The sequence below is a fragment of the Mus caroli genome, unplaced genomic scaffold (genome assembly GCF_978045245.1).
Source record: "Mus caroli unplaced genomic scaffold, Mus_caroli_1 scaffold_8, whole genome shotgun sequence".
Taxonomy (NCBI): domain Eukaryota; kingdom Metazoa; phylum Chordata; class Mammalia; order Rodentia; family Muridae; genus Mus; species Mus caroli.
This window is the reverse complement of record NW_028227263.1, coordinates 105,550,269-105,610,109: the sequence shown is the minus strand read 5'-3', so window position 1 is coordinate 105,610,109 and position 59,841 is coordinate 105,550,269. Positions and strand designations below refer to the sequence as shown.

General features: G+C 38.0%; 1 pseudogene; it reads right to left on the bottom strand.

The window, feature by feature from the left end:
- Positions 1 to 6,681: 6,681 nt before the first annotated feature.
- Positions 6,682 to 55,614, bottom strand: LOC110289048 (vomeronasal type-2 receptor 116-like; annotated as a pseudogene).
- Between the last annotated feature and the right edge of the window lie 4,227 nt (positions 55,615 to 59,841).

Here is a 59,841-nt window from a genome sequence, read left to right as displayed (position 1 = left end):
AGAAAAGTAGACCAATGGAATAGAATTGAAGACCCAGAAATCTAGCCACACACCTATGGTCACTTGATCTTCGACAAGGGAGCTAAAACCATACAGTGGAAGAAAGACAGCATTTTCAAGAAATGGTGCTGGCACAACTGGTTGTTATCATGTAGAGGAATGCGAATTGATCCATTCCTATCTCCTTGTACTAAGGTCAAATCTAAGTGGATCAAGGAACTTCACATAAAACCAGAGACACTGAAACTTATAGAGGAGAATGTGGGGAAAAGCCTTGAAGATATGGGCACAGGGGAAAAATTCCTGAATAGAACAGTAATGGCTTGTGCTGTAAGATCGAGAATTGACAAGTGGGACCTCATGAAACTGCAAAGCTTCTGCAAGGCAAAAGACACCATCAATAAGACAAAAAGACCACCAACAGATTGGGAAATGATCTTTACCTAACCTAAATCAGATAAGGGACTAATATCCAATATATATAAAGAACTCAAGAAGGTGGACTCCATAAAATCAAATAACCCCATTAACAAATGTGGCTCAGAACTGAATAAAGTATTCTCACCTGAGGAACAGCGAATGGCAGAGAAGCACCTGAAAAAATGTTCAACATCCTTAATCATCAGGGAAATGCAAATCAAAACAACCCTGAGATTCCACCTCACACCAGTCAGAATGGCTAAGATCAAAAATTCATGTGACAGCAGATGCTGGCGAGGACGTGGAGAAAGAGGAACACTCCTCCATTATTGGTGGGATTGCAAGCTTGTACAACCACTCTGGAAATCAGTCTGGCAGTTCCTCAGAAAATTGGACATAGTACTACCGGAGAATCCAGCAATACCTCTCCTGGGCATATATCCAGAAGATGTCCAAACTGGTAAGAAGGACCCATGCTCCACTATGTTCATAGCAGCCCTATTTATAATAGCCAGAAGCTGGAAAGAACCCAGATGTCCCTCAACAGAGGAATGGATACAGAAATTATGGTACATTTACACAATGAGTACTACTCAGCTATTAAAAAGAATGAATTTATGAAGTTCCTATCCAAATGGATGGACCTGGAGGGCATCATCTTGAGTGAGGTAACTCAATCACAAAGGAACTCACACAATATGTATTCACTGATAAGTGGATATTAGCCCAAAACTTAGGATACCCAAGATATAAGATACAATTTGCTAAACGCATGAAACTCAAGAAGAATGAAGACCAAAATGTGGACAATATGCCCCTTCTTAGAACTGGGAACAAAACACCCATGGAAGGAGTTACAGAGACAAAGTTTGGAGCTGTGATGAAAGGATGAACCATCTAGAGACTGCCGTATCCAGGGACCCATCCCATAATCAGCTTCTAAATGCTGACACCATTGCATACACTTGCAAGATTTTGCTGAAAGGACCCAAATATAGCTGTCTCTTGTGAGACTATGCCGGGTCCTAGCAAACACAGGAGTGGATGCTCACAGTCAGCTATTGGATGTATCACAGGGTTCCCAATGGAGAAGCTAGAGAAAGTACCCAAGGAGCTAAAGGGATCTGCAACCCTATAGTTGGAACAACATGTTGAACTATCCAGTACCCCGGAACTCTTGTCTCTAGCTGCATATGTATCGAAAGATGGCCTAGTCGGCCATCACTGGAAAGAGAGGTCCATTGGACTTGCAAACTTTATATGCCCCAATATAAGGGAATGCCAGTGCCAAAAGAATGGGAATGGGTGCGTAGGGAAGTGGGGGTCTGTATGGGGGACTTTTGGGATAGCATTGGAAATGTAATTATGGAAAATATGTAATAAAAATATTAAAAATTAAAAAAAATAAATAACTGGAAAAAATAATTTAAAATAGTGACTGTATATATAGTTAAAGTATTTTAAGGACACAAAGTTAAGAACAATTAAATAGGGAAGTCAAACTCTGATATGAAAATAGGGTTTGAATTTTTCAAAAAAAAAAAAAAAAAAAAGAAAAGCAAAACTGAAACTATTCTGGAAGGTAAAGCCTAATAAAGCAAATACAAACCTCAGTGTAATACCATTTTAACAACATTGATGTTTCAAACAGAAAGTTGAGGAAAGAAGACCAAGTAAGTGTGAACTGGATCACTCAGTAACAGGCATTAAGAAACTCAACACTGTATATATGAAGGAAGCAAAATAGTGTTTGGGGATACCAAGAAAGACCAAATCTTGGAATTATGATCAGGGAAATAGGAGAAGAAAACTTTGGCAAAGACTAAGAAAATGTCTCCAGTAAAGGTATACATTAGTATTAGAAATGCCAGAGTTACATTTGCACAGGGGGGAAATTCCTAGACAGTATTCCAATAGCTCATGTTCTAAGATCAAGAATTTATAAATGGGACCTAATGAAACTGGAAAGCTTCTGTAAGACAAAGGATATAGCCCATAGGAAAAATAGGCAACCTACAGATTGGGAAAATATCTTCACCAACCCCATATATGATAGAGGCCTAACATCCAAAAGATATAAAAACTCAAGAAATTATCCACCAAAAAAAAAAAAAAACCCAAACAACACAATTTTAAAAAATGGGATATGGAACTGAACCAAGAATTCATAACAGGGGAATCATGAATGACTGAGAAACACCTAAAGAAATATTTAAATCTTTAGTGATCAGAGCAATGCAAATCAAAACTACCCTTTGATTCCACCTTACACCAAGCCAAATGGCTAACATCAAAACCTCAGCTAACAGCACATGTTGGTGAGGATGTGGAGAAACAGGAACATTCCTTCACTGCTGGTCAGACTGCAAACTGGTACAACCACTCTGGAAATCAATATGGAGTTTCCTCAGAAAATTGGAAATAGATCTACCTGAAGACTCATCTATACAATTCTTGGGAACATACCCAAAAGATGCCCCACTATACCATAGGGGAACATGTCCTACTATGTTCATAGTGCCATTGTTTGTGATAGCCAGAAGCTGGAAAAAACCCAGAAGTTCCAAAACAGAAGAATGGAACTGAAGATATGCTTCATTTACACAATTGAATACTACTCAGTGGTTAAGAATGAGGGCATCCTTAGTTTTGCAGGTAAATGTAAGGATCTTGAAATTATCATTCTGAGTGAGATAACTCAGACCCAAAAGGACATGCATGGTATATACTCATTAATAAATGGATATTAGCCAAAACCATACAAATTACCCAAGATACAGTTCACAGATCTCAGAAAAGTTAACAACCCAAAGGGCCCAAGTGAAGATGCCTCAATCTTACTTGGAAGGAAGATGAAAGCAATCACCAGAGTTGGGGACAGAGGAAGGTACCTGGGTGGGAAAGGGGACAGGGAAGTGAAGAGAAGAACATGGTCATGTATTGGGTGGAGGAAAATGACTGAAGCCCTGAGTGCCAGTAGAAAGAATGTCAACAGGGAACCTTGGGAACTACAGTGTGAGTGGACCCTGTAGAATATACCAGAGGCCTGGGAGGTGAGAAATGCTTAGGACTCAAAAGGAGGGATGTTAGATGAAATGCTCTACAGTGAGGAGAGGGAACTTGTATTGCAAGACAGGGCATTGTGTGAGAGATTGGGTTGCCATCCCCCTGACCTGTAATTGTTCCTGTCTGAAAGAATTACAGGGACAAAAATGGAGAAGAGCTTGAGAAAAATCAGGACCTGTGAAAGACCAAAAGTGGGATCCAGCTCAAGGGATGACTCCAAGGCCTGACACTATTCCTGAGGCTATGGAATGCTCATAAAAAGAGACCCTATTAAGATTGCCCTCTGAAAGACAAACCAAGCCAATGAAAGAGTCAGATTCAGAGACTTGCACCCAATCAATTGGCAGAAGCTGCTGATCCCTTAGGTTGAATTAGGGAAAACCTGGAAGTAGAGAAAGAGAAGGGAGACCTGTAGGAGGATGAGTAGTCTCAATTAACCTGGACCACCAACCAGGCAGCATATATCAACTGATATGAGACATCCAACACACATACAGTAGAGGACTGCTGGATTTGGGTTCAGTCAGAGAAGATGCACCTAACATTCAAGAGACTGGAGGCCCCAGGCAGTTGTGAAGTCTGGTGGTGTGGGGGTTGGTGTGGAGACATCATTGTAGAGAAAGTGGTGGGGGGAGGAGTTATGGGTTGTGGAACAGTTAGTGAACAGGAAGGGGATAAAATCTGTAGTGAAAAAAGATTAAATAAAACTAAAAAAGAAAAAAGAAAAGAAATGCTACAGTTAAAAGACATAGGCTGTGTGCACATAACAGAAAGGGGGATACTTTTAAAACACTGAAAAAGGGCCAGAAATGGCAAGAGTACAGATGTTTATGGATTGGCAAGAATAAACTTGTGAAAATCTCTACCATACCAAAAGCAAGTTATAGATTGAATGCAATCTCAACAAAATATTCAAGTCCTCAAAGAAACTGAAAATAGTCTTGATGTTCATGTGTAAATAAACAAAGACCCAGAGTAACAAAAACCCCTGCTCAGGTTTGAGGATATCTCTCTAACCAAGACTCTTCTAGTACTTTTCTCGATGGGTCTTGAGGCTCATTTAATCTATATTCTTCTAATTTTAAAGCCAAAATTATAGAGATAGGGGCTTGCCAAGAGACTGAAGTTCCTTCCAAAGAGAAGCTTATTTGGGCTTTTAATTTTGATAGTAAGTCTCTCCCCAACAATGGGGTGGGGCATTCAGAAATGATGAGGATGGAATGAGTTACTTGGCTTCTTCCCAAATCAACTTTCTTATCAGTCCAAGAATATGGTTTATGACCAGTAGCCCCAATTACTACTTTTTTTTTTTTGTTCCTCAATTTCTGCAGTGGCTCTTTCAGGACTGAAAACTCTGCTCTGGTATCAACAAGGAAATCCATGGGGGTCTCCTCCACAGTTAGGGTTACCCTAGGCTCGGGGAGGGGGTCCAAGCCCCATCTCCCCTAGTCATCATCCTCTAGGGTAAGGACCTTGGGCAGTCTGGTATCTGTCTTTTTTTGGGGGGGTCAGTCTCTTGCCCAGTGTCTCTTTCCTTTAGAGTATGCACATTTGTCCTTATCTAGAGGTGGTTGTGAAGGTCTTCTGGAGTTCTAAGGTCTTCTCGGCCCTGTGTTGCCCAGGTACCCTGTCTGCCTACTTCCTCTCTGCCTACTTCCTCTACCTTTTCTATAAACTTCCTTATCACCTGCGAATGTAGCCAAAATCTTAGTTACATTTCTTTCTTGCCTTCTATCTCGTCTACTTTCTCTTTCCTCAGCCTCTCTCTTTTTTCTTTCTCTTTTTTCTTCTTCAGTCTCTCTCTTATGGTACACTTTCTCTGCCTCCTTAACCAGATCTTGCAAAGATAATGTCTGCAGACCCTCTAGACCCTGTAACCTTCTCCTAATGTCAGTAGCTGACTGCCTGATGAAAGCCATGGCCACCGTCGCCTGCTGGCCCTCTGACGTAGGGATAAAGGGAGTGTAACGCCTGTATGCTTCTAAGAGGTGCTCCAAAAACACTGCTGGGTGTTCCTTTTCCTCTTGTAGGATCTCTCTTACCATGGCCAAATTGGTGGGGTGCCTGCCAGCTCCTCTCAGTCCTGCTACCAGAGCCTGGTGGAAAACTGTCAACTGCTCCCTACCTTCAGGCCTGTTAGGGTCCCAGTCAGGACGTGTCAGAGGGAAGCCTGCATCTATTTCATTCAGAAGTTGTGTCGGCCATCCATTGGCCCCCAGCAGTTCTTTCTTGCCTCCAGTAGAATATTTTCCTTCTCTTCTGTGGTGAAAAGAACCTGTAAAAGCTGCTGACAATCATGCCAAGTGGGCTGATGAGAGAACATGAGAGAGTCCATTAGATTAGTAAGGCTAGAGGGGTTTTCAGAGAAGAGGGCATGATTTGCCTTCTAATTATAGAGATCAGAGGAGGAAAAAGGCCAGTAATGAAGAGGCTACAGTTGTCAGGGTCCGCTGGAGGAGGGCTATAAGCACATAAAGACACCACGGTGGTTAAGTCTGGTCCCTTTGGGCTCTGAGCTCACTGGCTTCTGGTTCCAGCAGCTGGTCCCTCCCCCACATCTCCAGTGGCACCCTGTTGAGAGATCTGGGAGGGGACTGGTTGGGGATATGGGGGTGGTGTGTTATACCATTCTGGAGGTTCTTCTATCTCTGGATAGATCCTGAGAGGAGCCGAGGGCCCCCACCATTTTATCTTAGTTTTTTCTCTGAGTGGCAGAGAGCCAGGACTTGGGAGCCCGCCTTTTTCCTCTGAACCCAAGGCTTCAACCAGGATGGGGGGGTCTTGTGCTAAATTTTCCCAGATGAGAATGTAGGGCACTTGATCTGGTTGAGAACACACCCTCCTCTGCATAACATGTTCAACAGCAGAAATCACAATCAAATCAAGAGTGCCCTCTGGCGGCCAACCAACATCAAAAGCTGGACATTCCGTAGAGCAGAAAGTTCTCCAAAATCTCTTTCTGACATCTACAGACAGACTGTGAGCCCTAGTCTTAATTTCAGTCCAATAGTCGAGAGTCAGTCGAAGGGGAGTGCTAATAGTCTATCCCATTGTCAAAGTCACATACAGGTAAACAAACAAATATACACACAAAAAGACTATGATAACGGAGACCAGGGCCCAAACAGACAGCCGAGTGAGCACACTCTCACTTGGCACCTTGATGGGAAATCTCCAGGCATCCCTGGAGCTCCCTCAGACCTCCTGGGAGGTCTCCCAGGGTGGCAGCTGGTTACTCCTGACATGTCTGTCAGTAACCCTCCACTCCATCCCGGACAGGTAGTTCGTTGCTCTCATGAGCACGGATGACTGCAAACGGAGAATACCAAATTCAAACACAGCCGGCAGACAAAGATATAGACAAAGATAGGATCCTAACTCCAAGCAGGGTCTCTGAGAACTGGAGTAGGCCACAAATTCTGGATGAGCCCCCACATGTAAGACCACTGATGCTGGGCCTCCACTCAAGTCCTGGGATGAGCTGGCCAACATCCCAACATCCCGAGAGAAAACCACACCTGATGCAAACTGCAAGAGGTTTTATTATCAGCTACCTGAGGATGAATTCCCTCCACTGTGCAGGGAAGGGGAGTTCGACCCTGAGCAGTAACAGTAGGGGGCTTTTAACAGGTAGCTGAGAAATTGGGAGGAGGTGGGAGGAGAGTTGGGAGGAGAGTTGCCTACAGCTTCTTTCTGGTGAGGGTGGGGGGAGTGAGCTGCAGCCTCTTCTCCTGTGTCTATCTCTGTGTGCTTGTGGGTCTTCCTACAAATATCGCAACTTTGGCTGTCAGGCACAGAAACAAAAAGGCTTTTTGCTGACTATAGAGAGCAAAGAGCTTTTTTCTGACCGTATTTTTAGAGATCAGTGAAAAAAAGCTTGGGGAATGTCCAGGGGCTTTACCTCCAGGAAGAAACACTCTAAGTTGGGGTCTCACAGTATATATATAAAATCTAGTAACTTCAACTGTACTTCTTTTCAAATACAATCCTTCAAATAATTCCTAGATTTAGCTCTTCATTTACATATTCCTTTCTGTATTCACTTTGTCTCTCCATTCCTCATATGTTCTTTCCATTAGTCTCGCATCCCATCTATCCATAGCAATACATTTTATTTTTGCTTCTTGGGGTGATTTTTCACACTCCCAGGGAATTGTTATATATAACATGAGTGACTATAGGGATTATAAATTTCTTCATTAATACTTAACAGATAAAAGCCTCATGCAAATGAATAGACAGCATTTTTTTCCTTTTTCTGTCTGGTTATCTCACCCAGGATGATTTTTTTCTAGCACCATTAATTTATCTTGTAAATTTCACAGGATGTATAAGATTCAAGATTCCCTCTAACTGTCCTGCTTCACCTGGATCAAAACAGTAAATTCAAGATCATGTGATCATCTACAATGCAAAGATATTCAGAAATCTGTGATGAAATGCACATAATCCCTTGGGAAATACATGAAAAACATATTCCTGATATGACCCATTATGAAGAAAATAATTTTTTGTGAATATTTTTATATATTATGTAATTTCTAAAGCTGTGTCACTTCTGAGATTTCTATAATGAATGTCACCCATACACGTGAAGATTTTTAAACCTTAAAGCACATGATAATAATCATTAACTCATCAATAGCAATGTGTCTATGACATATAAACTATATTGATGGAATGTTTGACACTAATTACATAGATTCATATAGAATCATGTCTTGTGACAAGTAAGAAAAATGAAGTATTGTCATGAAAATGCATTATTGAATGTTAGTTGAATGATAAATAAGTAATATCTACATATACTTTATCTACTGAAACTGAACACATTGACATGAAAAAATTGCTAGTTCTTGGCCAGGATGTTCACCTTAGAAAATTCTTTTATCAAAATGCATTCAGTGAAAATAATTCTTGTACAGAAATGAATCCAGGGAACTAGATGATGAGAATTAAGATAAGATTATGAATAGGAACAGAAAAAGTTAAATCAAGCATATATGACATCTATATCATTAATCAGATTGTCTATTTATACACAGAAAATTTCTATAAAAAGTTTTTCTTTGAAAAAAATTATTTCACTTTCTCTTTCCATAATTTATTATTTTATTCAAGATCCCTCTACTGAGAATCTCTGTTTAATTCTATAGCCCATTTTTTAATTGGCATATTTCACTTGTTGATGTCTAATTTCTTGAGTTCTTTGTAAATTTTGGATATTAGCTCTGTTGAGTGTATGGTTGGTGAAGACCTTTTCCCATTCTCCACTCTGCTGTTTTAGCCTATTGATGATGTCCTTAGCATAGAAAAGGCTAATGATGTCCTTTTACATTTCATGAGGTCAAATTTATTAATTGTTGATCTTAGTCCCTGGGCTATATTGTTGTTCTGTTCAGGACGTTGTCTCCTGTGCCAATGAGTTCTATTATATTTAATGTGTCAGATTTTGTGTTGTGTTCTTTGAACATTTGGACTCGAGTTATGTGCACAGTGACAAATATGGCTTTATTAGCCTTCTTCTACATCCAGACACCTATTTAAACCTGTACTAGTTGTTGAATATGGTTCCTTTTTTCCATTGTATAGTTTTGGCTTCTTTATCAAGTATCACGTGTCCATAGATATAAAGGTTTACTATTGAGGGTTTGATTCTATTCCACCAATTACTTGTATATTTTTATGCTAACGCCATGCAGTTTTTACTACTATTGCTCTGTAGTATAGCTTGAAATTGGGGATGGTGATACTTTTAGAAATTCTTTTCCTGTACAGGATTGTTTTATGTACCCTGGGTCTTTTCTTTTTTTTCTTTTTTTTTTTTTTCATATGAAGTTGAGAACTGGTCTCTCTTTTTTTTTTTTTTTTTTTTTTTTTTTTTTTAAATATTTTTATTACGTAATTTCCTCAATTACATTTCCAATACTATCCCAAAAGTCCCCCATAGCGCCCCCCACTTCCCTACCCACCCATTCCCATTCTTTTGGCCCTGGGATTCCCCTATATTGGGGCATATAAAGTTTGCAAGTCCAATGGGCCTCTCTTTCCATTGATGGCCGACTAGGCCATCTTTCGATACATATGCAGCTAGAGACAAGAGCTCCAGGGTTCCGGTTAGTACATCATGTTGTTCCAACAATAGGGTTGCAGATCCCTTTAGCTCCTTGGGTACTTTCTCTAGCTTCTCCATTGGGAGCCCTGTGATACATCCAATAGCTGACTGTGAACATCCACTCCTGTGTTTGCTAGGCCCGGGCATCGTCTCACAAGAGACAGCTATATTTGGGTCCTTTCAGCAAGATCTTGCTAGTGTATGCAATGGTGTCAGCGTTTAGAAGCTGATTATGGGACGGATCCCTGGATACAGCAGTCTCTAAATGGTCCATCCTTTCATCACAGCTACGAACTTTGTCTCTGTAGCTCCTTCCCTGGGTGTTTTGTTCCCAATTCTAAGAAGGTGCACAGTGTCCACACTTTGGTCTTCATTCTTCTTGAGTTTCATGCGTTTAGCAAATTGTATCTTATATCTTGGGTATCCTAAGTTTTGGGCTAATATCCACTTATCAATGAATACATATTGTGTGAGTTCTTTTGTGATTGTGTTACTTCACTCAAGATGATGCCCTCCAGGTCCATCCATTTGGCTAGGAATTTCATAAATTCATTCTTTTTAATAGCTGAGTAGTACTCCATTGTGTAAATGTACCATAATTTCTGTATCCATTCCTCTGTTGAGGGACATCTGGGTTCTTTCCAGCTTCTGGCTATTATAAATAGGGCTGCTATGAACATAGTGGAGCATGTGTCCTTTTTACCGGTTGGGACATCTTCTGGATATATGCCCAGGAGAGGTATTGCTGGATCCTCCGGTAGTACTATGTCCAATTTTCTGAGGAACCGCCAGACTGATTTCCAGAGTGGTTGTACAAGCTTGCAATCCCACCAACAATGGAGGAGTGTTCCTCTTTCTCCACATCCTCGCCAGCATCTGCTGTCACCTGAATTTTTGATCTTAGCCATTCTGACTGGTGTGAGGTGGAATCTCAGGGTTGTTTTGATTTGCATTTCCCTGATGATTAAGGATGTTGAACATTTTTTCAGGTGCTTCTCTGCCATTCGGTATTCCTCAGGTGAGAATTCTTTGTTCAGTTCTGAGCCCCATTTTTTAATGGGGTTATTTGACTTTCTGGAGTCCACCTTCTTGAGTTCTTTATATATATTGGATATTAGTCCCTTATCTGATTTAGGATAGGTGAAGATCCTTTCCCAATCTGTTGGTGGTTTTTTTGTCTTATTGATGGTGTCTTTAGCCTTGCAGAAGCTTTGTAGTTTCATGAGGTCCCACTTGTCAATTCTCGATCTTACAGCACAAGCCATTACTGTTCTATTCAGGAATTTTTCCCCTGTGCCCATATCTTCAAGGCTTTTCCCCACTTTCTCCTCTATAAGTTTCAGTGTCTCTGGTTTTATGTGAAGTTCCTTGATCCACTTAGACTTGACCTTAGTACAAGGAGATACGAATGGATCGATTCGCATTCTTCTACATGTTAACAACCAGTTGTGCCAGCACCATTTGTTGAAAATGCTGTCTTTCTTCCACTGGATGTTTTTAGCTCCCTTGTCGAAGATCAAGTGACCATAGGTGTGTGGGTTCATTTCTGGGTCTTCAATTCTATTCCATTGGTCTATTTGTCTGTCACTATACCAGTACCATGCAGTTTTTATCACAATTCCTCTGTAGTAGAGCTTTAGGTCCGGCATGGTGATTCCACCAGAGGTTCTTTTATCCTTGAGAAGAGTTTTTGCTATCCTAGGTTTTTTGTTATTCCAGATGAATTTGCAGATTGCACTTTCTAATTCGTTGAAGAATTGATTTGGAATTTTGATGGGGATTGCATTGAATCTGTAGATTGCTTTTGGCAAGATAGCCATTTTTACAATGTTGATCCTGCCAATCCATGAGCATGGGAGATCTTTCCATCTTCTGAGATCTTCTATAATTTCTTTCTTCAGAGACTTGAAGTTTTTATTATACAGATCTTTCACTTCCTTAGTTAGAGTCACGCCAAGATATTTTATATTATTTGTGACTATTGAGAAGGGTGTTGTTTCCCTAATTTCTTTCTCAGCCTGTTTATTTTTTGTGTAGAGAAAGGCCATTGATTTGTTTGAGTTAATTTTATATCCAGCTACTTCACCGAAGCTGTTTATCAGGCTTAGGAGTTCTCTGGTGGAATTTTTAGGGTCACTTATATATACTATCATATCATCTGCAAAAAGTGATATTTTGACTTCATCTTTTCCAATTTGTATCCCTTTGATCTCCTTTTGTTGTCGAATTGCTCTGGCTAGGACTTCAAGTACAATGTTGAATAGGTATGGAGAAAGTGGACAGCCTTGTCTAGTCCCTGATTTTAGAGGGATTGCTTCAAGCTTCTGACCATTTACTTTGATGTTGGCTACTGGTTTGCTGTAGATTGCTTTTATCATGTTTAGGTATGGGCCTTGAATTCCTGATCTTTCCAAGACTTTTATCATGAATGGGTGTTGGATCTTGTCAAATGCTTTTTCCGCATCTAACGAGATGACCATGTGGTTTTTGTCTTTGAGTTTGTTTATATACTGGATTACGTTGATGGATTTCCGTATATTGAACCATCCCTGCATCCCTGGGATGAAACCTACTTGGTCAGGATGGATGATTGTTTTGATGTGTTCTTGGATTCGGTTAGCAAGAACTTTATTGAGGATTTTTGCATCAATATTCATAAGGGATATTGGTCTGAAGTTTTCTATCTTTGTTGGGTCTTTTTGTGGTTTAGGTATCAGAGTAATTGTGGCTTCATAGAATGAGTTGGGTAGAGTACCTTCTGTTTCTATTTTGTGGAATAGTTTGTGAAGAACTGGGATTAGATCTTCTTTGAAGGTCTGATAGAACTCTGCACTAAACCCATCTGGTCCTGGGCTTTTTTTAGTTGGGAGACTGTTAATGACTGCTTCTATTTCTTTGGGGGATATAGGGCTGTTTAGATCATTAACCTGATCTTGATTCAACTTTGGTACCTGGTATCTGTCTAGGAACTTGTCCATTTCATCCAGGTTCTCCAGTTTTGTTGAGTATAGCCTTTGGTAGAAGGATCTGATGGTGTTTTGGATGTCTTCAGGATCTGTTGTTATGTCTCCTTTTTCATTTCTGATTTTGTTAATTAGGATGCTTTCCCTGTGCCCTCTAGTGAGTCTGGCTAAGGGTTTATCTATCTTGTTGATTTTCTCAAAGAACCAGCTCCTTGATTGGTTGATTCTTTGAATAGTTTTTCTTGTTTCCACTTGGTTGATTTCACCCCTGAGTTTGATTATTTCCTGCCGTCTACTCCTCTTGGGTGAATTTGCTTCCTTTTGTTCTAGTGCTTTTAGGTGTGTTGTCAAGCTGCTAATGTGTGCTCTCTCTAGTTTCCTTTTGGAGGCACTCAGAGCTATGAGTTTTCCTCTTAAAAATGCTTTCATTGCGTCCCATAAGTTTGGGTATGTTGTGGCTTCATTTTCATTGAACTCTAAAAAGTCCTTAATTTCTTTCTTTATTCCTTCCTTGACCAAGGTATCATTGAGAAGAGTGTTGTTCAGTTTCCACGTGAAGGTTGGCTTTCTATTATTTATTTTGTTATTGAAGATCAGCCTTAGTCCATGGTGATCTGATAGAATGCATGGGACAATTTCAATATTTTTATATCTGTTGAGGCCTGTTTTGTGACCAATTATGTGGTCAATTTTGGAGAAGGTACCATGAGGTGCTGAGAAGAAGGTATATCCTTTTGTTTTAGGATAGAATGTTCTGTAGATATCTGCCAGATCCATTTGATTCATAATTTCTCTTAGTTTCACTGTGTCCCTGTTTAGTTTCTGTTTCCATGATCTGTCCATTGGTGAAAGTGGTGTGTTGAAGTCTCCCACTATTATTGTATGAGGTGCAATGTGTGCTTTGAGATTTACTAAAGTTTCTTTAATGAATGTGGCTGCCTTTGTATTTGGAGCATAGATATTCAGGATTGATAGTTCCTCTTGGAGGATTTTACCTTTGATGAGTATGAAGTGTCCCTCCCTGTCTTTTTTAATGACTTTGGGTTGGAAGTCAATCTTATCAGATATTAGAATGGCTACTCCAGCTTGTTTCTTCATGCCATTTGCTTGGAGAATTGTTTTCCAGCCTTTCATTCTGAGGTAGTGTCTATCCTTTTCTCTGAGATGAGTTTCCTGTAAGCAGCAAAATGTTGGGTCTTGTTTGTGTAGCCAGTTTGTTAGTCTATGTCTTTTTATCGGGGAGTTGAGTCCATTGATATTAAGAGATATTAAGGAAAAGAAATTGGTGTTTCCTGTTATTTTTGATGTTAAAGTTGGCATTTTGTTCTTGTGGCTGTCTTCTTTTAGGTTTGTTGAGGGATTACCTTCTTGTTGATTCTAGGGCGTGGTTCCTGTCCTTGTATTGGTTTTTTTCTGTTATTATCCTTTGAAGGGCTGGATTCGTGGAGAGATAATGTGTGAATTTGGTTTTGTCGTGGAATACTTTGGTTTCTCCATCTATGTTAATTGAGAGTTTGGCTGGGTATAGTAGCCTGGGCTGGAATTTGTGTTCTTTTAGTGTCTGTATAACATCTGTCCAGGATCTTCTGGCTTTCATAGTCTCTGGTGAAAAATCTGGTGTAATTCTGATAGGCTTGCCTTTATATGTTACTTGGCCTTTTTCTCTTACTGCTTTTAGTATTCTATCTTTATTTAGAGCATTTGTTGCTCTGATTATTATGTGTCGGGAGGTATTTCTTTTCTGATCCAGTCTATTTGGAGTTCTGTAGGCTTCTTGTATGTTCATGGGCATCTCTTTCTTTAGATTTGGGAAGTTTTCTTCTATAATTTTGTTGAAGATGTTTGCTGGTCCTTTGAGTTGAAAATCTTCATTCTCATCCACTCCTATTATCCGTAGGTTTGGTCTTCTCATTATGTCCTGTATTTCTTGGATGTTTTGAGTTAGGATCTTTTTGCATTTTCCATTTTCCTTGATTGTTGTGCCGATGTTCTCTATGGAATCTTCTGCACCTGAGATTCTCTCTTCCATCTCTTGTATTCTGTTGCTGATGCTTGCATCTATGGTTCCAGATTTCTTTCCTAGGGTTTCTATCTCCAGTGTTGCCTCATTTTGGGTTTTCTTTATTGTGTCTACTTCCCTTTTTAGGTCTAGTATGGTTTTGTTCATTTCCATCATCTGTTTGGATGTGTTTTCCTGTTTTTCTGTAAGGACTTCTACCTGTTTGATTATGTTATCATGTTTTTCTTTAAGGATTTGTAACTCTTTAGCAGTGTTCTCCTGCAATTCTTTAAGGGATTTTTGTGCTTCCTCTTTATTGTCTTCTTCCTTTTTAGCAGTGTTCTCCTGCATTTCTTTAAGTGTGTTATTAACGTCCTTCTTGAAGTCCTCTATCATCATCAGGAGATATGCTTTTAAATCCGTGTCTAGCTTTTCCGGTGTGTTGGGGTGCCCTGGACTGGGTGAAGTGGGGGTGCTGGGTTCTGATGATGGTGACTGGTCTTGGTTTCTGTTAGTAAGATTATTACGTTTACCTTTCGCCATCTGGTAATCTCTGGGGTTAGTTGTTATCGTTGTCACTATTTAAAGATTGGAGCAGAAGCTGTGTTCCACTCACCAGCAGTCCCAAAATCCTGCGGCGGGGGTCGTGGGTAGCTGGCGGGTGTCAGGCAACCCTGCGCTCCCGCTACCCTGGCGCTGACCCTGCCGGGTGAGGCCTGTGGCCCTACTCAGGCTGGTTTCTGCTTCCCTAACTAATGCAGTCTCAGGTCCCGCGCAATTGGATTGGAGCAGAAGCTGTGCTCCCCTCACCAGAAGTCTTAAGATCCTGTGGCGGGTGTTGTGGGCAGTTGGCGAGTGTCAGCAGACCCTGCGCCCCAGCTGCTCAGGTGCTTTTCTGACCGGAAGAGGCTTGTGGCCCTGTGTGGGCCGGATTTCTCTCTCCCCAACCAGAGCAGTCTCAGGTCCCGCGTGATTGGACTGGAGCAGAAGCTGTGTTCCACTCACCAGCAGTCCCAAAATCCTGCGGCGGGGGTCGTGGGTAGCTGGCGGGTGTCAGGCAACCCTGCGCTCCCGCTACCCTGGCGCTGATCCGGCCGGGTGAGGCCTGTGGCCCTACTCAGGCCGGTTTCTGCTTCCCTAACTAATGCAGTCTCAGGTCCCGCGCAATTGGATTGGAGCAGAAGCTGTGTTCCACTCACCAGCAGTCCCAAAATCCTGCGGCGGGGGTCGTGGGTAGCTGGCGGGTGTCAGGCAACCCTGCGCCCCCGCTACCCCGGCGCTGATCCAGCCGGATGAGGCCTGTGGTCCTACTCAGGCCGGTTTCTGCTTCCCTAACTAATGCAGTCTCAGGTCCCGCGCAATTGGATTGGAGCAGAAGCTGTGCTCCCCTCACCAGAAGTCTTAAGATCCTGTGGCGGGTGTTGTGGGCAGTTGGCGAGTGTCAGCAGACCCTGCGCCCCAGCTGCTCAGGTGCTTTTCTGACCGGAAGAGGCTTGTGGCCCTGTGTGGGCCGGATTTCTCTCTCCCCAACCAGAGCAGTCTCAGGTCCCGCGTGGTTGGACTGGAGCAGAAGCTGTGTTCCACTCACCAGCAGTCCCAAAATCCTGCGGCGGGGGTCGTGGGTAGCTGGCGGGTGTCAGGCAACCCTGCGCTCCCGCTACCCTGGCGCTGATCCGGCCGGGTGAGGCCTGTGGCCCTACTCAGGCTGGTTTCTGCTTCCCTAACTAATGCAGTCTCAGGTCCCACGCAATTGGATTGGAGCAGAAGCTGTGCTCCCCTCACCAGAAGTCTTAAGATCCTGTGGCGGGTGTTGTGGGCAGTTGGCGAGTGTCAGCAGACCCTGCGCCCCAGCTGCTCAGGTGCTTTTCTGACCGGAAGAGGCTTGTGGCCCTGTGTGGGCCGGATTTCTCTCTCCCCAACCAGAGCAGTCTCAGGTCCCGCGTGGTTGGACTGGAGCAGAAGCTGTGTTCCACTCACCAGCAGTCCCAAAATCCTGCGGCGGGGGTCGTGGGTAGCTGGCGGGTGTCAGGCAACCCTGCGCTCCCGCTACCCTGGCGCTGATCCGGCCGGGTGAGGCCTGTGGCCCTCGAGAACTGGTCTCTCAAGGTCTGTAAAATTGTTGTAGAATTTGGGTGGGAATTCTATTGAATCTAGAGATTTCTTTTAGCAAGATGTCTGTATTGACTATGTTAATCCTCCTTATCCATGAGCAGGAAAGATCATTTCAATTTCTGTCATCTTCATCAATTCCTTTCTTCATCAAAGTCCTAAAGTTCTTGTCATACTGGTCTTTCACTTGCTGGCCTATTGCTACAAAAAGATATTTTATATTACTTGTGGCTACTGAAAAGGGTGTTGTTTCTCAAATATTTTCTTAGCTTAGGTACTGTTTGTTGAAAAGAGGGGTACTTAATTTTTGGACTTTATTTTTTGAAGCAGTTTTGTAAAGGTGTTTTTCAGCTTTAGAATTTCTTTGGTAGAATTTCTGGGTAACATATTATTTTATTTTATCATCTGTGAATAGTATTTCTTCCATTCCAATTTGTGTACCCTGATTTCCTCTAGTTGAATTATTGACCTAGCTAAAACTGCACTATTATATTGAATAGCTATGTAGACAGTGCGAAACTCTGTCTTATATCTGATTTCAATTGAATTTTAATAAATTAGAAAAACTTAATAGTTTCTATCCACTAATTTAATCGTGGCTGGAGGCTTGCTGTATATTGTGTTTACTATGGATAGGGACTCAACTTGTATCCTGGATTTGTCTAAGACTTGTAACATGAAGTGGTGTTGGATATTTATAAAGAATTTTTCAGCATCTAGTGATATAACAAGTGATTTTTTTTCTTTCAGTTTATGTATATGGTAGAATACCTTTACAATTTTTTATATATTGAACCTTCCCTGCATCCCTGAGATGAATCCTATATGATGATGATGGATGATGTTTTTGTTGCCATCTTGTACTGAATTTGTGAAAATTTTAATGATTATTTTAGTATCAATGTGCATTAGAGAAATTATTTGATAGTTCCCTTTCCTTGTTGAGTATTTGTGTGATTAAGTATTGAGGTGACTGTGGCCTCATAGAATAGAATGTGTGTGGAAATATTCCTTTTGTTTCTAATTAATGGAATAGTTTGAGGATTATTGGTATTAACTCTTCTTTGAAAGTTTGTTAGAATGCTGTGCTAAAACCATTTGGTCCTGGGCCTTTTTGGTTGGAATACTTTTAATGACTGCTCCTATTTTCTTAGAGGTTATAGGGATGACTAAATAATTTCTCTGATATTGATTTTATTTTGGCGAGTGGTATCTATCTAGAAAATTATCCATATGGTGTAGATTTTCATATTTTATTGTATGAATTCTTTGGGAGTAGGACTTAATTATTCTTTGAATTGCATCAGTGTCTGACAAAAGCCAGTCTTGGCTTGAAGATGGGTTTCTGAGAAAAGTGGTGCCTGAGAGTGCCAAAAAGGATGACAGGAAGTCAAATCACAAGTTCCAAGCTGATAGATTATCTTTAGCTTGAGATGGCTCACTGGGCAGGCTTCTATATATTGCTCTTCAGTCTATAGTTTGCTCATGACAGGTTTCTCCAAGACATCTGTCTGTTTGAGTCAGCTCTCTCTTGCTATAAAATATTTGTAAATACTCTCTAAATAGCTCATAGATTTTCTAAGCAAAGTGATGAAAGCTTCTATAAAAAATTCATGGATTTTCTAAACAAGTCAGAAATCCCGTTAGAGAGAACCAAATAAACTTATTTAAAAAAATTGGGTACAGAGCTAAACAAATATTTCTCAACTGAGGTATAAAATAGGGCAAAGAAGAACCTAAAAAGTGTTCAACATCCTTCTTGATCAGGGAAATGAAAATCAAAGCAACCCTGATAATCTATCTCATACCAGTCAGAAAGGGGAAGATCAAAAACTCATGTGACAAGCCGGGCATGGTGGCGCACGCCTTTGAGCCCAGCACTCGGGAGGCAGAGGCAGGTGAATTTCTGAGTTCGAGGCCAGCCTGGTCTACAAAGTGAGTTCCAGGACAGCCGGGGCTACACAGAGAAACCCTGTCTCGAAAAACAAAAACAAAACAAACAAACAAAAAAAAAAAACAAAAACAAAAACAAACTCATGTGATGGCAGACACTGGCAAGGCAGTAGAGAAAGAGGACCACTCCAGACTTCTCACCAGAGAATATGAAATCCAGAAGAACTCATAGTTCTGAGTGCCTCAAAAACAAAACAAAACAAAACAAAACAAAACAAAACAAAACAAAACAAAACAAAACAAACAAAGAAAACTGGTGAATGCATACACTAGCAGCTTGGCAGCATACCTAAAAGCCCTAGAACAAAAGGAAGCAAATTCACCCAAGAAGAGTAGACTGCAGAAAATAATCAAACTCAGGGTTGAAATCAACCTAGTGGAAAGAAAAAGAACTATACAAACAATCAACCCAACCCTCTGAGAAAATAAACAAAATAGATAAACCTTTAGTTAGACTAATTAGAGGACACAGCGACAGTATCCTAATTAACAAAATATGAAATGAGAAGGGAGTCATAACAACAGAACCTGAGGAAATCCAAAAAATCATCAAATCCTACTACAAAAGCCTACACTCAACAAAACTGGAATAACTGAATGAAATAGACAATTTTCTAGATAGATAACTAGGGATCAAAGTTAAATCAGGATCAGATTAATGATCTAAACAGTCCTATATACACTAAAGAAATAGAAACAGTCATTAATAGTCTCAAAATCCAAAAAGCTCAGGACCAGAAGGTTTAATGCAGACTTTCAAAAATTCCTGAATAGAACAGCAATGGCTTGTGCTGTAAGATAGAGAATTAACAAATGGGACCTCAAGAAACTGCAAAGCTTCTGTAAGGCAAAAGACACTGTCAATAAGACAAAAAGACCACCAACAGATAGGGAAAGTATCTTTACCTATCCTAAATTATATAGAGGACTAATATGAAATATATATAAAGAACTCAAAAAGGTGGACTCCAGAAAATCAAATAACCCCATTAAAAATGGGGCTCAGAGCTAAACAAAGAATTCTCACCTGAGGAATACTGAATGGCTGAGAAACACCTGAAAAAATGTTCAGGATCCTTAATCATCAGAGAAATGCAAATCAAAACAACCCTGAGATTTCACCTCACACCAGTCAGAATGGGTAAGATCAAACCACAAAACATCCAGGAAATCCAAGACACAATGAGAAGAACAAACCTACGGATAATAGGAGTGGATGAGAATGAAGATTTTCAACTCAAAGGTCCAGCAAATATCTTCAACAAAATTATAGAAGAAAACTTCCCAAATCTAAAGAAAGAGATGCCCATGAACATAAAAGAAGCTTACAGAACTCCAAATAGACTAGACCAGAAAAGAAATTCCTCCCGACACATAATAATCAGGACAACAAATGCACTAAATAAAGATAGAATATTAAAAGCAGTAAGGGAAAAAGGTCAAGTAACATGTAAAGGCAAGCCTATCAGAATTACACCAGATTTTTCACCAGAGACTATGAAAGCCAGAAGATCCTGAACAGATGCTATACAGACACTAAGAGAACACAAATTCCAGCCAAGGCTACTATACCCAGACAAACTCTCAATTACCATAGATGGAGAAACCAAAGTATTCCACGACAAAACCAAATTCACACATTACCTTTCGACGAATCCAGCCCTTCAAAAGATAATAACAGAAAAAAAACAATACAAGGACGGGAACCACGCCCTAGAAAAAACAAGAAGGTAATCCCTCAATAAACCTAAAAGAAGACAGCCACAAGAACAGAATGCCAACTTTAACAACAAAAATAACAGGAACCAAAAATTACTTTTCCTTAATATCTCTTAATATCAACGGTCTCAACTCCCCAATAAAAAGACATAGACTAACAAACTGACTACACAAAAAAGACCCAACATTTGCTGCTTACAGGAAACTCATCTCAGAGAAAAAGATAGACACTACCTCAGAGTGAAAGACTGGAAAACAATTTTCCAAGAAAATGGTATGAAGAAATAAGCCCGAGTGGCCATTCTAATATCTGATAAGATTGACTTCCAACCCAAAGTCATCAAAAAAGACAAGGAGGGGCACTTCATTCTCATCTAAGGTAAAATCCTTCAAGAGGAACTATGAATTCTGATATCTATGCTTCAAGTACAAGGGCAGCCACATTCATTAAAGACACGTTAGTAAAGCTCAAAGCACACATTGCACCTCACATCAAAGTAAATGGTGAGAAGTTTGAAGCAATCCCACTAAAATCAGGGACTAGACAAAGCTGTCCACTCTCTCCCTACCTATTCAACATTGTACTTGAAGTCCTAGCCAGAGAAATTAGACAACAAAAGGAGGTCAAAAGGATACGAATTGGAAAGGAAGAAGTCAAAATATCACTTTTTGCAGATGATATGATAGTATATATATGTGACCCTAAAAATTCCACCAGAGAAATCCTAAGCCTGATAAACAGCTTCAGTGAAGTAGCTGGATATAAAATTAACTCAAACAAGTCAATGGCCTTTCTCTACACAAAGGACAAACAGGTTGAGAAAGAAATTAGGGAAACAACACCCTTCTCAATAGCCACAAATAATATAAAATACCTAGGCGTGACTCTAACTAAGGAAGTGGAAGATCTGTATGACAAGAACTTCATGTCTCTGAAGAAAGAAATTAAAGAAGATCTCAGAAGATGGAAAGATCTTCCATGCTCATAGATTGGCATGATCAATATAGTAAAAATGGCTATCTTGCCAAACGCAATCTACAGATTCAATGCAATCCCCATCAAAATTCCAACTCAATTCTTCAACGAATTAGAAAGGGCAATCGGCAGATTCATCTGGAATAACAAAAAATCTAGGATAGAAAAATTCTTCTCAAGGATAAAGGAATCTCTGGTGGAATCACCATGCCCGACCTAAAGCTGTATTACAGAGCAATTGTGATAAAACTGCATGGTACTGGTATAGTGACAGACAAGTAGACCAATGGAATAGAATTGAAGACCCTGAGATGAACCCACACACCTATGGTCACTTGATCTTTGACAAGGGAGCTAAAACCATCCAGTGGAAAAAGACAGCATTTTCAACAAATGGTGCTGGCACAACTGGTGGTTATCATGTAGAAGACTGCGAATTGATCCATTACTATCTCCTTGTACTAAGGTCACATCTAAGTGGATTAAGGAACTCCACATAAAACCAGAGACAATGAAACTTATAGAGGAGAAAGTAGGGAAAAGCCTCGAAGATATGGGTACAGGGGAAAAATTCCTGAATAGAACAGCAATGGCTTGTGCTGTAAGATTGAGAATCGATAAATGGGACCTCATAAAATTGCAAAGCTTCTGCAAGGTAAAAGACACCGTCAATAAGACAAAAAGAACACCAACAGATTGGGAAAGGATCTTTACCTATCCCAAATCGGGTAGGGGATTAATATCCAATATATATAAAGAACTCAAGAAGGTGGACTCCATAAAATCAAATAACCCCATTAAAAATGGGGCTCAGAACTGAACAAAGTATTCTCACCCGAGGAATACGAAATGGCAGAGAAGCACCTGAAAAAATGTTAATCATCCGTAACCATCAGGGAAATGCAAATCAAAACAACCCTGATATTCCACCTCACACCAGTCAGAATGGCTAAGATCAAAAATTCAGGTGACAGCGGATGCTGGTGAGGATGTGGAGATAGAGGAACGCTCCTCCATTGTTCGTGGGATTGCAAGCTTGTACAACCACTCTGGAAATCAGTCTGGCAGTTCCTCAGAAAATTGGACATAGTACTACCGGAGGATCCAGCAATACCTCTTCTGGGCATATATCCAGAAGCTGTTCCAACCGGTAAGAAGGACACATGCTCCACTATGTTCATAGCAGCCTTATTTATAATAACCAGAAGTTGGAAAGAACACAGATGCCCCTCAACAGAGGAATGGATACAGAAATTGTGGTACATTTACACAATGGAATACTACTCAGATGTTAAAAAGAATGAATTTATGAAATTCCTAGGCAAATGGATGGACCTGAAGGGCATCATCCTGTGTGAGGTAACCCAATCACAAAGGAACTCTCACAATATGTACTAAATGATAATTGGATATTAGCCCAGAAACTTAGGATACCCAAGATATAAGATACAATTTGCTAAATGCATTAAACTCAAGAGAACGGAGACCAAAGTGTGGACACTTTGCCCCTTTTTAGTATAGGGAACAAAACACCCATGGAAGGAGTTACAGAGACAAAATTTGGAAGTGTGACGAAAGGACGGACCATCTAGTGATTGCCATATCCAGAGATCCATCCCATGATCAGCTTCCAAACGCTGATACCCTTGCATACACTAGCAAGATTTTGCTTAAAGGACCCAGATATAGCTGTCTCTTGTGAGACTATGCCAGGGCCTAGCAAACACAGAAGTGTATGCTCACAGTCAGCTATTGAATTGATCACAGGGCCCCCAATGGAGGAGCTAGAGAAAGCACCCAAGGAACTAAAGGGAACTGCAACCCTATAGGTGGAACAACAATATGAACTAACCAGTACCCTAGAGCTCTTGTTTCTAGCTGCATATGTATCAAAAGATGGCCTAGTCAGCCATCACTGGAAGGAGAGGCCCATAGGACTTGCAAACTTCATATGCCCCAGTACAGGGAAATGCCAGGGCCAAAAAGGGGGAATGGGTGTGTAGGGGAGTGGGGGGTGGGTATGGGGGACTTTTGGTATAGCATTGGAAATGTAAATGAGCTAAATACCTAATAAAAAATTGGAAAAAAACCCAAAACAGAAAAAAAAACCCAAAAACAAAACAAGCAAAAAACAAAACAAATTAGAGAGAATGAACACAGATTTTTAAAAAATTTTCATAGCCTTTGTTTGTTTGTTTGTTTTTTGGTTTTGATTTTTGTTTTTGTTTTTGTTTTTGTTTTTGTTTTTGAGACAAGGATTCTTTTTGTAGCACTGGGTGTCCTGGAAATCACTCTGGAGATGAGGCTGGACTCCAACTCGATGCCTGTGCCATCCAGGTTCTGGTATTAAAGGTGTGCACCACCACTGTCCGGCTCTTAGAATTTAGCTCTTTTAGAATTTTTTTCTTACAAGATTTCTAACCGTGATTGGAAATCCCAAGAATTACTTAAAGAGATAACATAATGTTTTCTAGCTATTATACAGAAAATGTTGTCTGAAGAGAGAACATGGATCCTTTAGAATGTTTTCTGATTAAAATCAGAAAACCAAAGAATTGCTCTTAGAAATTTTCTAACAGTATTTCTAACTTGGTTAGAAAATCCGTGAAATTTTTATATTTGACTTTGGTCAGAAAGTCCATAAGCTATCGAGGGAATTCACAATTTTTTTATAGCAAGAGAGAGCTGTCTTGAACAGAAAGGTAGAGGGAGAGAAGGAGAAGGAGAGAGATGGAGAAAGAGAGATAGACAGAGACAGAGAGAGACAGAGACAGAGACAATGACAATGACAATGACAGAGAGAGAGCTGTCATGTGCAAAATACAAACCAAAGATTTATCTACAGACGGCTGTCTAGAGAGGCATCTCAAGCATAAGATATCCTGCTATCAGCTTGGAACCCACTATTTGATTTTAAGTCATGTTTTGCTGCTCTCAGACATCCCTTTCTGTCAGGAATCCCTCTCTAAGCCAAGGCTGGCCTATGTCAGACTCTGAAGAAATTCCAAGAATCATTAAGTTCTACTCCAAAAGCTGTCACTCCACAAAATTTGAAAATCTACACCAAATAGATAGTTTTCTAGATAGATACCACTCACACCAAAGTCCAATCAAGGTCAGGTAAATCTTGCAGACAATCTCATAACCTTTAAGAAAGTAGGAACCATTTTTAAATATACCAACCACAAAAACCTAGGTCCAGATGGTTTTAGCACAGAATTCTACCAAACTTTCAAAGAAGAGCTAATACCAATACTCCTCAAACAATTCCATTAAATAGAAACAGAAGTAACATTGCCACACTCATTCTATGAGGTCACAGTCACCCCAATACCTAAATCACACAAAGGCTCAAAAAAGGGGGGTACTTAAGACTAATTTCTCCAATACATCGATGCCAAAATACTCATTAAAATATTCACAAACTGAATACAAAATGGCATTAAAAACAGCATTCATCACTATCAAGTAGGTTTTTCTACAGGGATGCAGGGAAGGCTCATTATATAAGATTCTTTCAAGATATTCTATCATATAAACAAACTGAAAGAAAAAATAACATCACATGATCATCTCACTTGATGCTGAAAATATCTTTGACAAAATCCAATGTTCCTTCATATTACAAGTCTTGAAGAAATCCAGGATACAAGGTGGGTTTCTAAACATAATAAACAGAGTATAGAGCAAGCCAGTAGCTAAGAGGAGGTTAATGGAGAGAAACATCATGAAATCCTACTGAAATCAGATATAAAACAGAGCTGAATTCAGTCTCCCTATCTATTGCAGTTTTTGCTAGAGCATAAGAAAACTAAAGGAAATCAAGGGGATACAACTTTAAATGAGAGAAGTTAAAGTATGATTATTCACAGATGATATGATAAACAACATATGTGACCCCCAAAAATCTAGCAGAGAAATTGTACAGCTGAAAATCACCTTTACAAAAGTGGTTAAACAAAATAAATTCAAAATATTCAGTAGCACTTTCTAAAACAGTACCTAGGCTAAGAAAATATTAGGGAAACAACACCTTTTACAGTAGCTAAAAGTATTATGAAATATCTTGCTGTAACTATATGCATGCAAGTGAAAGACCTCTCTGAAAAGAAATTTAAGCCTCTGATGCACCAACCATATGAAGCTTAAAAATTATGAAGATCAAAATGTGGGTGTTTCAGTCCTTCCTAGAAAGGGAAACACCCTCATAGAATTATGGGGAGGGGCGATGGGGTAGCGAGTTTCCTGGAGGTGGGGAAACTGGAAAGGGAATAACATTTGAAATGTAAATAAAGAAAATATACAATTAAAAAAAGATGTTACGGAAGATCTTGGAAAATGGCAAGATTTCCCTTGCTCATAGATCAGGAGGATCAATACAGTAAACACAGACATCTCTCTAAAAGCAATCTGTAGACTTAATGCAATTTCCATGAAATTTTCTTCTTTTTTTCTTTTTTTCTTGTTTTTCTTCTTCTTCTTTTTTTAATTAGGTATTTTCCTAGTTTACATTTCCAATGCTATCCCAAAAGTCCCCCATACCCACCCCCCCAATCCCCTAACCAACCACTCCCCCTTTTTGGCCCTGGCATTCCCCTGTAATGGCGCATAAAAAGTTTGCAAGTCCAAAGGGCCTCTCTTTCCAGTGATGGCTGACTAGGCCATCTTTTGATACATATGCAGCTAGAGACAAGAGCTCCAGGGTACTGGTTAGTTCATATTGTTGTTCCACCTATAGGGTTGCAGTTCCCTTTAGCTCTTTGGGTACTTTCTCTAGCTCCTCCATTGGGGGCTGTGTGACCCATCTAATAGCTGACTGTGAGCATCCACTTCTGTGTTTGCTAGGCCCCCGGCATAGTTTCACAAGAGACAGCTATATCTGGGTCCTTACAGCAAAATCTTGCTAGTGTATGCAATGGTGTCAGCGTTTGGAAGCTGATTATGGGATGGATCCCTAGATATGGCAATCACTAGATGGTCCATCTTTTCGTCACAGCTCCTAATTTTGTGTCTGTAACTCCTTCCATGGGTGTTTTGTTCCCATTTCTAGGAAGGGGCAAAGTGTCCACACTTTGGTCTTCATTCTTCTTGAGTTTCATGCATATAGCAAATTGTATCTTATATCTTGGGTATCCTAATTTTCTGGGCTAATATCCACTTATCAGTGAGTACATATTGTGCGAGTTCCTTTGTGGTTGGTTTACCTCACTCAGGATGATGCCCTCCAGGTCCATCCATTTGCCTAGGAATTTCATAAATTCATTCTTTTTAATAGCTGAGTAGTACTCCATTGTGTAAATGTACCACAATTTCTGTATCCATTCCTCTGTTGAGGGGCATCTGGGTTCTTTCTAGCTTCTGGCTATTATAAATAAGGCTGCTATGAACATAGTGGAGCATGTGTCCTTCTTACCAGTTGGCACATCTTCTGGATATATGTCCAGGAGAGGTATTGCGGGATCCTCCGGTAGTACTATGTCCAATTTTCTGAGGAACCACCAGACTGATTTCCAGAGTGGTTGTACAAGCTTGCAATCCCACCAACAATGGAGGAGTGTTCCTCTTTCTCCACATCCTCGCCAGCATGTGCTGTCACCTGAATTTTTGATCTTAGCCATTCTGACTGGTGTGAGGTGGAATCTCAGGGTTGTTTTGATTTGCATTTCCCTGATGATTAAGGATGTTGAACATTTTTTCAGGTGCTTCTCTGCCATTCAGTATTCCTCAGGTGAGAATTCTTTGTTCAGCTCTGAGCCCCATTTTTTAATGGGGTTATTTGATTTTATGGAGTCCACCTTCTTGAGTTCTTTATATATATTGGATATTAATCCCCTATCCGATTTGGGATAGGTAAAGATCCTTTCCCAATCTGTTGGTGTTCTTTTTGTCTTATTGACGGTGTCTTTTGCCTTGCAGAAGCTTTGCAATTTTATGAGGTCCCATTTATCGATTCTTGATCTTACAGCACAAGCCATTGCTTTTCTATTCAGGAATTTTTCCCCTGTACCCATATATTAGAGGCTTTTTTCCTACTTTCTCCTCTATAAGTTTCAGTGTCTCTGGTTTTATGTGGAGTTCCTTAATCCACTTAGATTTGATCTTAGTACAAGGAGATAGGAATGGATCAAAAGATTAGTTCTCAACTTCATATGAAAAAATAGATCAAAGGTATATAAATCAATCCTGTATGGTAAAAGAACTTGTAGAATTACCACCACCCCTGATTTCAAGATATACTACACAGCAATAGTAATAAAACCTGGATGGTGTTTGCATAAAAGCAGACATGTGATCAATAGTGTAGAATCAATCACTACAATATAAACCTTCCCACCTATGGACGCTTGATGTTTGACAAAGAAGCCAAAATTATACAACGGTAAAAAGGAAGTATCTTCAACAAATGGTGCTGGTCTAACTGGATGTCTGGATGTAGAAGAATGAAAATAAAGCCATATTTATTACCCTGGACATAACTCAAGTCCAAATGGATCAGATAACTCTGCATAATATCTGTCACACTAAGTATAATAGAAGATAAATTGGAGAACTCCCTTGACCTCATTGGCACAAGAAACCACTTTCTGAACAGAACAATAGCCTAGGAAATAAAATCAGCAATTAATAAAATTGACCTCACGAAATGTAAAATCTTTTGCTAGGCTAAAGACATAATTAATAGGATAAGACAGGAGCCAGGAATATTGGAAAATGTATTCACTAACTGTACATTCAAAAGAGATCTAATATCTGAAATCTACTGAGAATTCAAGATATTAGATACAGCAAGTGAAATAAGACAATTAAAAAACAGGAAACAGAGCTAATCAGAGAATTCTCAATAGAGGGATCTCAAGTAAAATAATAAATTATGGGGAGAAAATGTGAAATAAAATCTTTTCAAAGAAATAGTTTTACATAAAAATTTCCTATGTCTAAATATACAATCTGATTAATGATTTAGATGTTTTATATGGTTGATTTACATTTTTCTGTTCCTATTCTGTAACCTAACTTAATTCTCATCATCTAGCTCCCTGGATTCAATTGCTCAATACAAGAAATATTTTCAGGACTGGTCCATTGATCATTCCTTGTGCACAAAGTCTTCAGCCAAGCTCACAATAACAAAAGGCAGTTCCACTCCAAGGTGCTCCAACACACCCAGGATTAGAGGATCAGTGGTGAGGAGGATACAACCTCTATCCCCAACACTGGGAGTAACTGGAATCAGTGGGACGCAGGCTCTCAGGAACTCTGCCAGACCAGTGGAACAGGTTTCTTTCACTCTGTCTGGGCAGGTGCCCTAACCATACCTTGGGCAGGATCCCAGGATATTGGTCAAACCAGGATTTCAAGGTCCCAAAGGCAGCTTGACTCCCAGGAGCTTGGACACACCCAGGATTTCAGGATCACAGGATCACAGAATTACAGGATCACAGAAAGGGCTTGATTCGGAGGAGTTCTAACACAGCCAGGATCACAGGATGAACAGTCAGACATAGCCAGGGCAGATACCACTAGATATAACCTGATGGCAGAATGCAAACATTGGATCAAAAGCAACAGAACCAAGATTGCTTAGCATTATCAGAACCCAATTCTCCCATCATTGCAAGTTCTGAATACACCAACACACTGGAAAAGCAAAACTCAGATTGAAAATCACTTCGCATGATGATCACAGAGGACATTAAGAAGGACATAACTTCCTATAAAAAAATTACAGGAGAACACAGGTAAAGAGCTAGAAGCCCTTAAAGAGAAAACTCAAAATCCCTTAAAGAGTTACAGGAAAACACAACCAAACATTTGAAGGAAATGTACAAAACCACCCAGTATCTAAATATAGAACCAGAAACAATAAAGAAATCACAAATGGAGACAACCCTGGATTAGAAAACCTAGGAAAGAGGTCAGAAGTCATAGATGCAAGCATAACCAGCAGAATACAAGAGATAGAAGAGAGAATCTCAGGTGCAGAAGATTCCAAAGAAAATGTTGAGACAACAGTGAAAGAAAATGCAAAAAGCAAAAGACTCCTAACCCAAAACATCCAGATAAATCCAGGACACAATGAGAAGACTAAACCTAAGGATAATAGGTATAGAAGAGAGTGAAGATTTCCAACTTAAAGGGATAGTAAATATCTTCAACAAAATTATAGAAGAAAACTTCCCTAACCGAAAGAAAGAGATGCACATGAACGTACAAGAAGCCTATAGAACTCCAAATAGACTCAATCAGAAAAGAAATAAAAAGAAAAGAAATTGTCACATAATAATCAAAACACCAAATGCACTAATCAAAGAAAGAATTTTAAAAGCACTAAGGGAAAAATATCAAGTAACATACAAAAGCAGACCTATTAGAATTGCACTAGACTTCTCACCAGAGACTATGAAAGCTGGAAGATCCTAGACAGATGTCGTACAGACCCTAAGAGAACACGAATGCCAACCCAGGCTACTATACTCAGCAAAACTCTCAATCACAGAAAACAAGATATTACATGACAAAACCAAATATCTTTCCACAAATCCAGTTCTACAAAGGATAATAGATGGAAAACACCAACACAAGGAGTGAAACTTCACCTTAGAAGAAGGAAGAAAGTCATCTTTCAATAAACCCACACAAACATAATTCCACCTCTAACAAGAAATTAACAGGAAGTAACAATCACTTTTCCTTAATATCTGTTAATATGAAAATTAATATTACAAACATATCCTAATCAATTTAGTTTCAAAAATATGAGGAATTAGAAATTTGTTGTCTATCATCCCAATGGTCACTCTAATTTGGTAATAGGAGTTTAGGTCCAATACTGTAAATTCCATATACACTTTCTGCTTGTTTGTACATGACAGGGTCTTGTTGTGTTCCACATAATGTTCTTGAAATCATGATTCTCCTATGTCAGCCTCTTTATTAGTAGGATTTATTTGATATCTCTAAACTATATTATGGTTTTCAGAACAGCTTATATATTTCAAAATTATTTATACAACCAAAAGAAATATAGACAATTAATTTGGGAGGTGACTTTTAAGGGAACAGGAAAGGGTGAGACTGAAGGCTTTGTTTGATATTTATAATTATTGTATCATTTTTGCAGAAGAGGACTTTATAAGTAACTCTTACAAAGTATTCTGAGATGAATGCTTTTCAATATCATCATAGCCAATGTACAAAAATCTTACCCTCACTTAACATCTGTGCCACCCTCCAAGAAGAAACATTGATCACTGAAACAGTTGATGAATTACTTCATGGATAGACCATCTTAATACACACAGTATTTCTTAAACGAATTTAACCTGTTCCCTGCATGCTGAAAATGATGACAATCACTCCAGCCAAATAGCTTTGATTATAGTAGGAAATCTGTATCCAAAAATCATGCTTACAATTCAATATTTGGTGCAGCAGAACTGTCAACTCTTAGCTTAACTTCTATGGAGGTAAAATTTTTGGTGATGTGAGGGACATTCAAATACAGCCTTATTACAATAACTCCAATGTCCAAATATTGTTCTTATTTTGTGTTTGTACCACAGTAAGAGCCAAGATTTATGCTCTACTAAAAACAAACAAACAAACAAAAAAGATTTTATTTATGTTCATTAAAAACCAATAGTAATATATTATTTTGAAATATCATACAGTTAATATATTTGGAGTTATTTGTAATCTATATTTATAAAAAGGTATGTTTTTCAGTATTGCTATAGACAAACATCTATATAAGACGGTTCAATTGATTGTTGTTTTATATCAAACAACTTTTATAATACTCATTTTTGTTGTTACAATATTTTATAACTTTTAACGAATATGATAAAAAATGAAAGGAATTGCATGATTTGAAGGATGGGTTCTCCAGGAGGAGTTGGGGTACAAAAGGGAAAGAAGAATGTGATGTATTTCAACATATTTAAAATATGTTTTGAAATGTTAACAATTTCAGATAAATTGAAATTATATATCTTTTCTCATCAAAATGCAATAAAACTTAAATGAAAGGAAGAAGAAATGCAGCCAAATAAACAGTCTCCCCCTCACTACCTGAAAAATAGAATTATTTTCACTGAATTCACTTTGATACAAGAATTTTCTATTGTGAACATCCTGGCCAAGAACTAACAATATTTTTACTTCAAAGTGTTTAAGTAGTTCATGTACATGTAGATATCCCAGGTTTATCATTCAACTAACATTCAATAATGCAGTTACATGACATTATTTCATTTTCCTAGTTGTCACTATATTATTCTATGTAATAAGTGTTAAATATTTTGTTAATACTGCTTATATGTCTTAGACACATTGGCATTGATGAGTTAATGATAATTATCACATTCTTTATGGTTTAAAAATATTCATCTGTATGGGTGACATCCCTAATTGAAATTTCAGAAGAGACCCAACTGGGAGCATAAATAAAATGTATAGTTATGGATAGATGTGATTCAAGACAGTAATAGGAAGATTAAATGAGGAGTGGAGAGAAGAGGTGAATACAGAAGGGACTATGGAAATGAACACCTAAATCTAGGGATCATGTGAAGTGTTGTATTTTAAAACAAGTACAGTTGAAATTACTTAAAATATAAACATACATGTAATAAAATTTAATTGGAATCACCAAACAATGATAAAGCCAAAATCCAAATGGATATCTCTATCCAGTAAATGAGAGCTGTGTTGTCAAATGAATTCCATATTATTTTTGGCCAAAGGGACCCCATCAGAACCCAAACAACCCTGGTTCTTGTCAAGGCTATTGGTTGCTCTACACAATAGGTGAAGGTAACAACCCATAAAGTACTGAGTATAGAGAAGTAAATCTAGAACCTTTACCACCATTGTCTAGTTTTCAGAGTACTCAGAGAAACTCAGCATACTACTAGAGGAAAAACGAAAACACCACACAAATTTGAACACTTCAGTCTATGATGGTGAGCTGCCTGCCAAATCTACTGGTAGAGCAGTAGGGCAAAATTTCTGGAAATAACAACCCATTATCTGATTCAAATAGAGGCCCACTTCATTATATGGAACCTGTGCCTAACAATACCTTGTTAGCCAAGCACCTGAGATTAGATAGGTAATAGACGTAGGAAAAAACTAAATACTACTCTTCAACAAAAGAAATACAGCACTGTAATCTATTTGTAATGAAATTCCTCTATACACATAGATCAGTGTTTTCACAGCTTTCATTATAAAAGTGTCCTCCTATTCTAGACAGAAATAATGGAGGCACACAGTTGAACAACGATCAGAGAATGACAGACTGAAACATTCAGCTCCAAAATTGGGATCTCTATAAAGATTGCTGACTGCAGGGCTTAGGGAAAACAGCAAGAAAGCATTCAAGAAGATTGTAAGAAAGAGTGATGAGGGAGGACACTGATGAAAGAAAGCCTTCTCTACATACCAGTATTTATAAGGTATGACATCAAAGAGAGACTGGCAACAAGTAAATGTGTGGTATATGTGTAAGCCAGACAAGGGCTTTGTGCAGTACTGGCAACTTTACACAAGCCCATCACTACCACAAAAGCTATTTTATATAATAACTGCTGGCCAAGAGAATTTTATTTTTCAATAGATTTCAACAGTGTGATAACATAAAACTTAAGAGTCATCCCCAGTGGCTGATGGTCAATACAAAATTAATTCTCTGGTATATTAGAAGGTATTATTGTCTCACAATGCTTTGTCTTGGCATTTTTTTAACCTTACAGGTCTTTGAGTACATGTTATGGTTTCTGATTTTTATTTTGGATGTCTAATTGAGAAAGTGTGTGTGTGTGTGTGTGTGTGTGTGTGTGTGTGTGTGTGTGTTCATATATATCTGAATGTGACTCTTGCAATTTTACTTTGGGTATTTCTTTCTTTCCTTCTCTCTTTATATTTTTTCATTTTATTCTGGTTTGTTGATTTTTCATTGCATTTATTATCATTATAAATTAGGGACCTTTAAGTATTCTAATGATAGATAGAAAGAAACAGTGTGGATTTGTGTTTGGGAAAATAAGGAGGAACTGAAAGGAATTTAGGAATGAAAACACACAAGAGTATATTCTATGAATCAAAATTACATTGACATTTCATCTTACATCTGTCAGAATGTGTAGGAACAACATCACAATTGGTAGCTCATTCTGACAAGGATCTTGAGTCATGAGAGCACTCTTCCAGTGTTGGTGGAAGAGCAAACTTCTACTGTCACTATGGAAATCAGTATAACATTTCTGCAGAAAGATGGAAACCAGTCTACCTCAAGATTCAGTGTAACTGCTCTTGGGAATATACCATAAGTATGCATCCTCCTCGTACCAGGACATTTGTTTAATCATGTGCTTTGCTGTTCTACTTACAAAAACAAGACACTGGAAATAACCTAGATATACCCCAACAGAAGAATGAATAATGCAATATGATACATTTACATAATGGAGTATTAATACTCAGATGTTAAAAATGATATCATGAAATATTCAAACAAGTATATGGAGGTAGAAAACATAGTGCTGAGTAAGGTACACAAATTTTAGAATGATAACTATTGTATGTATTTGTTTATGGGTTTATATTAGCTGTTAAAACATTGTAATAAAAATAAATGTTATATTGATTAGGAATAGAGGAAATGGACCAGACAATCCTATAGATCTCCATAGGAGGAAAGAAGTTTTTTGATGGACTGAGTCAAGGGGGATGAAAAAAGGATGAGTATGTAGGAGGTGGGAGGTGAGATGGAATTGAGGGAGTTAATGAGAAGGATAGCTGGAAATGAAGGGCACTGAAGGGACAATATGGAAACCTGATGCAACAGAAACATCCTATAATATATAAAGGTGATGCTAATGATGACTCCATATAATGAGGGAAACAGAAAGTTATTGGCCATCTCTGGTTAACAAATGAAGCTATGTGTACTGTTACTGTGTTTCATGAATATGAGTTGTTGGCTTAAAAGATCAATTGAAATCTGAACCCCACCCCCCAAAAAACCAAATCAAGTCTGTTGATAAGATAATAGGTTACTCTGCAAAAACTGACAGCAAATTCCCACTGCTCAAGATAACAGCACAACTCATCAAACATTGAGCGGTAGGACAACCCCTGCTGCAGATTGTGGAAGACCCACATGAAGACCAAGTTGCACTTTGGCTACATATGTACTGGGGGCCTTAGTTTATCCAATGCTCACTTTTTAAACCACAATTTTTTTTGTTTCTTTTATTGTACATTTTCTTTATTTACATTTCAAATATTATCCCATTTCCTTCTTTCCCATCCAGAAACTCCATATCACTTACCACGTAATCCTGCTTCTATAACCTTGCTCCTCCAACCACCCATCTAATCTGGATTACCTGCTTTTGTATTCCTCTACACTGGGGCATAGAACCTTCACAGGACCAATGGCCTCTCTTCCCTTTGATGCTGGAGAAGATCATTCTTTGCTACATATGTGACTGGAGCCTTGGGTCACTCCATGTGAACTCCTTGGTTGGTGGTTTAGTCCCTGGGAGCTCTGGGGTGGTTTGTTTGGTTGATAATGTTGTTATTCCTATGGGGTTGCAAACAGCTTCAGCTCCCTCAATTTTTTTTTCACTAACTCCTCCATTGGAAATCCACTGCTCAGTTCAATGGTTGGCTGAAAGTATGCTCTGGCACAAAATAACTCATCCATGTTTATCCTGCCCAAAAACTATGCTAGCATGTTGGTAGTATAAACCTTGAGGGAGAAATCAAACAATCTCTGATTTGACTCCATGGGATTGAATCCATTCCTGACACTATTTGAGCAAACCAGGAACCAGCGATTAGATAAATCAAAGACCTCAGGTAAAACCAAAAATACTCTTATCAAATTGTGACTTCCTTGTTCATAGATCAATGCAATCCTCAGCCATCACCAGAGATGCTTCATTTTTTATTCTTACAACAGAAAGTAGTAAATACAGAAACACAATCCAGATAAGACACACACACACACACACACACACACACACACACACACACAGAGTGAGTGAGAGAGAGAGAGAGAGAGAGAGAGAGAGAGAGAGAGAGAGAGAGAGAGAGAGAGAGAGAGAGAGAGAACAATCGACAGCTGACAGCTCCAGGTGAGGTGTCTCTCCTTCTATTCCTTCCTCTCAAAGATCAGAACACTCCATAGAAGTTGTAGCAAAAGTGCATGGGAGTCAGATGAGACAGAGGACACCAGAAGAACTACCCGTTCTACAACAAATATGCAATGCTTACATGAACACGTAGATACTGCAACAGCAATTACAGTACCACGCAGGTCTGCACTAGGTCCTCTGCATATATAGTGGAGCATTCATTTTAGGGACTTTATGGGACCCTTATGCAAGTGAGTCTCTGATTCTTGAGTGCTCTCTTCTATTTTTCTACTGTGTTTTCCTCTAGAGCTTCAAAATGTTTGAAAATATTTTTATAATTTATTTTATTCTATTTTGTGTTATATCACAGAAACATGTTCAGTTCTAATGAGAGACAGATAAAGAGTAGATCTGAATGAGAGAGGAGATGGAAAGGAATCTGGAATAAATGGAGTGAGGGGAAATATATTCAGATTATATTGTGTGAGAAAAGAATGTATGTTCAATAAAAGATAGACAAACATTTTACATTAATACCTAACATGAAAAAGTAAAATAAAAGAACTTAGCAATGATATAGACTAAATATATGTACTGGAAAAACCAAACCTAAATTCTTAGTCACCTACTGTGTAAAACAAGAACAACAACAACAACAACAACAACAACAACAACATCATCATCATCATCAATCCCTGTATTGGAAATAAAGATAAGTAGAGGATGTGAGGAATCCAAGTGTTTAGTGAATCTTATACATGAGTGAGTATGGTTTGAAAATATAAAGAAATGGTGCTACAAACACTGTGTCTATGGTGAAATGAGACAGACCATTAATTAGTGGAAAAGGAGAGTATTCAGGGAAAAATATGTTCAATGGATCTGCAATGTAAGTCAAGGATGATTTCAATATGTAGAGTATGGGATCAATGTTTAAATTCCTAATCAGGGAATAAGAGATAATCTTTTACTTATCACCAGTATTTTCCCATTGGCTTACATATAGCTGTCTCCTTAGAACAAGCTGGTACCTTCTCTGTAAGCCTGCATTTACCTGTCTGGTTGGAAATCTCATTGTCTACACAGGGAGTGCAATCAAAGCAGCAGACAGCCTTGCCTTCCTGGGCAGCTTTCCTGAATCCAGGCCTACAGCTCTCACTGCACACAGACTGTGGAATCTAAGAGAAATAAAAGCTATTAGCAAATGCCTGGGCTTCTTTGAAAATCTTGAGTAAATAGAGCATTACTGAGTATAATTGAGCAGTTACTTTGCAAATGCTTACAACTGCAGTTGAAGCTAACAGAGTTTGATATTGCTATTTTCACCAGGTTTAGGGCTACACAACCCACATATTTAATTCTTGGTTGAACCTGAAGATATTGGTAAGTATAGGTGTTTAAAGTAGTGTTAAAGAAAGTCATGATATGCAATTACATTTACGTTGTCTCTATGCTTACTGGATACTAGTAGGAACTTGTATATTGAAAGTGGTTGTAAATGTTGACTGACAATTTTACAGGTCTTGAATTCATCATGGAATTAAATCTTAGCCATCTCGACAAGTAGTTTTATACTTGCACCTGTCAAAGATAAGAAAAACCACCAAAAGTTGGGGGTCAGTATTTCACTGCCTACTGTCACTCACAGAATGAAAAGGTTATAGAAGTGAACAACAAAATTTTTGATCTCTATCTTCACTCTAATTCTGGTCTATGAACACAATGTCATCACCTCCTCTGCTTTTAAAATATCTTTTTTTCCCACAATATAATGAGTGCTCACAGAATCAGCAAAACCAACCTGTTCTCCACTCACTTGCTTTTGCTGACAATTTACATGAAGTATCAAGTCAAACATTACACACAAACACACACACACACACACACACACACACACACACACACACACACACACAAATTGTCATTCCATTGTGGCTTTTCAGAGACTGGGAAAATAAAATGGCACCTTACTGTAATTTCTACATGTAGTGACAAAATGAAGCTTTCAGTGTTCTGAGGCAGTAAATATTTGACACTGTATGTTGAAAAATTGTATGGGCATTAGGAGAGTTAGAAATAAACATATCAATTGATTAGAGTCAAGGAATGAATAATAGTCTCTGTTATCTGTTTTTATGTGAAGATCCTTATTGGTAGTTCAATGGTTGTTGGTACTGAGAGTTCAATGGTCATGACATCCTGAGATTTATCTTAGTTTTTATGAAAGGTCAAAGGATTGAGGGAAGTCACAACTCACCTTTGTAAACCCTGTAGGCCACTGTATCATCTGTTCACATAAAGAGAATTGTGGACCCTGCTGAGCACTTAGAGAATAGGTTCCCACTTTCACCTTTAATCCAAGACCACTTGGAAAATTCCAAAAATTAAGAATGTCATACTGTGCATCTAAGTTTCCTCCTCTATGAGTTGCTGTGTGTCTTCTCACATGACTTCTCATTATCGTGTTCTTTAGGAAAGGGTGAAGCTAAAATAAATGCAAAAACATATGTTGTAAAACATAGAAGGTAATAAAAGATTTTTTGTAGCACTACAAAGAATCTCATTTGAAACAGCCATTTCCAATGGAAATGGTGAAAGTCATGAAGCCAGGACAACTGTGTCACAGTTCCAGCAAAGGTAAACCAAACGCCTGCATCACTGTCATTCAGTTTCTCTTTTGGTTTTGACTTCTGTCTCTTGTGCTCTTGGATCTTTCTGTATTATGATTCATCATATATTGTTTCATGTGAAAATTATGTCTAGATAGTTAGAAAAGTCATAAACTTAATATTCCTTTTGCTCTTTAGGGAATAAATTTATTTGGCCCTATTTGGAAGTGTTCCTTATGAGATCATGATAAACATGAATATGCACAAAACTATAAAATTCTAAATGAGGCCATGACTCCAGGGATCTTCTTGGGTATATGCCCCCAAGCAAACCCAAGAATTATATATGGTACAGGTTAAACTTAGAAATATAAGACAAACTTTTACTAGACAGGAGAACTTTTAACTGACTCAGGACCATTTTAAAAATACACTTAGAGGAGCAGGGAGTGCCATCTTGGTTCCAGGACTCCGCAGAACGTAGGAACTTAGTCTGCACAGGTGAGAGTGTGCACCACAGAGGCAGACAGCTTCTGGGACAGTCAGGAGCCACAGAGCCGCTAAGGCAGCACCCTTTTGGGGCCACAGACATCGGGCACCCTCCCAGCCGGAGGACAGGGGTCCGCCCTGCACGGGAACCCTCTGCCTCAGGAGCAGGGAGCACCATCTTGGTTCCGGAATTCCGCCAAACTTAGGAACTTAGTCTGCACAGGTGAGAGTGTACACCACAGAAGCTGACAGCTTCTGTGACCTGCCAAAGCAACACGGCATCTGGGAAAGGTACTGTTTTGGGCCATCTTCTTCAGCCAGGAAAAGGTCCAAATACCAGATATCTGTGCACCTTCCCTGTAAGAGGAGAGCTTGCCAGCAGAGAGTGCTCTAACCACTGAAACTCAGAGGAGAGAGCCTGTCTTCCAAGTCGGCTGATAGACGTTAATCAGAATCACCAGAAGAACAATCTCTAAACAGAGACAACTATAACAACTAAATCCAGAGATTAGCAGATGGCGAAAGGTAAACATAAGAATCTTACTAACAGAAACCAAAACCACTCACCATCATCAGAACCCAGCACTCCCACTTCTACCAGTCCAGGGCACCCCAACACACCCGAAAAGCTAGACCTGGATTTAAAAGCATATCTAATGATGATGGTAGAGGACATCAAGAAGGACTTTAATAACTCACTTAAAGAAATACAGGAGAACACTGCTAAACAAGTAGAAGACATTAAAGAGGAAGCACAAAAATCCCTTAAAGAATTGCAGGAAAACATAACCAAACAGGTAGAAGACATTAAAGAGGAAACACAAAAATCCCTTAAAGAACTGCAGGAAAACACAACCAAACAGGTGATGGAATTGAATAAAACCATCCAAGACCTAAAAAGGGAAGTAGACACAATAAAGAAAACCCAAAGTGAGGCAAAGCTGGAGATAGAAACCCTAGGAAAGAAATCTGGAACCATAGATGCGAGCATCAGCAACAGAATACAACAGATGGAAGAGAGAATCTCAGGTGCAGAAGATTCCATAGAGAACATCGGCAAACAATCAAAGAAAATGGAAAATGCAAAAAGATCCTAACTCAAAATATCCAGGAAATCCAGGACACAATGAGAAAACCAAACCTACGGATAATAGGAGTACATGAGAATGAAGATTTCAAACTCAAAGAACCAGCAAACATCTTCAACAAAATTATAGAAGAAAACTTCCCAAATCTAAAGAAAGAGATGCCCATGAACATAAAAGAAGCCTACAGAACTCCAAATAGACTGGACCAGAAAAGAAATACCTCCAGATACATGATAATCAGAACAACAAATGCACTAAATAAAGATAGAATACTAAAAGCAGTAAGAAAAAAAGGCCAAGTAACATATAAAGGCAAGCCTATCAGAATTACACCAGATTTTTCACCAGAGACTATGAAAGCCAGAAGATCCTGGATGGATGTTATACAGACACTAAAAGAACACAAATTCCAGCCCAGGCTACTATACCCAGCCAAACTCTCAATTAACAGAGATGGAGAAACCAAAGTATTCCACGACAAAACCAAATTCACACATTATCTCTCCACGAATCAAGCCCTTCAAAGGATAATAACAGAAAAAAAAAAACAATACAAAGACGGGAACCACGTCCTAGAAAAAACAAGAAGGTAATCCCTCAACAAACCCAAAAGAAGACAGCCACAAGAAAAGAATGCCAACTTTAAAAACAAAAATAACAGGAAGCAACAATTACTTTTCTTAATATCTCTTAATATCAATGGACTCAACTCCCCAATAAAAAGACATAGACTAACAAACTGGCTACACAAACAAGACCCAACATTTTGCTGCTTACAGGAAACTCATCTCAGAGAAAAAGATAGACACTACCTCAGAATGAAAGGCTGGAAAACAATTTTCCAAGCAAATGGTATGAAGAAACAAGTTGGAGAAGCCATTCTAATATCTGATAAGATTGACTTCCAACCCAAAGTCATTAAAAAGGACAGGGAGGGGGCACTTCATACTCATCAAAGGTAAAATCCTCCAAGAGGAACTATCAATTCTGAATATCTATGCTCCAAATACAAAGGCAGCCACATTCATTAAAGAAACTTTAGTAAAGCTCAAAGCACACATTGCACCTCACACAATAATAGTGGGAGACTTCAACACACCACTTTCACCAATGGACAGATCATGGAAACAGAAACTAAACAGGGACACAGTGAAACTAACAGAAGTTATGAATGAAGTGGATCTGGAAGATATCTACAGAACATTCTATCCTAAAACAAAAGGATATACCTCTCCTCAGCACCTCATGGTACCTTCTCCAAAATTGACCACATAATTGGTCACAAAACAGGACTCAACAGATACAAAAATATTGAAATTGTCCCATGCATCCTATCCAATCACCATGGACTAAGGCTGATATTCAATAACAAAATAAATAATAGAAAGCCAACATTCACGTGGAAACTGAACAACACTCTTCTCAATGATACCTTGGTCAAGGAAGGAATAAAGAAAGAAATTAAGGACTTTTTAGAGTTCAATGAAAATGAAGCCACAACATACCCAAACTTATGGGACTCAATGAAAGCATTTCTAAGAGGAAAACTCATAGCTCTGAGTGCCTCCAAAAAGAAACTAGAGAGAGCACACATTAGCAACTTGACAACACACCTAAAAGCATTAGAACAAAAGGAAGCAAATTCACCCAAGAGGAGTAGACGGCAGGAAATAATCAAACTCAGGGGCGAAATCAACCTAGTGGAAACAAGAAGAACTATTCAAAGAACCAACCAATCAAGGAGCTGGTTCTTTGAGAAAATCAACAAGATAGATAAACCCTTAGCCAGACTCACTAGAGGGCACAGGGAAAGCATTCTAATTAACCAAATCAGAAATGAAAAAGGAGACATAATAACAGATCCTGAAGACATCCAAAACACCATCAGATCCTTCTACCAAAGGCTATACTCAACAAAACTGGAGAACCTGGATGAAATGGAGATGTTTCTAGACAGATACCCTGTACCAAAGTTGAATCAAGATCAGGTTAATGATCTAAACAGCCCTATATCCCCCAAAGAAATAGAAGCAGTCATTAATAGTTTCCCAAGCAAAAAAAGCCCAGGACCAGATGGGTTTAGTGCAGAGTTCTATCAGACCTTCAAAGAAGATCTAATCCCAGTTCTTCACAAACTATTCCACAAAATAGAAACAGAAGGTACTCTACCCAATTCATTCTATGAAGCCACAATTACTCTGATACCTAAACCACAAAAAGACCCAACAAAGATAGAAAACTTCAGATCAATATCCCTTATGAATATTGATGCAAAAAACCTCAATAAAGTCCTTGCTGACCGAATCCAAGAACACATCAAAACAATCATCCATCCTCACCAAGTAGGTTTCATCCCAGGGATGCAGGGATGCTTCAATATACGGAAATCCATCAACGTAATCCAGTAAATAAACAAACTCAAAAACAAAAACCACATGATCATCTCGTTAGATGCAGAAAAAGCATTTGACAAGATCCAACACCCATTCATGATAAAAGTCTTGGAAAGATCAGGAATTCAAGGCCCATATCTAAACATGATAAAAAGCAATCTACAGCAAACCAGTAGCCAACATCAAAGTAAATCGTGAGAAGCTTGAAGCAATCCCTCTAAAATCAGGGACTAGACAAGGCTGTCCACTTTCTCCATACCTATTCAACATTGTACTTGAAGTCCTAGCAAGAGCAATTTGACAACAAAAGGAGATCAAAGGGATACAAATTGGAAAAGATGAAGTCAAAATATCACTTTTTGCAGATGATATGATAGTATATATACGTGACCCTAAAACTTCCACCAGAGAACTCCTAAACCTGATAAACAGCTTCAGTGAAGTAGCTGGATATAAAATTAACTCAAACAAATCGATGGCCTTTCTCTACACAAAGAATAAACAGGCTGAGAAAGAAATTAGAGAAACAACACCCTTCTCAATAGTCACAAATATTATAAAATATCTTGGCGTGACTCTAAGGAAGTGAAAGATCTGTATAATAAAAACTTCAAGTCTCTGAAGAAAGAAATTATAGAAGATCTCAGAAGATGGAAAGATCTTCCATGCTCATGGATCGGCAGGATCAACATTGTAAAAATGGCTATCTTGCCAAAAGCAATCTACAGATTCAATGCAATCCCCATCAAAATTCCAACTCAATTCTTCAACGAATTAGAAAGTGCAATCTACAAATTCATCTGGAATAACAAAAAAACCTAGGAGAGCAAAAACTCTTCTCAAGGATAAAAGAACCTCTGGTGGAATCACCATGCCTGCCCTAAAGCTTTACTACAGAGCAATTTTGATAAAAACTGGGTGGTACTGGTATAGTGACAGACAAGAAGACCAATGGAATAGATTTGAAGACCCAGAAATGAACCCACACACCTATGGCCACTTGATCTTCGACAAGGGAGCTAAAACCATCCAGTGGAAGAAAGACAGCATTTTCAAGAAATGGTGCTGGCACAACTGGTTGTTATCATGTAGAAGAATGCGAATCGATCCATTCCTATCTCCTTGTACTAAGGTCAAGTCTAAGTGGATCAAGGAACTTCACATAATACCAGAGACACTGAAACTTATAGAGGAGAAAGTGGCGAAAAGCCTTGAAGATATGGGTACAGGGGGTAAATTCTTGAATATAACAGCAATGGCTTGTGCTGTAAGATCGAGAATTGATAAGTGGGACCTCATGAAACTGCAAAACTTCTGCAAGGAAAAAGACACCGTCAATAAGACAAAAAAACCACCAACAGATTGGGAAAGGATCTTTACCTATCCTGAATCAGATAAGGGACTAATATCCAATATATATAAAGAACTCAAGAAGGTGGACTCCAGAAAATCAAATAACCCCATTAAAAATGGGGCTCAGAACTGAACAAAGAATTCTCACCTGAGGAATACCGAATGGCAGAGAAGCACCTGAAAAAATGTTCAACATCCTTAATCATCAGGGAAATGCAAATCAAAACAACCCTGAGATTCCACCTCACACCAGTCAGAATGGGTAAGATCAAAAGTTCAGGTAACAGCAGATGCTGGCAAGGATGTGGAGAAAGAGGAACACTCCTCCATTGTTGGTGCGATTGCAAGCTTGTACAACCACTCTGGAAATCAGTCTGGTGTTTCCTCAGAAAATTGGACATAGTACTACTGGAGGATCCAGCAATACCTCGCCTGGGCATATATCCAGAAGATGTCCCATCCGGTAAGAAGGACACATGCTCCACTATGTTCATAGCTGCCTTATTTATAATAGCCAGAAGCTGGAAAAAACCCAGATGCCCCTCAACAGAGGAATGGATACAGAAATTATGGTATATTTACACAATGGAGTACTACTCAGCTATTAAAAAGAATGAATTTATGAATTTCCTAGCTAAATGGATGGACCTGGAGGGCATCATCTTGCGTGAGGTAACACAATTCCAAAGGAACTCACACAATATGTATTCACTGATAAGTGGATATTATCCCAAAACTTAGGATACCCAAGATATAAGATACAATTTGCTAAACGCATGAAACTCAAGAAGAATGAAGACCAAAGTGTGGACACTATGCCCCTTCTTAGAATTGAGAACAAAACACCCATGAAAGGAGTTACAGAGACAAAGTTTGGAGCTGTGATGAAAGGATGAACCATCTAGAGACTGCCATATCCAGGGATCCATCCCATAATCAGCTTCCAAACGCTGACACCATTGCATACACTAGCAAGATTTTGCTGTAAGGATCCAGATATAGCTGTCTCTTGCGAGACTATGCCGGCGCCTAGCAAACACAGAAGTGTATGCTCACAGTCAGCTATTGGATGGATCACAGGGCTCCCAATGGAGAAGCTAGAGAAAGTACCCAAGGAGCTAAAGGGATCTGCAGCCTTATAGGGGGAACAACATGATGAACTAACCAGTACCCCAGAGCTCTTGTCTCTAGCTGTATATGTATTGAAAGATGGCCTAGTCGGCCATCACTGGAAAGAGAGGCCCATTGGACTTGCAAACTTTATATGCCCCAATACAGGGGAATGCCAGGGCCAAAAGAATGGGAATCGGTGGGTAGGGAAGTTGGGGGAGGGTATGGGGGACTTTTGGGATAGCAGTGGAAATGTAATTGAGGAAAATACGTAATAAAAAATATTAAAAATAAAAAAAAATAAAAATACACTTAGAGCTTTCTGAAAATATAGTTTAAGCATAGGAAATCATATACCATATACACGTGGACTGATAGAACTCAGTAAATTAGATAGATTGACTAAAATAAACTTTTACTATTTAACAGGAGAAACAATAAAATTATATAAATAAATGCATTACATATTAGTATTTACTATTCATGTAACAACCATTTCAGACATTTTCTTTGTGTGGAGGGCTTTAAAATGCAAATACTTCCAGCTTAAATGCAGGTTGTCATATAATAAATATGTTTGCTTTGCTGGAGACATTCCTTAAATTCTTTGAATTAGAGTTCAACGTAGATAATAAGAATGAAATCTCTTCTTTTTGTATTTTCTAATTTTGATTGAACTTCTAACCCCAAAGATGTAATGAAAAATCAAACATAATTGAAGTAAAAAATGATAAAATCTGTATTTCTTGGATAATCATTATGCTGTCTTTCTTCTGTGGAACCTCTATAAATGAAGAACCAATCTAACTGCTAATTAGAGCTTTGTGATTCCCCTGACAACAAAGCCTGGGTCTCCTCTCTTGCTGATACTTTATCTTCCTGAAGAAACATAACAACTCTCAGTGTTGATACCTGGCCCTCAACTTTTTAAAGCCCAGATTATTAGAATCATCATTAAAGGAGCCATTAAAGATGCTGAGTAAATGAAAGATACTTGGACTGATTTGCATTAAATTTCAAAAAATCTCATTCCATACATGATAAATCATTGAACAGCTAAGTCAAGAAGACACCAATTTACATAGATTGAACAAATTCATATTTCCTTGATATGCTAACCAAACCTATTCACTTGTGGAATAGACCTTCTGTCATTAAAAAGAAGGCCTGAAAGTGTGAAGTTTACTTTAAAGTGATATTTCACTTTATAACACTGTGTATAAATGCTCAAGAGCATTTTAACTGTTAAAATGATCTACTGCTCTGTCCTCTTTCCTGAGAAATAAATATTGGCAATATCAACTTTTCATACTAAAGATATTATGAAGATAACTGTGAGGCAATGTGCTACACAAATTCAATATTGTGCTTTTTCTTGATCCTGGCACTCAATTTAAAGGAACACTTACTCAGTATTTAGCATTTACCTAAAGACAGAAACAATATTCCCTCCATTGCTTATTGAGAGCATAGTCTAAAAAAATGTGATGCTCAATTTGAATGCCTTAAGAAATAATAAAATCCTTCATTGCTGACATTATAAAACAAAGTAAGGGATATTACCTGCCACGGGGAGAAATCCCGTTCTTCTCCATTGGCATATGGTTGGGTATGTATTTGTTGAAGATTCATCTCATGGAGACTATAGGCCACCGCATATAGAGCATTATATATACTGTAGCCTTCTTCACACATGGCTTGGTCAAATTGTTGTCTTGGAAGTAAATTCAAAGAAGCATTGGGTTGGCAGTTCTCCAAAAGTTGACAATCAAATTTAGAAAATGAGCACTTGAAAAACAAATGCCAAAACTTGGGAAGATAGGTATCCTCTGGGTATTTGTAGGGATTAACTGTTTGTACAAAATTCATAAACTCAACCATCTCTTCATGGTGGTGTGAAAAAACTAGACTCCCATGAAATTACTCTACCATAAAATAATCAGAGCAGGTATCAACATCCCATGAAGAGTTCAAAACCCAGACTTTCCAAGTCACTAACAGTTGTGCAATATGTCGCATTAAACCTTGTACAGAAATAATATCTCCATAAATAACTATGACATTTGCTGATGATTCCTCAATCTTCTCCATATTTTTCCATAGTGCATTGGAATATGCATTCCATGTGCCAGAGATCATTTTCAAAAAGGCTATGCAGATGCCATGACTTTCCATATTTTCTTTCAAGTCTAATAGTATCTGAGTCCCTCTGTGGTCATCTGGGAGAATCAGACCAACCAAGGACCAGCTGAAATGAAGCAACAACAAGACTATGGCAAGTGACAGAGATGTGTCGTTGGGGGCCATTTGGTAGAGGGAATTAAACTGACCTCGGTCATTCAAGATAGAATCAAAGTGTCCAAAAGTGAGCTAACAAGATAACAAAAAACACTGACATCAGACAGAATCTTAGTCTTAAATCACCAGGTAGAAACAGTCAAGATGAACATGGACTTGTCCTGTAAACACATTACCTTTTTCTCCACAAACATTGCTGACATTTCTCCAATTACAATTGCATAGCTCTTCTTACCCACCTCTAATTTCATTCTAAGTAATGTAAATATGAATCTAATATAAAGTATCTTCATGCATTTCTTTGATAGGTGATTAACCTCAGTCCCCCTATTTTACATTTACAGACACCTATAATGTCAACAAAGGATACATGTCTCCTAGGTTCCACATCCCATTCCTTACCTGAGGTATTTTGTAGAGTTGTAGAAATGTTCCAATGTGGGCAGATGTCGACCATGATGGTCCTGTGAGTATAGCAGGTGACTTTCTCTTGTGCCCACAGTCAAAATTAGGAAAAGACTTAATTTTCCCTGTGTGCCAAATAAAGGCATGCTAAAGAATATTCTTTTCAGTATATGGAATATTATAGATAGCATATCCAATAGTTGTATTCGGTAGAAGATCAGGGTTCCTGTTGATCTCTTCAATAGCAAACAGCAGGGCCAGAACAAACTGGTAGTTCTTAAACTTATACCTGCACAGATTTCACAAAATTACACAGGTGGAAGCCATAGATCATACTACCTTCACTTAGTGCAGTGGTTTTATAAGATAAATGCTAATGTTTCTAGGAAATTGTTATTATAATATATTCTCAGGAATGTCTAGGATTAGAATGGGCTTTTTAAGCAGATGAGATTATTCTACACACATTAACTACGGTCTCTGGAACTCTAATTTATCATCATCATATTGCTTTGTTTACTTTTCATGTACAGAAAAATAAAACTGTCAGTAAATAATGAATTAGCTTTGGCGAAACATCAGAACACTTGTTTGGATCTTGGCCTTTCAGTCTCTATAATTTTGAAAGGATAATATATGTTGATTCAATCACCCACTTTTTCTGTGAATCCACCTTAAAATTAGCAAAAAGTAATTTCAAATAATATATTAACATACGTGTCTTTTATATTACTTTATAACAGTGTGGTCTAGAATACACTTAGTCCAACTTGCTGATGAGGAACAAATGAAGATCTTCCTGCCTCTTCCTCTCAAAAGATGGGATTAATTTATGTGAAACTACACCCAAATATTTTCACCTTTGTGTGTATTTATAAGTTACATATATCACTTATGCATATGTGAGGGTTTGTGCAGTTAGACTTTCATCAGTTTCATCAAATATGAGTGCAAGGCAGAGAAGGAATCCATGGTCAACCCACACTCTTAGTGGTGTCTACTTTTTAAATCATTTGTTTGATTATGACTCACTGTCTCATATAATTGACTGGACAGATTCTGACCAAGTAGCCTTGGCTGGCCTGGAACACACTCTGTAAACAAATATGACCTTGAAATCATTAAGGCTTTTTTTACCTGCCCTTCCCCAGTGCTGCTGAGTAGAGAGAGTACCATGTCAACTGATTTCACAGTTCCTTTATTGTTTTCAGCACATAAGCCTGAAATTCTAACCATCAAACTTGCAGGAAGTCACCTCTGCCTATTCTATCCTCCATATAATTGTTAGAAAGCAAGGGTATACTCATGAACTTTGGGAGGTCTGAACTCAGGTCCTCAACTTGAACCTAGAGGAGTTTACCTTGTTAGGCAACTGCTGACTTCTCTCATAATGATGTGTTAAGAGAAAAAATTAAAATTTGATGATACCAAAGACCCACAAACACAGAGAGAGCATTCCATTTTATTGTCAAAGTATGCTGTTCCCAAAGCTGTTCCCTTAAGATTATATTTAGTAAATTGTTCTTCAATTGGATATAAAAATATTTCCTAAGATATTTTCATGGTTTATATAGAAAAGCAGCATTATGTTATATATATATATATATATGGAATGAGAATATTTCTCCACTATACATTCTTGAAAGAAAACAAACAGGGCATCTTTAAATGAAAATGTTTTCTTAAGAATTTTGTCATTTTAGTCAATTTTTAAAAAAACTTTTGCTTTTGTCCTTTTCTTTATTGGTTCAATGAATGTTTGCATCTCATATACTTTGTACTTCATGACTACTTTTCTAAAATTCCCTTTTTCCATTCAATTAGCTGTTAGCATGCCACATATCAGACATGTAAGACAGGTCAAAGAATATTGTCTTTGTTTCTCCCTCCTCTATACTCCTTTTCCAGGAAGCTGCTGAAATGTATAAATTGCATGACTGTAGGTGTGTTTCTTTTAAACCAAGTGGATTTTTCCAATTACATGACACAAAATAAAACAAAAGACCTTGTGTATATCATAATTTAAAACAAATATGTAAAGACACAGTTGTATTTATTAGGACAAAATCATGGCAATCACAGGACTCATGAAGAGGAGGAGAGACTAAAAAGACTAAAATAGGAGTGCAAAGAGTAGCTATGAATATATTTTAATTAAAAATGTATTATGGAAGTCACTGAGGAAGGGACTTGCCCCATGGGAAGTCCAGCAGTCTCAACAGACCTGGAACACGGATATATGTCATAAACTGATCTACAATATAGAGCTAAGTACTGCCTGGTCTGGCTTCAATGAGAGATAAGCACCTAACCCTTGAGAGATGTGACACCCTCCCTGGTAGTGGGGAGGTCGGGTGAGGTTGGAGTGGGAGGTCGGGTATTCTCTTGAACACAAGAGAAAGCTATTTGATAGGATGTGGTGAAGGAACTGACCAGGAGGGAATGAGGTCTTGAGTGTAAAAAAGGATTCAAGAATAATAAAAAAAAAATCTTAAATCAAAACCACTATAAACCAAAATTAGTCACATCATGAGTTTGTATTTCCCAGTAAAATTCCATACAATTAGAGTAACAATTCTGAATCACATTAAGAATGTCAAATACCATACATCTTTCATACTCTGCATCTAGAATATATATCATGAAGACACAAGATTTGATCCTTTAGGACTTGATTGAAAGACTCCATTGCTGAGGGCACTACATACTTGATTCAGAAAACATGGAGAAATAATGCAGTTACTCACCTACTTTCTTTCTCCTAGCTAGATTTCATAGTGCTATAGTGTTGTAAGATGCTATGCCTTCTACCAAGGAAAATAAAATAATCATCATTCTCACCAATCTGTGAACCATGAGGAATATAGTAATGACTGGGTTTATCTGATAGTCCATTTGGTACTAAAATGAACACACATGTTACAGGTGGATCCAATCTCTGATTTAATATAACATTCACTCCATAGAATAGAAAACATGCATTGTACTATAAAAATGTCAAGACTCTTTGATAAGGTTAAGTCACAGATCCACAGGGATAACTTAATACTCTTATTATGCTAAAGTACAAAATCAACCACTAATGTCTTATTGATGTACCCATCAATTAGCGCATCCATCAGCCCTCCTCATAAATTCTTTTTATAGTAAATGGCAAATAATACATAAACCTCAGACTAATCATGGTACAGATAATAATAGAATATGAAGTGCTAATCCATAAGTGGGTTATCATACCCCTCCCAACAAGGCTGAGCAATCATGGCAGAAAAGAAGTGTGAAGATTAAAGACCAGAACTTACAGATGACTGAAAGCAAACATTAATTTCAGTGCACAAAAGTTACACATTTGAACCCAGCATCATTATGAAAGCACCTAGAAGACCATGTGTGCACAAACAAGACAAAATATCACCATGGAGAATATAGGCATGAAAAGTCACCCTGAGCCAAGATACTATTGAGATTTGATAGTAACTGGATTTGATATTCAATTTTTTCATTGTAATGACTTTTGGGAATTCAACCACACTCAAAGCAAATTTCCAGTGACAATAGTACTTATAGAACTTATAGAAACTTATAGAACGTATATATAGTATAGTATATATATATAGTACTTATAGAACTTATATAAAATGAACTTGACTCAAAAAAATAAAAATAAAAGAAACAAGTTAATTTGGTAAGAGGATAAGTGTCAAAAGGGAGGAAATGGGAGAATGGAGTACTGTGGGAAAATATGGTTAAATGTTTTGTGTGAAACCAGTAAAGAATTAAATCCTTTTTGGGCAAAAATAAAGTTAGAAATGTCTGTTTAATGAAAGAGCATTTTGTCAGAATTGTGAGAAAGAAGAAGTATAAATATAACTCTTGTCAGTATACAGTATAGATTTAAATGCATAGAAATATAAATATGATATGTATCATTTTGACAATTTTATACATGTAAGCTTACAAACACTTTACCCCATGCACTCACCATGCACTCACCACTACATATTTCAAGATAAAATAGCATGATTCAAGCTTATCAACATAAAGCAATGATAAGGATATAGGACCATTATTTCAAAGATTTATTTTAAAGTCATATTTTAAGAAAAGATAGTATTTATAGTATTTTATAGTTCATATTTTATAAATATGAACTATACATATATGATAATTAAAACTGTTTAAATGCAATACAGTTTTACTTGACACTTGATCTTTTTTTCATTCAATGACTTAAAATTCTCAATTAAACATTAATCGTTAAACATTGATTTCAATATAAAGTATCTCAGTAGTCATGAACATATGCAATACATTTATTTTATTATAATGACCAGATTTATTTTTCTTTCTTGTCAATTTTTTTCTTTTTTCTTCCCATATTACTACCCATTGAGATCCATGTTCTTTGTCTCTTTTTCTCTGTCTCTTTCTTTTTCATATGTGTTTTGTGTTTTGAAAATGAGCAGGAAATTACTCTGATACCTTAACCACAAAAAGACCCAACAAAGATAGAGAATTTCAGATAATTTCCCTTATGAATATCACTGCAAAAATCCTCAATAAAGTTCTCGCTAACTGAATCCAAGAACACATCAAAACAATCATCCATTCTGTCTAAGTACATTTCATCCTAAGGATGCAGGGATGGTTCAATATATGGAAATCCATCAACGTAATCCACTATATAAACAAACTCAAAGACAAAACCACAAGATCATCTCGTTAGATGAGGAGAAAGTATTTGACAAAATCCAACACCCATTCAGGATAAAAATCTTGGAAAGATCAGGAATTCAAGGCCCATACCTAAACATAATAGAAGCAATCTATAGGAAACCAGTAGCCAACATCAAAGTAAATGGTGAGAGGCTGGAAGAAATCCCACTAAAATCAGGGACTAGACAAGGCTGCCCACTTTCTCCCTATCTATTGAACATTGTACTTGAAGTCCTAGCCAGAGCAATTCGACAACAAAGGGAGATCAAGGGGATACAAATTGGAAAGGAAGAAGTCAAAATATCACTTTTTGCAGATGATATGTTAGTATATATATGTTACCATAAAATTCCACCACAGAACTCCTAAACCTGATAAACAGTTTCAGTGAAGTAGCTGGATATAAAATTAACTCAAACAAGTCAATGGCCTTTCTCTACACAAAGGATAAACAGGCTGAGAAAGAAATCAGGGAAACAACTCCCTTCACAATAGTCACAAATAGTATAAAATACCTTGGCATGACTCTAACTAAGGAAGTGAAAGATGTGTATGATAAGAACTTCAAATCTCTGAAAAAAAATTATAGAAGATCTCAGAAGATGGAAAGATCTACCATGCTCAATGATTGGCAGGATCAATATAGTAAAAATGTCTATCTTGCCAAAAGCAATCTACAGATTCAAAAATGCAATCCCCATCAAAATTCCAACTCAATTCTTCAACGAATTAGAAAGGGCAATCGGCAAATTCATTTGGAATAACAAAAAACATAGGATAGCAAAAGGATAGCAAAAACTTTTCTCAGGGATAAAAGAACTTCTGGTGGAATCTCCATGCCTGACCTAAAGCTGTACTACAGAACAATTGTGATAAAAGCTGCATAGTACTGCTATAGTGACAGACAAGTAGACCATTGGAATAGAATTGAAGACCCAGAAATGAACCCACACACCTATGGTCACTTGATCTTTGACAAGGGAACAAAAACCATCCAGTGGAAAAAAAAGACAGCATTTTCAACAAATGGTGCTGGCACAACTGGTGGTTATCATGTAGAAGAATGTGAATTGATCCATTCCTATCTCCTTATAGTAAGGTCAAATCTAAGTGGATTAAGGAACTCCACATAAAACCAGAGACAGAGAAATTTATAGAGGAGAAAGTAGGGAAAAGCCTCGAAGATATGGGTACAGGGGAAAAATTCCTGAATAGAACAGCAATGCGCAGCATTGGTGGGAGCCATCTTGGTTCCGGGAGTCTGCTGACAGTAGTCTGCACAGGTGAAAGTGTGCACTACACATCAGACAATTTACATTGAAAATTAGCGAGTACTTCATGAATTATTACTTATTCCATTAGAGTAGATAAAGTTAAAAGATCAAACAGTTCAATAATTTCTTAATCTGTTAATTTAAAAGAATATTATCCTACAAAGTTCTAGATATTTTCTACATCTATTTCTGTAATCTTTATCTATTTCTGCAAGTGATAGTTTGGGGTAAATGCTAGAAAAATCTCCACAGTGTTGACAGTGACTGCTATCAACACTCACCTAAGGGAACCATGATAAAATCTCTTAAAACAGAATGGGGCACATGCATGAAGAGCTGTTAGTGATTCCAGCTATGCTGGAAATTACCTTTGTATATCAAAGCTTCTTTATTAATTGTCCTGAGAAAAAGGGAGCTAGAAAACACAACCCAAGTGCCAGTTAAAGAATAATGTTTAGATGACAAAACATCACTGAAAACAATAATGTTGACACCACAGTTAGGCTTCCAAAGAAATGAACACCTCCCTAATGTATGATAGACCTCCATGGAAAGATTTAGGGTATACTCAATGGCCAATGTGACTGTGTCTGAAGGAAAGATCACAGGTCTGCAATTCATGAAAATAAAGGCCTCAATTATAAGTCCACAGGCAATAGTTGAGAAATATGCACAGGATAAAGATATATTTAGGTGTAAAACTATTTTCACTGTTGAAACACAGAAGGATAAAATGGACAAAGCAGTCTTGGCTCACTTTTAGACACCAGAGCAATGTCCTAGAAAACTTGCAGCAGCTCCATTTTTCTTTTCCTTTAATAGGGAAAAAATAATGTAAGTGTATGCAGAAAAGTATAACTGTGTATTATATAAGACAAGATTGTTAATATTTTATAGTGAAAATGCATCTTTCCAGTAATGAACTTCTTTGATTTTTCCTTTTGACTATATAAATATAGATTATAAAAATGAATGAGTTTTTCCTTCTGAACATATTTGTCTACTGTCTTTGATTTTTTTACTAAACACCACAACAATGATTTAACAATTACACAGCAATGTGACACTGAGCTCAATTCACATTTGTAAGTATGTTTTCTTTCTTTCTTTCTTTCTTTCTTTCTTTCTTTCTTTCTTTCTTTCTTTCTTTCTTTCTTTCTTTCTTTCTCTTTCTTTCTCCCTTCCTTCCTTCCTTCCTTCCTTCCTTCCTTCCTTCCTTCCTTCCTTCCTTCCTTTCTTTCTTTCTTTCTTTCTTTCTTTCTTTCTTTCTTTCTTTCTTCTTTCTTTCTTCTTATCCATTTTCTTTCTACTGATTTTCTCATTGTTCACAGACATTTACAAGGTCTATTTTCTACTTCATAGTCTTTTATCATTGATCCATAGAGATCCATAGATATTCCGGATATATACCTCGGATAAGCACAATCTATCTACTCTATATATAGAGAAAACTATATTCTTGTCATTACTTTACTAAGAAATCAACTTCTCTGATGCTTTTTCTTAATACTGCAAATTTCAGAAAACTTTAAAAATGCACTTAAGTGGCCATCCACCAACAAAGTGTATTTTGGAGCAGGTATACTTAATGGATGAAATGCACTAGAAACATATGGGAAGCAGATAAAAATTTTACATCTCCTTGAAAATTAAAAACTTTAGGACAAAACAAAAACAACAACAACAGCAGCAATTAAATGAAAAAGAGAAAAAAATAGAAAAAGACATTTCTAGATCAGAAAGTGCTTACAAAATTTAATGATGACAGTCCTCTTCCGAAATCAGATGTTTATAAAAAAAAAAAGTCATTACTTGTCACTCTAGCAACATTCTATGCACTCAGTTGTCTCTCCACTCAGTTACCTCATCTCTTCCCTTAAGAATATATCTGACTTCAATAAAACCCAGAAGTTCAAGGTAATACTTAGACTAACATATCCATACTCTGAAATCATAACACTGAAAATATTCAAATTATATGGGGATCCATGCATGACAAACAAATGATCATGGATATTGAATAACAACAGGGGGAGCAAAATTAATAACATTAAAATTATCACTTTTCTTTTTAAAGAGGAAAAGAAGTACGCAAGAAAATATACTTAAAGGGATTTTTGAATTGAAAAGGATTTTGAAAAACTAAAGCAAGTTTTATTCCTTATAGCTAATTCTGAATTCTTATATTAAATAATAGTACTTACTGTACACGAAAGTCTTGGAAACTGTGTGGTATATATTTATCAGGAACTTTGTTTCCTGTGTAATAAATATGAAGAGGGAAAATGCACCAATTGTCACATCTCCTTCATGGTTAAAAAATTCGCTGCTTGTTACATAGCATTCATTGTCAGTAAAGGCACACACAAAAATGGGAATATACAGGAATCCAAAGGTTAAAATACAGAACATCGTATTAACATATATATCTGCCCATCCAAAGGACAGATGAAGACATAGTCAATGATTCCCAGTAAGTATATATTTATTTCACATGTTTGTGAACATTTTGTGCTTCTGACTGTTAATGAGTGCAGCTGTCACAGTTATTTCCCAAAAGTTCTTCAGGACATTTCCTCCACTGTCAATGAGAATTTTAGAATTTTTTCTTCCCTTAGGCTCTGCATCTGAGGCCCTGTGTTCTGCTCAAAAACAAGTCAGGAAATGTGTTTTGGATCTTCTCCTCTAGCCAGTGGCACCATGGTTTCAGCCAAGAGGACAGCAGTACGTAAAGTATCAACTTTCTAATTGGGCTGTTTTGGCCAAGTTTGAAACTTTTAGTAAAGAATTTTGGCTGAGGAAATCATGCTACCCCAGAGATTGCAATAGTAGATGAATTGGAAGAAAGCTTGAAAATGTCCATGTTCATCATGCACAGGATAAATCAGTGGGCCATGCTATCACAAACAAAAGACAAGTTTTAGATTTACTCTTCCTATTTACTGTTTCTTGTCTCAGAATTTTCTTCTATGATACACTTTTATTTGCAGAAAAATATGATGTCTGAACCCAACAGAACCAGTTTTTTTTTCTTACCTTGGAAAAGACAATAGTCCTGCTGCATTTCTCACTTCCAATTTATCTACATAATTTCAATGAAAAATAAAATCAAGTCTCACTAACCTGATTCTGATTTAACTTTGGTATCTGGTATCTGTCTAGAAATTTGTCCATTTCATCCAGGTTTTTCAGTTTTGTTGAGTGTAGTCTTTTGTAGAAGGATCTAATGGTGTTTTTGATTTCTTCAGTGTCTGTTGTTATGTCTCCCATTTCATTTCTGATTTTGTTAATTAGGATGCTGTCTCTGTGCCCTCTAGTGAATCTGGCTAAGAGTTTATCTTGTTGATTTTTTCAAAGAACCAGCTCCTCGTTTGGTTGATTCTTTCAATAGTTCTTCTTGTTTACACTTGGTTGAGTTCACCCCTGATTTTAATTGTTTCCTGCCTTCTACTCCTTTTGGGTGAATTTGCTTCCTTGTGTTCTAGAGCTTTTAGGTGTATTGTCAAGCTGCTAGTGTGTGCTCTCTCTAGTTTCTTTTCAGAGACACTCAGAGCTATGAGTTTTCCTCTTAGAAATACTTTCATTGTGTCCTATAAGTTTGGGTATGTTGTGGCTTCATTTTCATTAAACTCTAAAAAGTCCTTAATTTCTTTCCTTATTCCTTCCTTGACCAAGGTGTCATTGAGAAGAATGTTGTTCAGTTTCCACGTGAATGTTGGCTTTCTATTATTTATGTTGTCATTGAAGATCAGCCTTAGTCCATGGTGATATGATAGGATCCATTGTACAATTTCAATATTTTTGTATCTGTTGATGTCTGTTCTGTGACCAATTATATGGTCAGTTTTGGAGAAGGTACCATGAGGTGCTGATAAGAAGGCATATCCTTTTGTTTTAGGGTAAAATGTTCTGTAGATATCTCTCAGATCTATTTGTTTAATAACTTCTGTTAGTTTCACTATGTTCCTGTTTAGTTTCTGTTTCCAAGATCTGTCCATTGATGAAAGTGGTGTGTTGAAGTCTCCCACTATTATTGTCTGAGGTGCAATGTGTACTCTGAGCTTTACTAAGGTTTCATTAATGGATGTGGCTGCCCTTGCATGTGAGCATAGATATTCAGAATTGAGAGTTTGTCTTGGTAGATTTTTACCTTTGATGAGTATGAAGTGCTCCTCCTTGTCTTTTTTGGTTGGAAGTCAATTTTATTAGATACTAGAATGGCTGCTCCAACTTCTTTCTTCAGACCATTTGCTTGGACAATGGTTTTCCAGCCTTTCATTCTGAGGTAGTGCCTTTTTCCCTGAGATGGGTTTCCTGTAAGCAGCAAAATGTTGGATACTCTTTGTGTAGCCAGCCTGTAAGTCTATGTCTTTTCATTGGGGAATTGAGTCCATTGATATTAAGAGATATTAAGGAAAAGTAATTGTTGCTTCCTATTATTGTTGTTGTTACAGTTGGCATTCTGTTCTTGTGGCTGTCTTCTTTTAGGTTTGTTGAAGGAGTACTTTCTTGCTTTTTCTAGGGTGTGGTTTCCATCCCTGTATTTTTTTTTTTTTTTTAATGTTAGTATCCTTTGAAGGGCTGGATTCCTGGAAAGATAATGTGTGAATTTGGTTTTGTCGTGGAGTACTTTGGTTTCTCCATCTATGGTAATTGAAAGTTTGTCTGGGTATAGTAGCCTGGGCTGGCATTTGTGTTCTCTTAGTGTCTGTATAACAGCTGTCCAGGATCTTCTGGCTTTCATAGTCTCTGGTGAAAAGTCTGGTGTAATTCTGATAGGCCTGCCTTTATATTTTACTTGACCTTTTCCCTTACTGCTTTTACTATTCTATCTTTATTTCGTGCATTTGTTGTTCTGATTATTATGTGTTGGGAGGAATTTCTTTTCTGGTCCAGTCTGTTTGGAGTTCTGTAGGCTTCTTGTATGTCATGGGCATCTCTTTTTCTAGGTTTGGGAAGTTTTCTTCTATATTTTTTTTGAAGATATTTACTGGCCCTTTAAGTTGAAAATCTTTATTCTCATCTAGTCCTATTTTCTGTAGGTTTGGTCTTCTCATTATGTCCTGGATTTCTTGGATGTTTTGACTTAGGATCTTTTTGCATTTTGCATTTTCTTTGATTGTAGTGTCTATGTTCCCTATGGAATCTTCTGTAATGGAGATTCTCTCTTCCATCTCTTGTATTCTGTTGCTGGTCCTCACATCTATGGTTACAGATTTCTTTCCTAGGGTTTCTATATCCAGTGTTGCCTCACTTTGTGTATTCTTTATTGTGTCTATTTCCCTTTTTAGGTCTAGTATGATTTTGTTCATTTCCATCCCCTGTTTGGATGTGTTTTCCTGTTTTTCTTTAAGGACTTCTACCTGTTTGGTTGTGTTTTCCTGTTTTTCTTTAAGGACTTGTAACTCTTTAGCAGTGTTCTCCTGTACTTCTTTAAGTGAATTATTAAAGTACTTCTTAATGTCCTCTACCATCATCATGAGATATGCTTTTAAATCTGGGTCTAGCTTTTCGGGTGTATTGGGGTACCCAGGACTGGGTGAGGTAGGTGTGCTGGGTTCTGATGATGGTGAGTGGTCTTGGTTTCTGTTAGTAAGATTCTTACGTTTGCCTTTTGCCATTTGGTAATCTCTGGAGTTAGTTGTTACAGTTGTCTCTGGTTAGAGTTTGTTTCTCTGGTGATTCTGTTAGCTCCTATCAGTAGACCTGGGAGAGTAGCTCTCTCCTGAGTTTCAGTGGTCAGAGCACTCTCTGCAGGCAAGCTCTCCTCTTGCAGGGAAGTTGCACAGATATCTGGCGTTCAGACATGCCTCCTGGTGGAAGATGAAGACCCAAAACTGGGCCTGTCCCAGAAGGTGTTAGTTTCTGTAGTCCACACTCTCACCTGCACATATTAGTCTCGGAGGGATCTGAGAACCAAGATGACTCCCCCAGGTGCTTTGACAAAGCCCTCCCGGGCAGGGAGGACACCTCTCCTCTGGCAGGGAAGGTGCTAGATGTCTGGAGTCTGAAACGGGGTCTGCCTCAGAAGCTGTTCTCTAGGGACCTTGGGGGTGTCTGCTGACTCTGTGCCCAAGGTCCTGAAGTTTTCATTTAGCCATCCTGACTGGTATGTGGTGGAATCTCAGGGTTGTTTTGATTTTCATTTCCCTGATGATTAAGGACATTGAATATTTTTGCAAGTGCTTCTCAGACCTTCGGTATTCCTCAGTTGAGAATTCTTTGTTTATCTCTGTATCCCATTTTTAAATGGGGTAATTTGAATTTCTGGAGTTCAGCTTCTTGAGTTCTTTGTATATATTGGATATTATTTCCCTATCAGATTTAGGATTGGTAAAAATTCTTTCCCAAACTGTTGGTGACCTTTTTGTCTTATTGCCAGTATCTTTTGCCCTACAAAAGCTTTGCAATTTTATGAGGTCCCATTCATTGATTCTTGATCTTACAGCACAAGCCATTGCTGTTGTGTTCAGGAATTTTTACCCTGTGTCCATATCTTCAAGGCTTTTCCCCATTTTCTCCTCTAAAAATTTCAGTGTCTCTGGTTTTATGTGGAAGTCTTTGATCCTCTTAGACTTGAGCTTTGTACAAGGAGATAAGAATGAATCAATTCAATGGGATGTGGAACACTCAGAGGGT